Here is a 72,089-nt window from a genome sequence, read left to right as displayed (position 1 = left end):
TACATAGGTATACACGTGCCATGGTGGTTTCCTGCACCCATCAGCCCGTCATCTACATTAGGTATTTCTCCTAATGCTATCCCTCCCCTAGCCCCCTACCCCGTAACAGGCCCCAGTGTGTGGTGTTCCCCTCCCTGTCCATGTGTTCTCATTGTGAAACAAACAGCAATTACTTTTACATCAACCTAATAGAAGAAGAAAATTTAAATTATGGCACATCAAAATGTTTTCTACAATTGGTAGAAAACAAATGATGTTATAATATTGCAATGAACAAAAGAGGAGCTGAATTCATCCCCCACTCCATACTCCCAGGGCGGATCTTGTCTCCTCTGAGTCAATCGGCATGTGACATTGCCCTGACTGTTCTCTGTGCTTCAAAGACTGGAGGGAAAGGTTCCTTACCCCTTCTGAGGCGGGGAACTCTTCCTCTCTCATTGGAAATGACCCAGGAAGGGACAGTGCTGATTCCCCCTGGCTGTTCTGTCACACAGGAGAAATAGCCCAGATGGTCTGGGTGTGGTGGCTCATGCCTGTAATCCCAGCATTTTAGGAGGTGAGGCGATGGATCATCTGAGGTCAGGAGTTTGAGACCAGCCTGGCCAACATGGCAAAACCCCATTTCTACTAAAAGTACAAAAATTACCTAGGAGTGGTGGCATGCACCTATAGTCCCAGCTACTCTGGAGGCTGAGACAGGAGAATCTCTTGAACCCAGGAGGGGGAGGTTGCAGTGAGCTGAGATGGTGCCATTGCACTCCAGCTGGGGTGACAGAGCAAAAAAAAAAAAAAAAAGAAAGAAAGAAAGAAAAAGAAAAGAATAAAAGAAATGGCATGAATGGTCCTAGGCAGCTAGGCAGGGTATGAGAGAAACAGAACACGGGCCCTTGATGCCGTCTCCATGTTGCTAAACTCACTACCCCTAAAGTCTGACTTATTTCTGGGATTTCTAGGATATAATATAATAATTTTCCTTTATGTTAAGCCAGTTTGTGTCAGGTTTTTATTACTTGCAGCTAAAACGATCTTAAGCCAATATCAAACCTTTGGGAATAGAGAACTCTGTACTGTTCTATTCTTATTCTATTCCTGGCGATAAGACTTCCTCTATAACTTTCAAGACCAGTATTTTTCTGAGACATCACTGGGCAGATATCTTTTTGCTTATAGAGGAACCATTCCTGCTTCCTGCTACAGCCCACGGTGCCTCGCTTTTTTCCCAAACCAGAAAGAAAAAAAAAATATTCAGATACCAAAGGAGACAAATGGCATGAAGCCCAGAGACAAGCTATTTTTCTTTTTCCACTTCAAATAATGCTCAAATCTCAGCCAGTTTCTTTTCAACAGTTCACCACCACATCTGAAAATCTAAACGTGTGCTGTATTGGTAGTTGCCTTGAATTCCAAATTACCCTGAACACCCGTTCCTAATCATGGAGATCTTGATTGGAACTAAATTTGTTCTCTGTGTAGAAATCACTCATGTTCCAAGAGCAGTTTCTCCTCTGGTCAAATTAGCTGTGTAAATATTACAAATAAAAATATATGTACGGGCAAGTGGATTACAAAAAGGCATTTCCTTATAAATGATCCATATGACCCCAAATTAGAATGTGTCTTGCAAATAGGGAGAGCCTGGGAAAGATTATTAGACCATAACAACTGGTGCCCATAAACTGCCTCAGACTTGGAGGCCAAACTCTCACCAGTGTAAGCTTAAAAAAAAAAAGGATGGTGGGGAAAACATGGGAAAGAGAGAGAGGAAAGTTTTAGGTTTAAAATTTAAAACTCCTAAAACACAGGCTGGGTTTTGAAAAACAAGGGGAGGGCTACTTTGGGAAGAATGCATAGATTAAGGATTTCCTTGCGTTTTTCCAAGTTTCTGCCTTTACTGTGTTTCCATCCTATTGTAAGCAATTTAATTCAACCTTTCATAATTTTATAACAACTTGTATTTAAATTTGGATAGGGCTTAGAAGGAAAATAAACAAAACACACCCAACGTCTTTTATCATTACATTAAGCTTAGGGAGAATCTTTAGTGTGGTACTTTCTTCTCTTATGAAGATAGTCAACCACATTATAAAAGGATCAAAGGCATGAAAATACACACTTACAGAGCCGTGGTATTCTGCTGTTTTCCTGGGGAAAATTCTATTTATCCTATGCATGAGTCAGTCCCATGGAACAAAACTGTAAAATTTTGGACATCAAATCTCAATACAGGGGAAAAGGTCAGCAATAGAATACAATTGCTCCTTTTCCTTTGTCTCCTTCTATTATAACATTGAGTGGGAATTTGTTCATTTGATCTTTGTCTAAGGAAAAGAAGTAAACAAATCTTGCTAAGTGTTAAGCCTATTTCAAACCAACGAGCACTCTGCCTATCCGGTGTCGGACTCTCAGGCAACAGTGATTACACTTTGATGCTATAATTTTCAGAGAATCCTGTAGGCTAAAGAAAGAATTACATATATTTTGTCAGGAAAACTTTCTTTTTGAAATAGAACCACATAGATGCTTTATGCTATTTATGTGTGTATAAAATAAAACTATTACTATGAACAGTGTCCATTATAGGTAACAAGTAGTGAATTGATTGTAGCTTAGAATAAACTGTCTTACAAGAAACAAGAATATAGAAACAAATCATACTTCAATACTCACCTAAAACAGTTGTTAAAGCCATAGATCAGTTCCTCTGAGTTTAGATGTTGCACAAATCAATCATTTATAGACCACCACATAATAAATCATGCAAGTCCAAATTAGACAGTTATTATTAAAATATCCATCCTATGAAACTTCTAGACACCATCAAAAAATTATTTCATTTGAATTAAACTGCTTTAAAAAGGACTGTGTGTGTGCATGTGCATGTGTGTGTGTGTGTGTGTGTTTCCTTCTTCAAAAAGATGAGGCATCTGTTAGATAAATGTGAATGAGGAAAGACATTCCTTCTTGGCCATATCACATAATGTCTCCATTTTAACCAAGTATTTTACCATATCATGTCTAACTTTCTTTGCCTTCATTTTAAATGTTCTCTCACCCTCCACTAATCCATTGGATTTCCCACTAATCTCAAACATTCCCTTCCACTCCAGGACGGTCTTTAAATGTATCCCTCCAGATGCCACACTCAATTCTGCTATTATGATGATGATGACTTTGTTCTTGCTTGAGGAAAGCGGAAAAGTTCAGCCTCACTCCCACCACTATTTTCTTACTTGCCCTAATCCTTTGCATCTTAACTGCCTCCTCTCTCATCACTCCTCTGCAGCCTGACTGATAGGTCTCACATCTCTTCATGACAGAATCACACATAAACGAGTCCCTGGCAGCTCAGTTCTCACTTGCTTTGATTAACTAGTATTATCATTCTCTTCCCGACCACACTGTAGACCTACTGAGAGCAAGCACTTTGGTTATCTCATAGAACAGCAATTTAAGCTACCAAAGGTTGTACGCTGATTGATTCTTCATAACTATTTTTTTTCTGTAAATCTTAGCTATAGAAACTTGTTCCAGAAAATGCTTTAGCGGAAAAAAGCAAGTAGCAAAATAGTATACTAGCGTACACTATAGAGTATAATTTGATTTGTGCTAAAAAACAAAATGATATACTTACATATGTTTCTATAGGCTGTAAAAGTTCTAGAAAAATGTACCTCACACTGTTATCAGTAATTACCTCTGGAGAACTAATAGGTAAACAGGGCTTAGGTGAAGAGGCAAGAAGTGATATGGGTTATAAGAGCCTTTAACTTTTCCTTTAAATTTTTTTAATATTTGTAGGCCACAGTGGCTCACGCCTATAATCCTAGCACTTTGGGAGGCCGAGGTAACTGAATCACCTGAGGTCAGGAGTTCGAGACCAGCCTGGCCAACAAGGTGAAAGAAACCCTGTGTCTACTGAAAATACAAAAATTAGCCAGGCATGGTGGCACATGCCTGTAATCCCAGCTACTCAGGAGGCCGAGGTAGGACAATCTCTTGAACCCAGGAGGCAGAGGTTGCAGTGAGTTGGGATTGCACTACTGCACTCCAGCCTGGGCAAGAGAGTGAGACTCCATCCCAAAAAACAAAATTGTAATATTTGCTTTTATAGAACAAGCATTACTGTTATTTTTATATTTTCAAAAACCTAGAAAAAGTACAAAATTGATAAGTACAAAGATTGTATCACATGATTCACTTCAGGTTTTATGAATATTCCATGTTTTCAGAGGTGTTACCCAGCAAGTTTAAAACACAGGACCAGATCCTGCTACCTGGAGACCTTTGAAATTGGCAGGCAGCCAATTCAGCCACTTATAATTCATTCAGCCAATTCGGCCACTTACCATGTCATCTCTAACTGTTGCTTCTGTTGCTTCTTTGAAGAAGTGCCATATTATACATTGTGCCATACATATATTGATAATTCGTAAAATTTGAACAGCCTCTCTGTTTCTTTAGTTGAATCAATACCTTGTAATGCAAGGGAAAATATAAAAGTCATCAATGACACCTTCCTCATCGGGTGATCTTTTTACACTATAACCTGGATCGATTCCCTCTGAGACTAGGCCTGTGCATACTCTGGCTGAGAAAGGTTTGACTGAGTACCATCACCTTAGAGAAATTTGAGACTTGCTGGATTGTTGTGGTTCTCAAACTTTAGCAGGCATCAGGATCACCTGAAGGGCAAACAGATGGTTTGGCCTCACCTCCAGAATTTCGGATACAGTAGAGTTTGGGATGGGGCCCCAATATTTGCATTTCTAACAAATTCCCAAGTGGTGGTGATGTTGAAGCTGCTGCTCCAGGAACCACACTTTGAGGAACACTTTTCCATGGGTATTGAGGCTAACTTTTGTTCTTTACTTTCTTTTTTTTTTTTTTTTTGACAAGGTCTCAGTGACAGCCAGGCCGGAGGGCAGTGGCACAGATCTCGCCTCACTGCAGCTTCAACCTCCCAGGCTCAAGTTATCCTCCCACCTCAGCCTCCCAAGTAGCTGGAACTACAGATGCCCGCAACCATGTCCAGCTAAATTTTATACTTTTTTTGTTTTGCCACATTGACGAGGCTGTTCTTAAACTCCTGGACCCCAGTGACCCACCTGCCTTGACCTGCCTTGACCTCCCAAAGTACTGGGATTACAGGAGACAGCCATCACACCCAGCCTTGTTCTTTACTTCTCAAGTACCAAGGGGACTCCTTTTCCCAATTGAAAGTCTATAGCCATTTTGATTCAAATAAAATTGATAAAAAGTAGATCGGCCAATTAATATTTCAATACTTAGAAAAAATCTCTGGAGATTGATAATCCCTGGGATTCATTTTTCTTCATCTGATCATTTTCTCTGCTTTACCGCAATCAAGATTTCTAAATTACCTTTACCTTCTCATCCCCTCCAATTTCTTATCAATTAACTAACACCAATGATCTTTGAAATCATATGAGTAGGTTAAAAAAGGAAAAAAAGAATTAAAAATAACACTCCTAAAAACAAATCATTGTCATCCTCATTATCACCTAATTGAAAGCATAGATATTTCCTGTGAATGTATGTGCTTAAACCCGAAGAGCTTTCTCCACAGCACTTAAAGATTCTGGCAGGTTTCTTGGTCAATGATAGAACAAATTTATTTGAAATGAATTGTAGTCATTTGTTGGATGAAATAATTGGTTGTAACATGAGAATCACATATTCTGGTCATGTTCTTAAGAAGATTTTACTGACTTAAATGATGGGTTAGCAGTTACAAGATGCCTGGTGTCCATGTTAAAAATATACCAGTTATTCAGGAAGACAGCTTTTCCTGGTGTCCGCATAACAGAAATATCTCTTTTGGAACTCATAAAAAAGACACTGATAAACAACAATCTTAAGAACAAACTTCAACAAAAACTACAGTCATTTCTTACGACTGCTTCTCCCTGCTTTCCTCAATGCCTGCTGAGGGCACAATGCCAAATGCAGTTCAGTAAAAACAGTTCCACAAGGGGCCAAAGCAATCTGGTCAAAGCATATAGCTGTCTGGTAGGCTGGCAAATATTAGAAAAATTGGAGAACTAAATGGAATGCGTATCCTTTTGGTACTGCTCTTCTTTTTTTTTTTTTTTTTTTAGATGGAGTCTCACTCTGTCACCCAGGCTCAAGCAATTCTCCTGCCTCAGCCTCCTGAGTAGCTGGGATTGCAGGCACCTACCACCACACCCGGCTAATTTTTGTATTTTTAGTAGAGACAGACTGGTCTGGAACTCCTGACCTCAGGTGATCCTCCGCCTCGATCTCCCAAAGTGCTGGGATTACAGGCAGGAGCCACTGCACCTGGCCTGCTCTTCAAATATTATTTCTAGAGACAAAATCTATGGTAAGAGCCGGGTGCTGAAAAGGAAGAGGGGAAGCAGTGTTACACATCCAGTGAGAGTGCGGGGGTGTATGTTGCCGCTCCTGCCACTGGCATGGTTGTGGGTGGAACTGTTGCTGTTAGAGGTATTGCAGAAGGTGGCAGGCAGCTTGCAGTGAGAGAATAAATGATTTCCTCCTCCACTTGTCATCATTTTGAAAATATGCAGGCAGCCCTGGCCTTGTCTGCAGTCCCCCTCCATCTTTGGGCCCTAGCGGTGCATACTCTCCATTGGAGAACTGCTAAATTTCCAGCCAGCTTTGGTGGGGCTGCAGCTGATGAAGTGACTGATTTTCCATTGACCTGCCTGCTAAGCCCTAGTCCCATCTCTCAGAAAGTGTTTTTTTCTGTATAAACCCTGCAAACTGGAAGATAACTAAAAAGACATCATGCCATGGCTATCCGGACACTTCCATCCGTTATATTGACTTTTACAGGAAGGCCTAAAGACCTGCTCCACGTACGTTTCAATGTGATCATATGGGCCTTGAGAAACACAAAGAGGAAAGAATAATGCCATATTCTGCCACTGTTTACATACATTAAATAACATTTAAACTTTGTATATGTTGTAAAGTAGAGAAGCAGGAGGATGTTCAAGAAGGACTATGTGCTTTTGTAAATAAAATATAAATGTATTTAGAAATGTCTGTGAAGAGGGACAAAGAAACAAGAAACTACCAAATGGTGTACCATAAAATGGGAGTACCTTTTTGCCACTCTTTCAGTCCCTCCCTCTCAGTTAGATGGATCCACACGGGGAAATGAAGCTTCCAGTAAACAGGGGTCTGTAGTTATCAAGAGTACCAGCTAGCTCTTTTATTGGCGTATAAAGAGAGAGAGGGCTCAGATGCCCAAACTGATTGCTGACGTCTTAAACATTCCCTTTCCTCTGGGAAAGCTAACAGGAGAGTTTCTTTAGGGTCTGCTTCTCTTTCCAATTTCTACTTTTCTAATAGCTCTTCTCTTTTTCCAAGATAATCAAAAAATAAGAGTTTCTTAATTTTTGTGTTTGGGGAATTTGAGAATCAATTTGAACTTGAGAAGTTTGGATTGGATGCACGCTGTATTCCAGAAAAAGAAAAAATCAACTTACTGCTTTGGAAAGGCCAAAGCAAAAATAGATTTTTGTCTTGTTGAATTGCAGTCCTCTGAGTTCCCTTTTAGCTAGTGATGAAATAAACACATTTATGGGACATACCTACTTAGACATGGAAATTAGACACTGAATTAAGTTTTTAAATGATATTTGAAAACTCCAAAGAAAATCAAAGGAAAATTAACTTCTGAGATGACTTATCATGTCAGTACTACTATATATGATGTGGTAAAAATGTCAAAGCAAAGTGCTGGAACATTTACCATTAAGTTATACTTTGTGTAGAGCTCATTTCTCTTAAACATTTCAAATAGAATCTTAATAACACAAAATTTTGTTTTGGCAGTATAAGTTTCTGAGAGTTAGGAAACTTACCCGATCCTTATTTGCATCTTACAGAAACCCGGTGTGAAACACTAGCTTTAAAGCCAAACTGCCTATAGTTTATTATTGGCTATGCAATTCTTTTGCTGTTGGAGCCAGTGGGTTAGATTATTTGTGCCTCAGTTTCCTCCTCAATAAAGGAGGATAATAACGGTGTCTACATCATAGATGAGTCTAATAGATTAGTCCACTAACTTTTCTATTAGTCAGTGGAACAATTAAGTATTTTAATTCATGTGAAAAAATTAGAGCAATGCCTAGCATATGCTCAAAAATTATTAGTAGTACTTTATAAAATCCATATTTCATAGACACTGCCTCCCAGGTTCACACCATTCTCCTGCCTCAGCCTCCCTAGTAGCTGGGACTACAGGCGCCCGCCACGACGCCTGGCTAACTTTTTGTATTTTTAGTAGAGACAGGGTTTTGCCCTGTTAGCCAGGATGGTCTCCATCTCCTGACCTCGTGATCTGCCCACCTTGGCCTCCCAAAGTGCTGGGATTACAGGCGTGAGCCACCACGCCCAGGCTACGTCTCCTTTTAATCCATTTTGTGCAAATACTTTGTTAAATCCTCTTATTTGGCCACAGATTTTTAATATACCTGGGACTGCAATACTTAAATCAGATAACAAAGTAATATGTGGAAAAATGAGGATTCTTAGATTAACAGTAGCAAATGCGCATTCTTCAGAGGCCCTGACCTTGGACCTTGGGATTCAAGGTGTCCAAAGTAAAGTTTTGATCTTTAACACAGGAAGCACCATATACATTTGTATAAACAAAGGAGATAGACAAATAAACAAATGTCTCCAGCAATCTTGTTCACCATCATACACTTTCTTTAAATTGGCCTCTACTCCCAAAACAATCTCTGGTTGGGCAGAAAAGAAAAACAAAAATAAGAAGTACCCTAATTGAAAAGTGACTGGGTAAGGCGGGCTCTTCTGATCACTTTCACAATCATACCAATATTTTTGCTGTCCCCTATGTCCCCTTCTCCAAAGGGGAAAGAAAAAGTTACCACAGGTGGAAAATTGCTTCTGGCATTAATCCTCCTAGCTCAGATCAAGAAAATGGATATCAGTAATCTCTTCTGGAATAGCTGCCATTATTCATTTTAGTACCATGATGAAAATGCATAGGGAAAAAAGGCTCTTTGGCCACTTTCAAAGAAACTCACTAAAGAAATAAAATGAACAAGCATATCTGTGCATACTAAAAATCCCAATTTCATCCATCGTGATTACAAAGCAGAAGCAAGACTCCGTTATTTTTTAGTGTATTTCATTCCCTTAGGGATTTTGCCAAAAGGCAGACTCCTAAGTTATCAAACTCAGAATTTTCCCCAATCCCTTATTTTTCCAGTTTGCTTCTTGCGGTTAACTCCATTACTAACTTATAGCGATAAACACCTGGAGTCCATCAAAAACAAAGAGAGCCTTATTCAGTGGGTGCAGCCCAGCCTGGTGAACACCCTGAGCAGAAACAAACTACATAATATAAGACTTGAGCAGGAATATGTTTTTTATGATGTGCCAGCATAAGGGGGATCAAAGGCTAAAGTCAAATAAATAGCAACTGGGCACCAGCAGAGGAAACATATTTAGACTTTAAAATAATCAAAAACAAACCCAAAGAACACTAACACCCTCCACTTTCAGCAGTCATATTTTCCCTCTTTTTAGACATGGCTTAAACCTGTCAAGAGTTCTGAAGCTAATCACTGAATCTAAAGAAGAATCCTGCCTTTCATTGAGGTTGTGACAATCACCAAAAAGACTGGGCCTAAATAGATAGACCCTCCCCCCACTTCCCCCCACCCCTTCAGCCTCTTCATGCCGACCCCCTCCTCCTTCCTCTATTGGCCTATTATTAAATTTACCTTGGCCACGTTATGGAATTTGCCGGCTGACATTAACCCATTTATTAAGCTTGACTCCTCCTTATCTAAAACATCTCTAGGCAAACTGAAACAATCTGTCTGCCATCCACTGATTGGCAGGGGAAATTTTTCCAGGTGGTACAACTAGCTCCCTTCAAATGACTCGCCAACGTTATTTTAGCCTGGCAGAATGATGGAAAGAAGGGCTGAGCAACCCATATTCGCTGCCATGTTTAGAACCCGCAATGTATTTACATAAATAATTTTGAAAGATTAGTAGTACTGAAAAGAAGTTGAGGATGGGGGGCCCAGCACCAATGGGAGGAGGTAGATACGAGAGCCGAGAATTGACAGGCTCACCCCGAGGGCAAAAAGCTACATCTGTATTTGATTTGTCAGGGATTTACATTAGTGAAACTTTAACTCTGCAGATGATACATAAGATTACACTTACAGAACAAGCTTATGCAAATATAGCTTAAACTCCATGGTATGTGGCCCAGACAGTGAATTTGGCAGATTTCATTGAGTCTGGTGGCTGGATCTAATAAATTCATTTACATGAAGGATCAGGACATCTGGAAAAGTAGCATGGTGGTTTATTGAAACATAAATAACATTAATTGAAAGGTTACAGGTATGCAAAACACTTCATGTAGGCGATACAAAATGTTATAAAGCTGCTTCCCTATTCAAATAAAGCAAAAGAGAAGAATATCTTGCTAACATAAACAGAAAAGGTAATTTCCAGGATCTAATTTAAATGTCACTTTACATAGAGAGAGTGAGAGAGGCAACCCATTTTGTTTTTTGTTATCCTGACTTTGCAGTAAACCGTCTTTTCCAAACCTACACTGGACTGCCCTCCTGATACAAATTTTAGGCACTAATTAGCAGCAGCAAAGTAGTAACATAATTAAATTTATTTTCAGCTAGAAATCCCCAAACTGTCATGCCGTTTTGTACTCAGAAAAGCACGGTTGAGATCTCAAGCTATTTCTTCTGTGAGTTTATTTTTATTTTAGTGCTGTAATGTATACTCACTGGTAATGTGGATCGCCGGTTAATGTCTCATGGAGTTGGTTACCATCAGCATAATAACAAATTACCCAGAGGAAAATGAGCAAAGATTGATATCATATGATTTAAAAGCTGAGAGGAAAGCTCAGGTGGTTTACAATCATTTGAGTACCTCAAGATTAATTTATAACTTGGTAACCCATTCAAACACCCCTTCATCATTTATTCTCAAATAAAGAGATGACTTAACTGCTCAGTCACTCAAAATGCCTCCTGCCCAAACCAATAGCAAGTCATTCCTTTTAAAAGGACTGTTTTCTATAAGTCATTATCAACATGCTGACTTTGAGAAGTCATGCAAATGAGGAAGCAGGAAATCTGGCATTCTCTCAGGTATGGCGATGGAGTGAGTGGAGCCCCCTCCAGAAACTCTATGTAGGTTTGACATCAAGTAATCAAGTAAAGAGCTGTTTGACCCAAACTGAAAGAGGAACTCCGACAAAAATTGTTTTTAAATGAAATAAGATTTAGTGGAGTGATTGATATACTTAGAGAATAATTTAACAAGATATATATTTTTTTTTTTTTGAAACAGAGTCTCACTCTGTAGCCCAGGCTGGAGTGCAGTGGTGTAATCTCAGCTCACTACAAGCTCCACCTCCCGAGTTCACACCATTTTCCTGCCTCAGCTTCCCAAGTAGTTGGGACTACAGGTACCTGCCACCACGCCCGGCTAGTGATTTTTATTTTATTTTATTTTATTTTATTTTATTTTATTTTATTTTATTTATTTTATTTTATTTTATTTTATTTTATTTTATTTTTGGAGAGATGGGGTTTCACCGTGTTAGCCAGGATGGTCTCGATCTCCTGACCTTGTGATCTGCCTGCCTTGGCCTCCCAAAGTGCTGGAATTACAGTCGTGAACCACCGTGCCTGGCCAACAAGATTTTTTTAAAAGAGACTAATATCCTAGATAACCTTTCTTTCCATTATATAAGAAATTAGACAACATGATTTTTGTTTTTAAAGCAGGTAATATCAGAAAATGAAACAAGTTTTTACTGACCATTCACATTTCAATCTTTTCCATCATGAAGACAATTTAAATGTTTTTTGTTTTTTGTTTTTCTTGTTTTTTTTTTTTGAGACAGAGTCTTGCTCTGTTGCCCAGGCTAGAGTGCAATGGCGTGATCACAGCTCACTGCAACCTCCACTTCCCAGGTTCAAGAGATTTTCCTGCCTCAGCCTCCTGAGTAGTTGGGATTACAGGCACCTGCCACCACACCTGGCTAATTTTTGTATTTTTAATAGAAATGGGGTTTCACCATGTTGGCCAGGCTGGTCTCAAACTCCTGATTTCAAGTGATCCGCCAACCTTGGTCTCCCAAAGTGCTGAGATTACAGGTGTGAGCCACTGTGCCTGGACAAGAATGTATAAAATTTTAATATCTTTATTCATAGGGTTTCTGTCAGAAATTAAACTTGACTGATAACTAAAATTTCTCAAGTACTATACATTGCCACAATAAGTTTCTTCCACCAAAATGGATGTTTTTCTTTAAAAATAAAAAAAGGCATTAAAAAAGAAAAGATTTTTCATAACTGGCTAAATGACAATAGACACATTGCAAAAAAAAAAAAAAAAAAGCAAGTCATGTTTATTGATTCCTATGGCTCTTCAAAGAACAATTTTGAAGTTTTTATACAGAAATGTCAGTTGGCTGCACAGTGACAGAATACAAAACATCTGAATCTGTTTCAAACAGATTGGTCTTATTGAAGTAGTTCATCCAATAGGACATCTCGCTGCTGCTCCTCCCATGGCACAGCTGGCCACCAGTGCTGCTGGGATGCCAGGAAGTACTTCTTTACATACACGGATAGTGGCCAGTCTGAACTTTTTTTTTTTTATTTTACTTTAAGTTCTGGCATACATGTGCAGAATGTGCAGGTTTGTTACATAGGTATATGTGTGCCATGGTGGTTTGCTGCATCTATCAACCTACCATCTAGATTTTAAGCCCCACATGCATTAGGTGTTTGTCCTGATGCTCTCCCTCTAACCCAATGCAAGGAAGCTAAGAACCTCGATAAAAGGTTAAAGGAACTGCTAACTAGAATAACCAGTTTAGAAAAGAACATAAATGACCTGATGGAGCTGAAAAACACAGCATGAAAACTTTGTGAAGCATATACAAGTATCAATAGCTGAATTGATCAAGCAGAAGAAAGGATATCAGAGATTGAAGGCCACCTTGCTGAAATAAAGCATGCAGACAAGATTAGAGGAAAAAGAATGAAAAGGAACGAACAAAGTCTCCAAGAAATATAAGACTATATGAAAAGACCAAACCTATGACTGATTGGTGTACTCAAAAGTGACACTGAGAATGGAACCAAGCTGGAAAACATACTTCAGGATATTATCCAGGAGAATTTCCCCAACCTAGCAAGACAGGCTAACATTCAAATTCAGGAAATACAGAGAATGCCACAAAGAGAAGAGCAACCCCAAGACACATAATCATCAGATTCTCCAAGGTTTAAATGAAGGAAAAACTGTTAAGGGCAGACAGAGAAAGAGGTCAGGTCACCTACAAAGGGAAGCCCATCAGACTAACAGCAGACCTCTCTGCAGAAACCCTACAAGTCAGAAGAGAGTGGGGACCAATATTCAACATTCTTAAAGAAAAGAATTTTCAACCTAGAATTTCATATCCAGCCAAACTAAGCTTCATAAGCGAAGGAGAAATAAGATCCTTTCCAGGCAAGCAAATGCTGAGGGATTTTGTCACCATCAGGCCTGCCTTGCAAAAGCTCCTGAAGGAAGCGCTAAATATGGAAAGGAAAAACAAGTACTAGCCACTGCAAAAAACACACCAAAATATAATGACCAATGACACTATGAAAAAACCGCATCAAATAATGTGCAAAATAACCAGCTAGCATCATGATGACAGGATCAAATTCACACATTTGATATTATTAACAATATTAACCTTAAATGCAATTGAGCTAAATGCCCCAATTAAAAGACACAGATTGGCAAATTGGATAGAGTCGAGATCCATCAGTGTGCTGTATTCAGGAGACCCATCTCACATGCAAAGACACACATAGGCTCAAAATAAAGGGGTGGAGGATTATTTACCAAGTAAGTGGAAAGCTAAAAAAAACCAAAAAAACAAAACAAAAAAAACACGAGTTGCAATCCTAGCCTCTGATAAAACAGACTTTAAACCAACAAATATCAAAAAAGACAAAGAAGGGCATTACATAATGGTAAAGAGATCAATGCACGAACAAGAGTTGACTATCCTAAATATATATGCACTCAATACAGGAGCACCCAGATTCATAAAACAAGTTCTTAGAAACCTACAAAGAGACTTAGACTCCCACACAATAATAGCGGGAGACTTGAAAAAATTTTTTTTTAATTTTGCTTATAAATAGATCCAATACGTGGAAGAAAAGTGATGGCTTCCTGACAAAAAGAAATGTGTTGTTCATATTACTATACCAAGCCCCAGTGGTCAGAGTAAATTTTAATGTAATTAGAATGTCCAGCAAGTAGCCTACCCATCCAATTAAATCCTCACAATGAGTTTAACTAGGCCTCAAGTCATTCAGAAGGTTAGTTTTCTTGGACACTTCCAGAAAAACTAAGATTAGATCTCAAATTCCAAACATCATTTGATGCTCATCTGTGTTTTTGCATATTTTTGACCACCAGGAAGGCAGAGTTCAATAGGGAGTGCTCATTGACTTCCCCTTAAATCATTGTATGAAGTCCCAATAAGAGTTTCTCAGCCCACATGGGATTTAAGCAGGAAAAGCCACAGGTAATAAGAGGAAATATATAGAGTTCTCAGAGGTCAAATTCGAGGTTTGTTTCCTATGACAAGTCATCTATAATATTTATGCATTTAGTAAATAAGAATGCCTACTTCATTTACATGACTGGAATATAATCTATATTACAGAAAAGATGTTAAGAACCCTTGGAAATAGTGCTGCACATCTATAGCATGCTTTGATTGAACAAGTACAACTTAGGGACTCCAAAGTGGTGAAATGAAAGAGAAAATTGGTTGGTGCACAAATGTGTTCCTGGTTGACAATTTAACCATTTACTAGTTCCAACATGTCAGGAAAGTTACCCAATGTATCTCACTTTGCTCAGATGCAAAGTGGAGAAAATAATTGTACCTACCTGGATGGTACCATAGTAAGGACTGAATGTCTTCATACATACACAATACACTTAGAATTTTGCCTGGCACATGCATAAGGCTTTGCTACTGCTACTGCTACTACTACTGCTGTTGCTGCTGCAACCTAAGAGCCCAGCAGAGAATGGTATGTAATAGCTACCACGTAATGGTGTCTTCTACTATAATTTCTAGAAGGAGCTGAAAAATGGCAATAGGTTGTTGAGAATAGTTTATCAAAGTAATCTCACTTAATTCCAAAATAGTGAACAATCAGAGGCCTATGGACAAGTCACCAATACGGAAAAAGGAAAGAAGCATTTCTTGAAGAGAAATCTTGAGATGATTAAGAGTGGCTGATTTGAGAGTTATACACCAGAGTGAGAAATGCCTGCAACATCAGTCGCAGGAGTTAACGAAACAAAGAGAAAGAGAAAACTGAAAGAAGAAAAAATGTTTGTCAAAAAGGCGAGAGTGGGCAGAGGAACTTGAATCCAAGGATTGAAAGGAAGAGAGTAAGGAGAGTATATAACCATTAAAAAAGGTGTGATTTCCCCAAAGCAGCCTTCAGTAGAGTTGTTGGGGCAGCAAGCTTCTGAGAGATACTGATGTACTGTCAACTTAAGCAACTGAACAGTCCATGTTAAGCTAGTTATAAGTTCAGAAAGATATAACAAGTACTCAAGTATCACCTCATATAGAATGTAGAAGGTACTGAGTTCAAGATATTTTTGAAGGAAAGGAATATTAAAAGACTATTTCTGGCCAGGCGTGGTGGCTCACGCCTGTAATCCCAGCACTTTGGGGGACCGAGGTGAGCAGATAACAAGGTCAGGAGATTGAGACCATCCTGGTTAACACGGTGAAACCCCGTCTCTACCAAAAATACAAAAATATTAGCCAGGTGTGGTGGCAAGGGCCTGTAGTCCCAGGTACTCTGGAGGCTGAAGCAGGAGAATGGCGTGAACCTGGGAGGCGGAGCCTGTAGTGAGCCGAAATCACGCCACTGCACTCCAGCCTGGGCGACAAAGCGAGACTCCGTCTCAAACAACCAACCAAAAAAGACTATTCCCATGACATCAACAGCTTCCTTCCCTACATGTTCACAAACCTCATCTTGCCCCCTCGTGAACAACAGACCCAAAATAACATCTGGATATACTTCAGACTCCTCAGGTATCACCAGCCCGGAAATCAACCACCTTCTCCACTGCCTCCTCCTCCAAAAACTTCCTCGTTTGTCAGCAAATGACCTCACCAGAGTATCATGTGGCCAAACTCAGTGCTTCCCTTCTCTTCCATTCTCCTCCTTAGCCAATAAAACAGTAAATCCTGTTGACTCTGCCTCTTCCAGTTCTCTCAGATCTAGCCAGCCCATCTCTTCTTAGCCACTGCCTTGTCTAAGACTTAGCAACATTTCATTCATCAGCTTAAAGTCTTTCATTGACTTTTTTGCCTACAAGTTCAAACTCCTTGGTATGGTATATGTGGTTCTTTTTTAATTTTTAAAATATTTTTATTATTTCAGTTTTCTTTATTTTACAGAGTCAAGGTCTCACTGTGTTGCCCTGCCTGATCTTAAACTCCTGGCTTCAAGCGAACCTCCTGCCTCAGCCTCCCAAAGTGCTGGGATTAAAGGCATGAGCCACCATACAGCCACATATACAGTTTTTTAGCATACCAAAGACAGGGGTGGGGAACTCTTACAGAGGGAAGTGTTTTGTTATTAATAGTTTGTGATACAAAGTGCTTAATTTTGCTGGAATTATTTTTCTCTCAACCTAGTTCAAAAAGAAACAATGACAAGAGAAAGAGCACCTCACCAATCATATTGTTCCCTACTGAGTCAATTCATTACACTCTCTATCACAGAATGTACCATGAATTTTTCACAACTCTGGATATCTGAACATGTTATTTCCTGTCTCTCTAACTGGCAGGCTCCTACCCATCCATCAAGATTCAGCTCAGATATCACCTGCTCTAGGCAGCTTTTCCCAACTTCCCAAGGCAAACTTTATTCCTCTCCACTGTGTTCCCACAGCATTTTAGGACCTCTACCATGAAATATATTTTTCATTTAAAATCTCATAGCCAGGTTCTCCAGGGCCAGGCATAATTCACAGGAGGTGCTTAATAAATGTCTATTGAACAAATGGAATCTAGAGGTGTCTAAAATGACAGCTCCATCAGAAGTAGGTAACAAAGCAAAGTATCAATTAAAATAAATTCTTAAAGACAGATGGATGAATATCACTTAAGCAGAAAAGAATTCCCAAGAGCCATTGTTGGCAACTAAGCATAGTTTAAAAAATGAGCTGGGAAAGAATGAAAAGAAAAATAATTTACATTTCAGTCATTATTTTCTTGTGGTTCTAACCTTGAGAACATTTTAGCTGGATAAGTGTACTCATGCTTTTTGGGGGGAAAATCCAAGTTTTTCATTGTCTGGTACACAGCAAACAGTACAACCACTTCCTTTTCCCAAATAATTTCTTTAGCCCTGAGTCTTGTCCACAAACTTGTCCATTGCCAGTCTTTCCACACTCTCCATGCTACTTCAGAATCTCTTGTCCTCACCACATTTGTGAGTAAAATTGGGTGGCTGTGGCTACTTGGTATTGCCACGCAACTAGTAGAAAAAAGGAGTGAGGGCCCAGTGCCTGATGGCCCAGCCAGCAGAAGTCTTATCTGCTACCCAGGAATAATATTAGGAAGACAGTGTAACTTCCCTTTCTCTACACTTCAACTTCTAGCCATTACAAACTATTCTAGTGATTTGTTTCACCCTTTCTTACCTCAGCCAGCCCCAGCATTGCCTATTTGAAGGTGGATACCATCTATACTCATTTGCTGGACCTACTGTAAGAAGGGCCACTTAAATCTCTGGGCCCTGCCCAGCACAGTGGCTCATGCCTGTAATCCTGGCACTTTGGGAGGCCGAGGCAGGTGGATCATGAGGTCAGGAGATCAATATCATGAGGCCGAGGCAAGTGGATCATGAGGTTAGCCTTCCTGGCTAACAGGGTGAAACCCCGTCTCTAATAAAAACACAAAAATTTAGCCAGGTGTGGTTGCAGGTGCCTGTAGTCCCAGCTACTTGGGAGGCTGAAGCGGGAGAATGGCGTGAACCCAGGAGGTGGAGCTTGCAGTGAGCCGAGATGGCACCACTGTACTCCAGCCTGGGCAACAAAGGGAGACTGTCTCAGAAAAAAAAAAAAATCTCTAGGCCCAAGCATTGTTACATCTATTCTAGTTATTTTCATAAAACAGTTCTGTAGTTTGACACCTGAGGCTCTCTGAGTAATTGCAAAGAAGGTAGTTTTAAAACATGGCCTCAAAACTCTTGACACTCTCCTACTGAGAGGTGGAGCACGTGTTCCCTTCCTTGTGCCTGGGCTGCGGGGCGGCACAACCCATAGACAAAGCAAATGCCACCGTGTCAGTTTTTGAGCCCAGACCTTAAGAAATTGACATGATCTACTTCCTGTCTCTTGGGACACTGGCTTTCAGAACACAGCCACCACGCTCTTAGGAAGCCCAACCAGCCCAGGTAAACTGAAACCAAGGCCCCTGGCTCACGGTCCTGATTGAGCTTCAAGCTGACGGCCAGCACCCACTTGCCAGCCTATCTGAATGAGTCATCTTGAAAGTAAATCATGCATGTGTTCTTTTGAGAAATGTCTGTTCATATCCTTTGTCCACTTTTTGATGGGGTTGTTTGTTTTTTTCTTGTAAATTTGTTTGAGTTCTTTGTAGGTTCTGGATATTAGCCCTTTGTCAGATGAGTAGATTGCAAAAATTTTCTCCCAATCTGTAGGTTGCCTGTTCACTCTGATGGTAGTTTCCTTTGCTGTGCAGAAGCTCTTTAGTTTAATTAGATCCCATTTGTCAATTTTGGCTTTTGTTGCCGTTGCTTTTGGTGTTTTACACATGAAGTCCTTGCCTATGCCTATGTCCTGGATGGTATTACCTCGGTTTTCTTCTAGGGTTTTTATGGTATTAGGTCTAACATTTAAGTCTCTAATCCATCTTGAATTAATTTTCGTATAAGGAGTAAGGAAAGGATCCAGTTTCAGCTTTCTACTTATGGCTAGTCAATTTTCCCAGCACCATTTATTAAATAGGGAATCCTTTCCCCATTTCTTGTTTTTCTCAGGTTTGTCAAAGATCAATGAAAAAATGCTCGTCATCACTGGCCATCAGAGAAATGCAAATCAAAACCACAATGAAATACTATCTCACACCAGTTAGAATGGCAATCATTAAAAAGTCAGGAAACAACAGGTGCTGGAGAGAATGTGGTGAAATAGGAAGACTTTTACACTGTTGGTGGGATTGTAAACTAGTTCAACCATTATGGAAAACAGTATGGAGATTCCTCAAGGATCTAGAACTAGAAGTACCATATGACCCAGCCATCCCATTACTGCGTATATACCCAAAGGATTATAAATCATGCTGCTGTAAAGACACATGCACACGTATGTTTATTGTGGCACTATTCACAATAGCAAAGACTTGGAATCAACCCAAATGTCCATCAGTGACAGACTGGGTTAAGAAAAGGTGGCACATATACACCATGGAATACTATGCAGCCATAAAAAAGGATGAGTCTGTGTCCTTTGTAGGGACATGGATGCAGCTGGAAACCATCATTCTCAGCAAACTATTGCAAGAACAGAAAACCAAACACCACATGTTCTCACTCATAGGTGGGAACTGAACAATGCGATCACTTGGACTCAGGAAGGGGAACATCACACACCAGGGCCTATTATGGGGAGGGGGGAGGGGGGAGGGATTGCATTGGGAGTGATACCTGATGTAAATGACTGGTTGATGGGTGCTGACGAGTTGATGGGTGCAGCACACCAACATGGCACAAGTATACATATGTAACAAACCTGCATGTTATGTACATGTATCCTAGAACTTAAAGTATAATAATAAAAAAAAAGAAAAGAAAGTAAATCATCCAGACCCCGGTGGGGGCTGCTGTATCTGATGCTAGGAGGCACAAAAACTGCTCGCGTCACTCAAATGACAGATTGAGGAACAAAATAAATGAAAGTCATTGTTGTAAGCCTCTAATTTTTAGGATGGTTTGGTACAGAACAATATATAAATGATAGAGCAAAGTAACTGACCAATGAATGATAAGGAAATGTTCAATTCCAGACCAGGTTTACATATCTAAAAATAAACCATACTGGATTTATAAGCCATTTTGCTGAAAATGTCTTTCTTAACTTATTATTCTCAAAAAGCTTAAATCATTTAAAGTTTTGTTTTAAAACAAAAGTCATGAGATGAGTTTACCCATTATGCACGTACCCATGACCTACCTTAAATAATTTTTAATGAATGGTAAATCCAATATGAATTTTAAAGCAAATCCAAGGCATCATATCATTTCATTCCTAAACACTTGTGGTATTTCTTTAATAGAAATCAATTTTTGTTTAGAAAACCTTTAAAAATACCATTTTTGCATCTAAATTAACAAGTCCTTAATAGTATCTTAATATTACCAAAGATCCTATCAGTATTCAAAAAAAATTTTTTTGAGACAGGGTTGGCTCTGTTACTCAGGCTAGAGTGCAGTGGTGAAATCTCTGCTCCCTATAACTCTGCCCTCCACACTCAAGTGATCCTCCTACCTCAGCCTCCAGAGTAGATGGGACCACAGGCATGCACTCCATACCTGGCTGGTTTTTTGTATTTCAGTAGAGATGGGGTCTCGCCATGTTACCTTGGCTGGTCTCAGACTCCTGAGCTCAAGCGATCTCAAAGTGCTAGGATTACAGACGTGAGCCACCATGCCTGGCCTGTTTTGCCTTTTTTTAATTTGTTAAAGTCTGTATTCACACAGGGCATTAAGCAGATTTATTCTTTAACCCTCATTAAAAAATCTATAGATTCTCCCTCTCGTTCTATTGTTTCATCATTTTTATTTATTTAAGACCTAGCTAGTCATTTGCTCTGTAGATTTTCTCATATTCTGGATATTGCCAACTGTATCTCTGTGGTTTGGTTTAACAAGATCCTCCATCCCCTATACTCGGGTTGTATCCAAACGCTTGGTACACTTCAATCAGATTTTTAAAATTTCTTGTTTTGCTGAAAATTGATGCTTTGAGAGTTTTCCCAAAACTGATGTTTGAGTCATGAAAGACACCGTATGTCTTTGTTCTACAATCTTATTACTGAGAGAGCAGTGGCCCAGTTCAGACTTGGTGACCAGTTACTTAAAAAACAACTCCTTGAGTCTTATGATAATCATGCAGGTTCACTAGACAGAGATCAGATCTTCTCCTAAATAACTCTGACTTTTACTGCCCCGCCCTCCACAACACAAATAACATAAACTCATTCATTTTACAAACAGTAAACAAAGACGAATAAAGTAAAATACTTGTCTTCAAGAAGATCATACTCCAGTGGAACACAAAAATGTGAAATTTACAGGACAAAGTGGCAACTGCAATTACAGAAACAAGCAGCGTTGCAGAGACACCTGCCTGGGCTTACTTCTCTTTTGCTAGTGAATGAAACTTACCCCAGGTCATCAGCAGAACAGCAGATAGTATGGTAGCTGAGAACACGGCCTCTAGTATAAGCCACTGTCTGGTTTCAAGTTCTGGCAACATCAGTTCAAATCCTCTAACCTCTGTCTGCCTCAATTATTTATCTATAAAATAGGGATAATAAGAACACAACAATAGATTATTAAGGTAAAGATCGTTAAAGTAAGAATTACCAAAATTAATACACGAGAAACACTTAAATCAGTACCATAGGAGCAAATAAACACAGTAGATGTGTATTTGCTCCTATGGAAGTTACCATGAAAATATACGGCCCTAATAAAATGTTTAAAATCTCTTTTGAGATAATAAGATACTAGATCAGTGACAAAAAGTCCTGCTTGTTAGGAAAAGCTAGGTCTCAGCTGAAAGAAGCCTAGTGTAGATTTTTTGAAGACTACAATAGAATATCTAGACACAGGGACCTACGTATAGGCAGAGTAGGAAGCTGTCTATTCAGAATTGTTCGAGGACTTTGCCCTTGTTCCAAGCAAACTATCTTCCCACAGGGCCATTGGAAGTGCCTCTGGGCCAAGAATTTCAGGATGCATGGTCTCATTTGTCTGGGAAGGAGTAATACATCTAGATCACTGAACCTGGCAAAGCTTCATTTTTCAGATTAGTCATTCCGTGTTCTTTAAAACTTTTCTTGAGGAACCAAAGGCAGGAGAAGTCAGTTTGATGTTAGGAGGAGGTCGGGAATGTTCTAGGCCTTCAAATATGTCAGCAGAACCAATTCACGTAGGGTAATGAAGTAAAAGACTATAGTCACCCAGTGAGTAGCTTGATATCGGGTATGCAAGATAGGAGTGAACAGGTATCCTGAAGGCGACCCTCACTGCATAGTTTATGCCAGGCTAAACTTTAGCCTCCCTTCATGCTATCTCCTTCACACCTATCCTGCCATGTAGCTAATACCCCTTTGTTTAGTTCAAACCTCTTTCCTTTGCAAAAAACTACTCAGGAAGGCATCTAAAAGGATCTGAGGCAAACCACTTATACTTTTGGTTTTAAGACTGCTTTTGAATTCTAGAATGAAAAGTTATACTTCCCATTAAAGACATTCCAAGACTTTGAAAAGAATAGTGCTTGCTTTTACCAGGGAAGCCTTCCTCATGTCCCTGGGGCATAGGATTCAAACATTTAAGGAAAATCTGTGTGCCCTGATGACACAGGACATGTTATCTGGGTATTTAATTACTTAAGGGACATCTCCAAGCTTAAAAACAAACAAATGACAGCACAACAAACTGAAGACAGCTCTGCATTAAGATGCTGCAGACCTTGGCCTTAAACTCTCACCTGTAGAACAAAGGTGTGCCATTAGCTTACATCACTCTGTCTCTGTTGCTTTGCATTTCTTACATGTCAAATAGTGTTACCAAAATAGAATCACATGAAATGACCAGTATACATCCTGGTTTAGGGAAATCAAGGAAAAAAAAAAAAAAGTTTAATCTTGTTTAGTCTAGTACCCCTGAATGGGGAATGGCAGATAGGGAATAGGAAATTAAAAGTAAATACATAAACCATACTTAGACAGCAAAGTTGTTTTCAGATTTTGGCACTTTGAATACCAGAACCAGAAGTCTGAATCTGATATGAAAGGAGTCATGATAGAAACTTAAAGGAAATCCAGGCTGTAAGGAATCAATATGAAGGTTAGAGAGGAGTGAGAAAAGGCAGGCAAACCAGAGTAATCCAGACGTGACAGGTTATGCGTAGAGGTTACTGTGGAAGCCTGCACTCACATGGTAGCTGTGAGAAAAGGAAAGACAATGAATGTGAATGATACAAAAAGAAAGAGATTGATGACAGAAAGGCTATAAGAAATCAGAGAGAGGAAATAAAGGTGACTACATTTTCAAACTCGAACAACCATGAAAATGGTGAATATTCAACTGAAATAAATCCAAGGCCGGGTGTGGTGGCTCATGCCTGTAATCCCAGCACTTTGGGAGGCCGAAGTGGACGGATCACTTGAGGTCAGGAGTTCAAGACCAGCCTGGCCAACATGTTGAAACCCTGTCGCTACTAAAAACGCAAAAATTAGTCAGGCGTAGTAGCAAGTACATGTAATCACAGGTACTCAAAAGGCTGAGGCACAAGAATTGCTTGAACCCAGGAGGTGGAGGGTGCAGTGAGCTGAGATTGGCCACTGCATTCCAGCCTGGGTAACAGAGTGAGACTTTGTCTCAAAAACAAAAACAAAAACAAAAACAAAAAACCAAGTCCTAAATATTATAAAATATTTTATGTTGAGTGGATTTATTGCTAAGAATTTAGTTATTAATCATGGAATTCATCCTGGACTGCTGAAATTGTTCTTTTTTCTAATTTTCTTTATAAATTCTCAAATAAATATTTAAAAAACTCTTTGAATTTATTATTAACTTCAGCAATACGTAGCTTACTAGCTAGGAGTAAATTATTCTTATTTTTTAGAATGAACAGTGGCAGAACCCAATGAATATGAAAAGGTAGTGATGCTTCAACAAACCAAAGCTGGATGAGAGTAACCATATTAGAAAGCATTAAATATTGCACCAAATCTCTCAGTAAACTTACAAAATGTAACTTTTTTGTGTGAAACACTGAAGTAGATAGTTGGTCTTGTACACATAAATAATTATTAAATTGACAATAAGTGAAGAGTAAGTAAGTGGCAATAAGTGAAAAGTAATTTATAAACTTGAGTATAGAATATTATGGTTTATGGTCATTTTGGACTTAGTTTTATCATATCTGAGCACCATCTAAATCCATATTTATAAAAATAAACACTTTAATCAGGACTATGCCTTTAACAACGAATTTTTATCTAGAATGATTTTTTTTGCAAAATTTATTAGGTCATTTAAATCCTTTGGTTAAGCTTCAAAGTGGCACTGTTAACCATTTACATATTTTTGTTTTTTTTTTTTATTTTACTGAACTTACTTTAAGCAGAGTAATTTTTCCAATATAAATCTTCAATGACGATTTTTTTCTGAGTAGAACAGTCCTAAAATGTTGAGATCAGAACTCCCTACTTCAACATAACAAGACACTTGGAGTAGGGCAGCCATCAGTAGGAAATATGTTGAATGCTTTCTTGAACCATGTCTGGTATAATAGCCCACTTCCACTGAAGTAACCAAATCCTCCTCATTTGTGTGATTTTTAATTTTCAAATATTTCCTCATTGTTTAATAGCACCCACATTTGTACAAATTTGCCAACAATTTGTATAATCTCTATCAGGATGGAAGGCAGCTTAAAAAAAAAAAAGATAAGAAAGAGAGAAACAAAAAGAAAAGAAATTTAGTCCTACTTGGTCATGATGGAGTCACACACTCTCCAAAAAGACATTTTCCCAACCTAAACACATGGTGTTTCTGGTACTAATTTCATTGCTAAGTACTGTATGATCTTTGAATTTCATGGGACCAGAAAAAAATGCAAAAGTAGGTTCATACATTTCACCACTTAAGGACCAGCTGATCATGGTTCATGCTATAGTAAAATGCACTGGAAATCTGCATGCCCTACCTTCTGAACACCTAGCAAGCATATTGCCGACTATGACTTTCACTCCCTCAATTACTCATTTGTCATTGGCAAAACTTGTTAAACGTATTTCTTGTCTTTGAGACACAACAAGAGAATATAATGTTTCCCTAGGATGAAGAAGTTGGTAGCATGATGGATGAAACTTCAGGAACATTATACCAGCTGCTTGTGTAAGCTTTAATAAAAAACACACTTGGGTCTTCCTTGCTAGATATGAAACTTAACATGAATTGGCCTGGAAGGAAATCTAAGTACCATTTTTTGCTATAGTTGGATTTTTACCTGTATCAATTGTTCAGAGAAATTATTTTCTAATGGCTTAGGATTGTAGTTTAGAAAAAAACCCTAGGATAAAATAATAATTTGTTTCTGAGGTCTTAATGTACTTTTTCAAAATCATTCCTCATTTATACATATATATATATACACAGAGAGAAAGAGAGAGAGAGAGTCTCTCTCTATCACCCAGGCTGAAGAGCAGTGGTGCAATCACAGCTCATTGCAGCCTCAACCTCCCATGCTCAATCAATCCTCCCAGCTCAGCCTCCCAAGTAACTGGAACTACAAGGCACGCACTACCACGCCCAGCTGATTTTTGTATTTTTGATAGAGATGGGTTTTCCCATATTACCTAAGCTGGTCTTGAACTTCTGAGCTTAAGTGATCTGCCTGCCTCAGCCTCCCAAAGTGCTGAGACTATAGGTGAAAGCCACCACACCCAGCTTCATATATCTTTTTTAAAAGCTGCTGTTTATGGCATTACATGCTATTTTCTTATAGTCTCATATATATGTATATATATATGTGTGTGTGTATATATATATGTGCATGTGTATATATATCTACATACCTTTTAACCTGCCATGCAACTGTTGCTAGTTTAATGACTAGACCTTTAACTTAGTCAATGATTGTGATATCATTATGGGAGCCCTGGAGTGTCATATAAAATGTTATTATAGTGGGCACATGGGATGATCACTTAGATGCACAGTCAAAAATGAGAACCAAACTTGGGCATTAATAATTCATTGCTTGCAATTTCCATCCCAAAGAAACATTTGAATAATAATGCTTTATTTGTTGGCAACCTTAGATATTCATTAAACTTTATTTGAATTTTACAAGGTCCTATTAATTCATTTAATGCCATTTTGTGTGAAAGTAATAAGCAATTTAAAAAAGCAAAAGATCAGGCCGGGCGTGGTGGCTCAAGCCTATAATCCCAGCACTTTGGGAGGCCGAGACGGGTGGATCACGAGGTCAGGAGATCGAGACCATCCTGGCTAACATGGTGAAACCCCGTCTCTACTAAAAAAATACAAAAATCTAGCCGGGCGAGGTGGCAGGCGCCTGTAGTCCCAGCTACTCAGGAGGCTGAGGCAGGAGAATGGCGGGAACCCAGGAGGCGGAGCTTGCAGTGAGCTGAGATCCGGCCACTGCACTCCAGCCTGGGTGACAGAGCGAGACTGCATCTCAACAAAAAAATAAATAAATAAATAAAAATAAAAAAAATAAAAAAGCAAAAGCTCAAACAAAATGTGATCATCTAATAAGATTATTCCTAAAAGTTCACAATTATGAAAAATAATTAGATGATCATTTATTTCATCCAGATCAATATACCTATTTCTTTAAAATTATTTTTATGTGTAAGGATAAAAGCTATTACATTCATCCATCTCATTAGATGAAAATGAATGTATTGTTCACCAATTAAATCAACTTATTTTTGAGACACTTGTGATTTTCTTCCTTATTAACATGTCATACCAGAGAAGGATTATTGTGGCAGCAATTTGTTTCAGATTTACTCTGTCAGATCAGCCATTGATGACTTGAGACCACCCTCATCTGAGATAGAAAATGGAGCTTTTTGTTGAAATGCTGGAGTAGCAGATCTAGTCATATAATTTGAAAACCTTTAACCACAGACTTTTCTTATTTATCATTTCTTCCTAGTTCTCAGTTCAAGTTATTTTCTTTAATGTTTAGTGGAGAGAACTAAAGCATTTGAAACTTTAGTTTGCCTTTTATTTTCAATGTAGTCAATGGAATCAAAACTCCTTGGGAATAAAAATATATAAAGCAAGTATACATGAACAATACTTTTAAATGGACCCAATTTTATTAGAATTAAATCTACTGCTCTTATTTGTGTCAAACAGAAAAAAGAGATGGATTTAAAAATAATAAACTTTTTTTTTTTTTGAGACAGAGTATTTTTCTGTCACCCAGAGTGGAGAGCAGTGGTACGATCTCGTCTCACTGCAACATCCACCTCCTGGGTTTAAGCAATTCTCCTGGCTCAGCCTCCCAAGCAGCTGCGATTACAGGTGCGCACCACCATGCCCCGTTAATTTTTGTATTTTTAATAGACACAGGGTTTTGTCATGTTGGCCAGGCTGGTTTCAAACTCCTGACCTCAGGTGATCCACCCACCTCGGCTTCCCAAAGTGCTGGGATTACAGGCATGAGCCACGACGCCCAGCCGAGTATGTGGAATTTCTATAAGATTCTGTATTCCAGATGTGTTTGGAATTAATAAATTATATAAAACTTTCTTAAAGTGAAAAATGATGAACTGATGATTAAATAATTAAATGTGGTGTGATGCAATAAAGGAAACTGAACAAGATGGTGGGAAAGTTACTTGTGTTCTAATCCCCCATTTACAGTATGCAAACAAAACACAAAATCTGGAGCAAGTCATTTAACTTCTCAAAGCTTTTGTTGACTCATCTTCAAGCAGGAGATATCATTTATCAGCTTCAGAATAAGGATTGCACCAAATTTTCCATGGAGTTCATTTGAAGCTCACAGAACTACTATTTTATAAACATCTGCAAATTCATCACAACCTTCATGATTGAAAATTAGATCATAACAGCACAATTAAAATTTTATAAGCCATTAACCATCAAATTTAAGCATCAATCCAAATTACTCAGACAAAAAAATTGTAAAGCTTTATATTCTTAGCTAAAAAGCATGATTAATAAGTAGCAATTTATTTTTCTGTAATCATGAGTTAGATTTACATAGATATGTTCATTTATAACCAATTTTGCCTTTAAAAATATACTTAAATCAGTAATGTAAAAAAAACAGCAAGTTTCAAGCAATCTTTATTCTTACCTCAGAGTAGTTTAATAATCATAATCACATCTAAATAAAATAGAAAGTGCAAGGAATACTGCAAAATATTTTTAAGAGTGACATTTTCAGAATCAACCTTGCAAATTGCCTTTTAGAAGTCTCCACTGTGTAAAATAAATATGAAATGTATTCCTTCAACTCAGGCCTAAGCCCACCCTATAATGTGGTAAAGAGTTCCCCTTTCAAATCTCTCAATTTTATGTTTGGATATGTATATGAACAATTACGTATATGTATGCATCTGTTTGGATGGGTCCATCGAGTATGTTTAAGTTGTACGATTTTCCCTTGCTTAATGCATTATACTTACAAGAAAAATTTGTACTTTCCCAGCCAACTAAATAATAAAAAAAAAAATTTAACTCATTTTAGGATTTGCCCTCGCTCACATACACACTCATTCAGCAAGCACACACACGTGCGAACACACACGTTTTAGTTGTACTAAACTTAATGTGAAATTTTAGATTAGAGTCTCATTTATTGGCAATTCTGGGAAAGGGTTTTAGCTTAATCCTCAGTTAATGAAACCCTTGCTAGTGAATTTCCTTTGTCAACACTGCATTTAATGTATAGTGCTTCATACCTGCTAGATCATCAAAACCCACAAAGTGATTAGGTTCAACTGGAAAGCAAAAGTTGGAAGGCAAGATTTTTTTGTAAAAATTTTATAAAAAGATTACGCTCAGAAACTGCATGGGCTGACTCTACTTAAAAACTATTTTCCAGTTTCTATGTTTTGCTATTAAAAGCAATGAACAGCCTATGCGTCAAACATAAACCATTTCTTGGAAATCAAGCCTGATTGATATATGGCTCTTGAATAAAAGCAATCAGGTCAGATACTGGCTCAGATTAAACCAGCATAGCCACTTTTCCTTCTTTTGTCTTTTCAGGGCTACACACATACATGAAAATGACTTTAAAAAAAAATTACAACAAATATCTACCCAGAATTGTTGGCAAATATAGTACATATGATTGTTAAATATTGGGTTTAAAGGAAGCTACCAGGGATTCATATACTATTTTACATTACCCCCCTTTCAAACTGATGGGCTACAATAACACTCAGTAAATATGAAATATACATAACAATTATTCTTTGGAGGAATAAGAGACACTTCTAGATTAGGCATTGTCTTCCGGTATGGTACCCAAGGTAGCTAAAGCACAGTTACCTCTAATAAGTTAACAGTCACAAGGCAGAAATAGGCATTACAGAGATCATCAAAGGCAAAAACACTTGGATTTTAGTGTGAAAAATCTATTATATAGTTGAGGCTTAATTTTACTTAATAGCATAAAACCTACTTCTTTGATCAAAAAGCGTATCAGAATTCCACTTTGATTCCTTCATCTTTGGTGTTTCTTTAAGGGAATTAATTCATAATTCTTATACCATATCACTTTAAAGGAGTAATATTAATTCTTACTCAGAATAAAGTAGAAAATAGATATGAGATCAAAAGTTGATTTTTTAAAAAACTCTAAGATATTGCATATTTAAAACTGGTCTGCTAAAAAAAAGACTTCTTTTGTATGAATGATTTTTATATTTAAAGTTGCATGATATTAAATTAGCATGTAGTTCAGCCAAATGCTTTCCAGTAATTTTTTAGTCTTGTCAGTTTAATTGTTACCACATTCATTTGAAGAAAAACTAAGAAAGGCTGGACATAGTGGCTCACGCCTATAATTCTAGCACTTTGGGAGGCTGAGGTGGGTGGATCCCTTGAGCCCAGGAGTTCAAGACAAGCCTGGTCAACATGGTGAAACCCCATATCTACCAAAAGTACAAAAAAGTTATCCTGGCACGGTGGCACACATCTGTGGTCCCAGCTACTCGGGAGACTGAGGTGGGATAATCGCTTGAGCCTAGGAGGCAGAGGTTGCAGTGAGCCAAGATCTGGCCACTGTACTCCAGCCTGGGCAACAGAGCCAAATCTTGCCTCAAAAAAAAAAAAAAAAAAAAAAACTTTAATTCAAAATTCCCTGTAATATCAGATATAATTGTTTTGAGTGAACTTCTTTGATGCTTGGCTACACACACACACAAAATCTAAAACCCACAAAGAATAAAAAATCCAGATAGAGGACTAACCCCTAGGTATAAAAGAAAAATGTCTACCAGCTTTTCACAGAGATTGGCATTATCTTTTATGCAGTAAATAGTGCGAGACTTAATAATAATTCAATTCTGTCCTTTTAGAAATTCACCAAATCTTTGTTTCCATGACCCCTATTTCTAGACTCATCAGTCTGTTACTTCAGTGTGTAAAAAAGTGTTCTCTTTTCTTTCCTCTAGCTATCCTACTTACTAATTTTTTTAAAATTCTGGATTTATGTTCTACATAAAGGTATGTCATGATAAACATGACTTTAGACTTTTATTATATAATACCAAGAGAAAGAAGAGGTACATATACATGTGTTCCCACACATGTATGTAATGACAACTTATATTACAATGAGGGGATTTGTTTCTAAAGAAAACCATTCATCAAAACAGAAAGTCAAAGAAGGGGTAAAGGGTGTATAGCCCTTTCTCCTGTGTATTGGGTATGTGTGTAAACAGTCTGTCATCACCTTATTCTGTCTGAAGCAGAGTGGTTTGTGACATGCAGTAGGCTTTGCCCAATGTTATTAGAATATCCTTTCCTTTCAGGCAGCTATTTAAGGGTGGATTCAGAGCTCTTTCTTCTCCTTGAACTAGTAAAGTGGGAATGTGGTATACTCCTTCTTTACAAGAATATTTTGGAATATATAATAATGGACTGATTTAAATCTTTGCAATGGGTGCTGTAATATTAAGAGCCCCTGAAGAGCCTCAAGCTTTTGTGGAAGTAAAATCTCTATAAATAGTAATGAGGTCAATTCTCTCATATTTTGAAGGGCATGAGTGAAGGTTTATAGAAGGGGATGGAGCAAAGGGAGCATAAGCCTGGATGTCATGATTTTCAAGTGTTTACAACACTTCTGTTCCAGTGACAGAGCAAAGCTAAACTTACAGTCCCTTTAAAATATGAGACTCAAGCTTATTATTACCATGGTGGGTATTCTCTCCACGCTTTTACTGCACCCTGAAATAATTCCTTCAGTTTATAAGTGAGTTTGCAATATTTTTAAAAGAAAGGGAAAAAAATCTCAAATAGGCCAATTAAAACAGCAATTCAAACAGGTAGTATGAACACCATTTGGATGTCAATATATACCCATAGAAGAAAAGTAGGTAGGGCAATTGGGAATATTTTAAATCTTTCACTAATCCCTGTTGGAGACCTGAAAAAATAAATGAATTAGTGACACTTTGTATGCCTGTTATCTATGGGTCACAAATTTGGCTCAAGCAACAAAAGCATAAATTCAAATGTAATAGATTATAAGATTCAATATTCATAAGATTAAAACATAACAACTATTTGGGAAAAGTACTCCTTATAACGAGGCTAGAGAGAATGCTTTCCCTTGAGGTTCTCATAAACTGGACCCCCTGTCATGTAACAAGCAACATCCTTAATGTGGACACAGCAACACATTTATTAATAATAGGGACATCTTTACTACAATCAAAGATAATTGTCTTATGCCAAAGTGCAATTTCATAAAAGTAATGGGAGTGGATTCCGGGAGAAGAGAGAGGTGGAAGTGTTATAGCTTTTTCACTCCTGTTGTTTGGTGAGTGGGAGGGAGTGTTAGAGCTCTTTTATTCCCACCACAGGTTCCCACTCCAGTCCCACTCCAGTTTCTTGTCTCATGACCAAGAAGAATAAGGCACACAGACACCAAGAGTGAGTAAGGCAGAGTCAGATTTCTTAAGTGACAGATAAGCTCTCAGCAAGGAGAGGGGACCCAAAACAAGGTTGCTGGCTGAGATGCTAAGTTTGGGGGTTTTACGGACTGGGAAGGAGGAGGAGCGCACTGACTGGTCTGCACATTATGGAGAAGGCATCACTCAGAAAGAGACAGGATAGTGAAAAGAATCATTTGGAGGCAGAGGTGAAGCCTTGGCTCACAACCAGTCAGGGGCTGGAGTGATGTTACTTTATCCAAACAAAGACTTGGCCCTTGGCCAATCACAGAATATGTAAAATAGGTGAACGGTAAGGACCAATCAGAAGAAAGCACATGAAACAAGAAAAAGGCACACCAAGGAGAGAGAAATATATCCAAAAAAGGAGTGGAATTTGTTCTTCTGGGTTCATAGTGGGTGTTTCCATTTTGGGGCTGCAGCTTAATTTTCAGGTTAGTTTGAAGTTTTACTAAGGACCCACCCTAACTGCCTGCCTGACCCGGTTTCTTCCTTCCTCCTCTCTCAGAAGTTAATGTTGCACAGAGTTGTGGCTCTCTGTGACTTCATGTTGGAATAGAATTTAGAATATTTATGAGTGAACAAACAATAAATATTTACCTATATATATGTTCACCTAAGACAATATTCTATACATATTAACCTAAGCTTTGAAACCTATTGAGTGACATTAATATATAGATTAAAATTCCTATCAAGTACTGAGAGTTATCAAGCAAGAAAAAAATGAAACTTTAGTAAAAGATAGTTATAGAGGGTTACTAGAATCTCAATGAACATACAAATGTGCTATTCTTTATACAATATGGAAAGAAAAGACTGTAATATTTATTTAAGGGAAGAAACATATGCAACTATTCAAAAACAGAACAACGGAAAATGACGATAGTGGTGATTAGACCTACCATATATTAAAATCCATTACAAATCTACAATGATTAAACTCATATGGAAGTGGTATAATATCAATGGACCAGATCCTAAGACAGTTTTGCTGGAATGAAATAAGCTATTTAGAAAGAAAAACAATCTGAGAATCCAGCAGAAACCATAACCCAAATAAATTCCATTTCAATATAAAAGTGTGTTATTTACAAAAAGAAATTTTTAACTAGTAGAAAATATAGGTAAAACCAATTTAATCTCTTCTTTAAAAAGGACATTCTTAAACAAATTTTAAGAACAATCTTCAATAAACTGAACAGTCATGCATAAGATGCAATGATGAAACCTAACTGAATTTTGGATAAAGTAATAGAAGACCATAAAATAATGAAAGACTTATTTTAGGAGTAATAGGAAAAATTCAAATAAGGACTGGATATTAGGTATCATGTAATTTTTGGTCAGGCACTGTGGCTCACGCCTGTAATCCCAGTACTTTGGGAGGCCAAGATGGGTGGATTAACTGAGGTCAGAAGTTCAAGACCAGCTTGGCCAACATGGTGAAACCCCGTCTCTACTAAAAATACAAAAATTAGCTGGGCATGGTGGCAGGCACCTTTAATCCCAGCTACTCGGGAGGCTGAGGCAGGAGAATCATGTGAACCTGAGAGGCAGAGGTTGCAGTGAAATGAGATGGCATCATTGCACTCCAGCCTGGGCAACAAGAGTAAAACTCCGTCCCAAAAAAATTAATTAATTAATTTTTTAAAAAGACATTATGTAATTTTTGTTAATTGTCTTAGGTGTTTTAATGGTATTGTAGTACATAGGAGAATGTCCGTATTCTTAAGAGATTTACAATGAAGAAGATAGCAGCCCAGTGTCATGATGTCTGAAGCTTACCTTCAAATAGTTCAATAATAATAAATAAATCTCTCTCATTTACTTATATATACACAAACATATATATGCATATATGTATATGTATGTATCATATATTGAGGTCAGAGAAAGGAGAGAAAATGTGACAAAATTTTATCAGCCGGTGAAATCTAAGTAAAGAGTATACAGGGCTCATTGGATTATTATTTGAATTTTTCTGAGTCTAGAAGTTTTTTAAAAAGTTGAAAGGAAAAATAAAGTTGCAAATCAAAAGAACATTAGATTTAATGAGTTAAAAGTGTAAGGCGTCTGTCAAAAAAAAGATACTTCTAAGTTATATGGCAAATGGTTATATTTTTAACAAACAAAAGGTTCATAAAAGTTATTAAGGAAAACATTAAAAAACCACAAAAGGAAAATGATGCAAACAGATGCTCCCCAGAAAAACTTCAAGTGACTAACAATATATGAGAAAATCATCGCTGAGAAAATAATGTCAATTTCACTAGTCATCAACCAGAAAATGGAAGATTATTTTCCCCTATAAAAGTTAGCAGTTTTGTTTGTTCATTTTTTTTAATTTTGTTTTTAACAATTATACTTAATACTACAAAGGGTGCCAGAAGAGACATCTTTTCAGTGTTGAAGGGCTTGCAAAATGGCACAAGAATTCTGGAAAGAAAATTTGAAGGGCCGGGCGCGGTGGCTCAAGCCTGTAATCCCAGCACTTTGGGAGGCCGAGACGGGCGGATCACAAGGTCAGGAGATCAAGACCATCCTGGCTAACCCGGTGAAACCCCGTCTCTACTAAAAAAATACAAAAAACTAGCCGTGCGAGGTGGCGGGGCACCTGTAGTCCCAGCTACTCGGGAGGCTGAGGCAGGAGAAAGGCGTAAACCGGGGAGGAGGAGCTTGCAGTGAGCTTAGATCCAGCCACTGCACTCCAGCCTGGGTGACAGAGCGAGACTCCATCTCAAAAAAAAAAAAAAAAAATTTGAAATGGTTTCAGAAACATGAAGAGTATACAAAATTTCATCAAGTAATTATATTTCTGGAAATTTATTCTGCAGGAGTAACCAAAACTTGGACAAAGATTGTACACCAAAAATATACATCGTCACATAATGCAGTTACAATAAAGTAAAATAAGAAACAATTTCAATGTCCACTGTTAGGATACAGGTAAGCAAAACTTTTACTACATTGCACATCCACGAGTAGAACATTATGACATTGCTAATAATGTATATAAAAAGTTTAATGACATAAGAAACTTCATACAATAAAATCTTGAGTGAGAAAAACAGGATAACAAGCCATATATGCACTATTCGTCCATTATGAAAAAATGTTTACTTAAAAATCATGAAAAAAATGCTGAAAAAAATACCATGACAAAATAAGAACAATAGTTGCCTGTAGGTAGTTTGATTATCTATGTTTTGTTTCCATTTTTATACTATTCTATATTCCCCAAATTTCTTGTTGTGAGCAATACATGCTGCTTAGTGAGATACAAATAAAGTTCATTTAGAAATACTTGCAAAGACATTAATAAAGAGAGAGAAGAGAGCCTTCAGGTTACCTTGAGGTAACCAAAAACACACTGGAGCCCATCCAATGCTGACTTGGCAATATAAATACATATGTAACATAAATATTACATAATATTTAATATGTTTATATTTAATAATATATAAAATGCATTATGTAAACAGAAATAAAAACAAACCATATACCTCAGAGACCAAACATAACTTTTTGAAGACTTTCCAAACAAGCTCTGTTTTTCTATGTTTTAATAAGGGTCAAAATATTCTCCAGAGTTTTTTGTTTGCCTATTTGTCCTGTTTTGTTTTGTTTTCATTTTCAGATGAAAGAGTTGAACATTAAGTAAGTGGGAAACTCTGACATGGGGGAAAAGAAAGTTGTACGGCTATTCCCAAATGAAATACTCTGAACACACACTTCTGCCCTGTACTACTCCATATTTGTAGTTAGACACCTCTTTGAGCAAAATTAACTTTTTTGAATCATAGAAACTCACTTATCTTAACAATATAAATCTGTTCCACATTAGAAAATCAAGATATAGGGAAAGACATACCTATGATTGGTTTAAATCTTTCACATATTTATTTTTAATCTCCAATTAAATTTGAAGACTTGGACGGGAAAAGTCAATCACTTTGCTTGCCCATGATTTCCCTGTACTTCCTAACACTCTTTTAAGATCTACTCATAACTCCTTTGTCAGACAGAATGTTCCCACAGGACTCACCAAATGCACAGGAAGACATGTGACCCAAAACCCAGGCATGGCTGATTGTACCCAAAGGACACCTAATCCGAGTGCAGTCTCTGTGATTCTCTCTTTGGAGAATTTCCAGTTAAAATACAGATAGGCCCAATTCATTTTCTGAGGGTAGTCTACCTGTCAAGTTACTGAATTAGTCACTGGGATTACCACCTAAAGACTTTTTTGTGTTAATAAGCCAACCAACAGAGCTGGGCTATGAAGAAAACCAAGAAAAGGAAGTAGAAACCCATAGCTATGTAATGAACACAAATGATGCAGAGAAAGTGGGTGGATTAAGATGCTGTGGTTTCTGAGGGCTTTCTAGTTCTCTATTTCAGCACCTCACTCAGGCCTGCCTACATATCCTACCTTTGGTTTCATATGTCTAATGTCTTATGAAAACTTTCCCTTTATTTAAACAAGCTTTAGTTGTTATTTTGTTGCTTGCTACCAAAGCATCTGTCTTAGTCCATTCTGACTGCTGGAACAAAATACCAGAGATTAGGTAGCTTATAAACAAAAGAAATTTATTTATCTATCACATTTCTGGAAGCTAGGAAATCCAAGATTAAGGCAAATTTGCTGTCTATTGAGAGCCCATGGATGGGTTCATGGTTGGCACATTCCCACTGTTTCTTAACATGGTCGGAGACAGCCCTCTTTATAAGGGCACAAACCCCATTCATGAGGGCTCTGCCTCCATGACCTAATCACCTCCCAAAGGCCTCACCTCCTAATACCACTAAATTGGTGATTAGGTTTTTAATGTATGAATTTTAAGAGGCCATAAACATTCACAACATTCAGACCATAGCAACATCCTTGGATAAAATATGTACTTCTCCTTTCTAAATTACATTGAAAGGTGGACAAGCTGTGTATTTTTTAATCCATCTTTAATAGATTAGGAACTGAGTCAAATAATTTAACATCACATGTCTAGTTACTGAATCCATGGGACATGAACTTAGATGTCCAATTCTAGTTCTTCTGCTGTTAACTTCTCTGTGTCCAGAGGGCAGTGCTGTCCTAAAAGCCATTGAATACATCAGCAGAGGTCTGTTTTCAAGGTGGTATAACTGGGAAATGCTACATCAGGGTCCTACTCTGGTAGCATTGTGCAAGGAGGCCATGGATGAACAGTTCAATTGAAAGCATCAGGACCACTTACTTATAGTTCTACCACCAAATTTGTAGAAAAACTCCAAAAAACTGTTTTGACATTAACTGTTAACCAAAATTTATTGCAGCTTCTATTTTAACTACAGCTATAGTGTCAGTGTTGAACTGTTCTTTTCATCAAGAGAAAAGCAAGTGAAAATGCCTTCTAGTTCCAGTGTTAAAAATATTCTGTAAGCTCAATCAAACATCTTCAAATCTAAAGAGGAATAAACAGCTAAAGTCAGCCAGAATCTACTCTATGCTCTTGAATATAGTATAACTAAAGAAATACAGTTAATTTACTAATACCTATTAAGATAGCTACCTTTGTTTTTGAGACAGAGTCTTGCTTTGTTACCCAGGTTGGAGTGCAGCAGTTCATGGCAGCCTCAACCTCCCTGGCTCAAACGATCCTCACACGTCAACCTCCCAAGTAGCTGGAACTATAGGCACTCATCACCACACCTGGCTAACCGTTACATTTTTTATAGAGATGGGCTCTCCTTATGTTACCCAGGATGGTCTCAGACGCCTGAATTTAAGCAATCCTCCTGCCTCGGCCTCTCAAAATGCTAGGACTACAGGCAAGAGACGCTGTGCCTGTACTACCATTTTTTAAGTGCCTACATTGTGCCAGGCACTTGTCTGGGTTCTTTGCACACATTATTCTTTCATTCATTCAACAAATATTTTATTGATCATACAGTGTGCCACTCACTGTTCACACGTGACAATCCCTGAGAATATGACAATGAACAAAACGAAGTACATGCTCTCAACAAGTTTCTCAGACTTCATTTAATTGTTACAGTCAACTCACTGTTGTTACCACTTTTTTAAAGGAGGAAAATATCCCCCCAAAAGTTAAGTAATTTATGCAAGGTCACCCAATTGATGAGGAGTAACCTACACTTCAGACTTAAAATTTCAGGTTCTTTCCATTTGACCACAGTGCCTCTCATTAAATCATTGGGTATGGAAAGTGAAACATATTTATAGCCAGGAGAACATGGTTATGAAGCTGATAATCCACGCCAGGACCTTCTCACATATATTAGTTTCTTGATGCATTTACTACAAATGTAGATTACTTTCCATAAAGTAATACTCCCATTGAAACTAATATTTCCTAAAACACTTAAACAACACTTGAAATATATCATTGGATTATCACTAGATCAGAATCTAAAATACTCCAAAGTCAATATAAACAACTTTCCAGATGTTCAATATAAGGTGACTGCAAGCAATTTCATTAAATCAAATTAGGCTAATTTTGTTTTTATTTTAATTCATTCATATATATGGAGTGCCTATTATGAGCCAGAACCAGTTCTAAGTGCTTGAATACTAGAATGAAAAAACAAACTTCTACTCCAGTGGAGTTCATATTATTTAAAAAAAGAAAAGAAAAGAAAACTTGTTGTCATAAGGTAGCAAGTGCAGAAAAGAAAAATAAAGTATGGTATAGGACTAGGGGCATAAGAGGCCAGGACTTATTTTAAATGGGCAGATCAAGAAGGGTCCCATTGAAAAGGTAAAATTTGAGCAAATGCCTGAAAGAATTGAGACAGTGAGCCACATGGATGCCCAAGCAAAGACTCATCAACTTCAGTTTTCCTAAGGTGAGCATATCAAGGTTATTGGGAACATCAGGATCGGAGAAGCAGCGGGTACTGGGTTATGTAGGATCTTGTAGGCCATCATAAAGAGTTTGGCTTTTACTCTGAGTTACATAGGAGGTTATTGGAGAGTTTCAAACAAAGAAATTTTATTACATATAATTTAATACATATAATACATATAATTTATTACATATAATATAATATTATACAGCAATTGCTTAAAAGAATCCCTGGCTATTGTGTAGAATAGACCATAGGAAGGCACAGGGTGGAAACAAGGAGATGAGTTGGGAGGCTTGTAGTAACCAAGGTGGGAGATGATAGCATCTTCCATCAAGAGTAGAAGGGGCCATATTCCTGGAGACATTTTGATTGTAGAGCCAGTAAGGTTCTCTAATAGATTGGATGTGGGATTTCAAAGAAAGAAATCAAAGGTAACAACACAATTTTTTGTCCCAAGCGCTGGTGATGATAGAGTTGCCTTTTACCATGGGAGGAGGAGCACGTTTGAAAGGGTAGTTGCCTGGGCCATGTTATGTGTAGTTTGCAACATGAAGAAAGTCTTTCCCAGAAGTGACTGCCTGTGTCAGGAGCTACTGATAGGCTGAGTGACAGGAAGGCTGAGAGACTAATGGATTTAGCAATATGGAAGTCACTGGTGACTTTGACAGAAGCTGTTGTGATGGAATGAAATGATAGGAATGAAAGACTGTTTAGTATGGATGAAGAAGCAATGGGGAAAGAGGAATTGAAGGCAGCAGGTAAAGTCGCATTTTTTGAGAAAATGGGCAAAAACTGAAAGAGAAAAAAAGAAGTTGAGAAAAAAATATTAAATAACAAGTTAAAATTGAATAGCATTTTTATTTGCTGACAGAAATGGCCCATTAGAAAGCAAAGAATTAGGCCAGACACAATGGCTCATGCCTGTAATCCCATCTCTTTGGGAGGCCAATGCTAGAGGATGGCTGGAGGCCAGGAGTTTGAGATGAGGCTGGGCAATATAGCAAAATCCCGTTGCCATAAAAAAAATTAATCATTAGCTGGGTGTGGTGGCACACATCCATCATCCCAGCTATTTGGCAGGCTGATGCAGGAAGATTGCTTGAGCCTGGGAGTTTGAGGCTACAGTGAGCTATGATGGTATCACTGCACTCCAGCCTGGGCAACAGAGTGAGACCCCGTCTCTAAAGAAAAAGAAAAGAAAAGAAAGCAAAGAATTGATGTGATCTATTCTTGCAGAAGGAGAGTGGATGAGATCGATCTTATCCACTTCTAGTGAGGAGGCTGATATTAGAAGTGTGGGTAGTTCATTCGCATCATAGTATACATGATTTGTGAATGCAGTAGCTCAGTATACTACATAATTTTGATTATTATCCTTATACTACTGATACAGAACTATCAATTTCTTTGTAATTTACTAAAAAGACTGTACCTATTTTCTCACATAAATTTAATGAATCAAAAATGAGTAATCTTGTTTTATTTTTATCACTATTAATCTAAATTTATTCCATGATAAATATTTCAATGTTTACACCAATGTTTACATCATGTAGCAGTGTGTGCATAAATATTGGGAGGCAAGTTGTAAATTTAAAGAGGACACAGTCTTCCCTGGGAACCTGCCCCCTAGTTCTCTGCTGCATGGTGTACTATTAATTATTCAGCATTCAAGAAACTCTTCCAGGGAGGCTGTGTCTGGCTCTCACTCTCACCGTCATTGCAGTATACTGAGCTCCATAGAGACAGCACCGGGGCAAGTGAAAGCTGGACTGGCACAGGGTAACTCTGCGTCTTGCTGAGGAAAAATAATGAAACATGGGCAAAAGAGATCCTAAGAAGCTGAGAGGCAAAATGTCTTCACAGCATTCTTGTGCAAACTTGTCAGGAGCAGTACAAGCAGCACAACGAAGATGCTTCGGTCAATTTCTCAGAGTTATGTAAGACATGCTCAGAGAGGTGGAAGACCACGTCTGCTAAAGAGAAAGAAAAATGTGAAGATATGGCAGAGGCGGACAAGGCCTGTTATGAAAGAGAAATGAAAACCTGTATCCCTCCTAAAGGGGAGACAAAAAAGAACTTCAAGGATCCCAGTGCACCCAAGAGGCCTCCTTTGGCCTTTTTCTTGTTGTGTTCTGAGTATCACTAAAAAATCAAAGGAGAACATCCATCCTGTCCTATCCATTGGTGGTGTTGTGAAGATGCTGGGAAAGCTGTGGAATGACACAGCTGCAGATGACAAGCATCCTTAGGAAAAGAAGGCTGTGAACCTGAAGGAAAAATATGAAAAGGATATTGCTGCACAGCAAGCTAAAGGAAAATCTGATGCAGTGAAAGAGGGAGTTGCCAAGGCTGAGAAAGGCAAGAAAAAGGAAGAGGAGGAAGATGAAGAGGATGAGGAAGAGGAAGATTAAGAGGATGAAGATGAAGAAGATGATGATGATGATGGATAAGTTGGTTCTAGCACAGTTTTTTTCTTGTCTATAAAACATTCAGCCAGGCGCGGTGGCTCACACCTATAATCCCAGCACTTGGGAGGCCAAGGCGGGCGGATCACGAGGTCAGGAGATCGAGACCATCCCGGCTAACACAGTGAAACCCCATCTGTACTAAAAATACAAAAATTTAGCCAGGCATGGTGGCAGACACCTGTAGTCCCAGCTACTCGGGAGGCTGAGGCAGGAGAATGACGTGAACCCAGGAGGCAGAGCTTGCAGTGAGCGGAGATTGTGCCACTGCACTCCAGCCTGGGCGACAGAGCAAGACTCCATCTTAAAAAATAATAATAAAAAATTTTTAAAAAATAATAAAACATTTAACCCTCCATTACACAACTCATTTCTTTTAAAGAAAAAAATCGAAATGTAAGGCTATGTAAGATGAGTTTTTAAATTATACAGCATCTTTTTTTGTATAATTAACACACTAACCCACTGTGTCTTTAAATAGCCCCCTCTTGGTGGTATTCTCAATAGCCCCTAACCTTGCCTGGTACAGTATGGAGGTTGTAAATTGGCATGAAATTTAAAGCAGGTTCTTGTGGGTGCACAGCACAAATTAGTTATATATGGGGATGGTAGTTTTTTACATTTTCAGTTGTCTCTGATGCAGCTTATGCAAAATAATTGTTCTGTTAACTGAATACCACTTTAATTGCAAAAAAAAAAAAAAAAAGCCACAGCTCTTTTGTGGTCATTCTGAATGCTTACAAGCATACACAATTTTTTATTAAAACGAAACAAAGAGACCCTTCCACTTTGCCTTCTGTCTGATTCATCTCCTACCTCACTGACCATTCCTCTTCCTGTCTCCAGTCCTTTACTCCTTTCCATGATCCCATCCTTAGCTCCCTGTATCTTCTCCTTTTCAATTTACCTCCTTAGAAAATTTACGTGGTTGTACAGTTCAAGTACCTCTTCCATATGTTTCTTCTCCATTTTACTTCTTGACCCTCTTAGGTGACAGATAGTCGAGATTTAAAGATTCTGGAATTACCTCAAAGCAACGTATCTAACACAGTTTGTGACACAGTTCTGCTGGTTCATTGGGCTTGCATCCTCTAGTTAGGGTAGGTTTCTCCCATTCTTTCTATTTCCTCAAATGCAAACAGACAAAACAGAATGCTCTGATTCTTTTTGATACAATTGCTTTACCTCTCTTATCCTGCCCTCTTTATTGCCACAGCTACTGGTCTAGGGTACCACTTCTCACCTCCCACGGCATCGATTGAGCTGACTTCTAAATGAGTTCCTGCTTTCAATCTCTCCTGGACCCAAGACATTCTTGCACACCCAAATGCCTGGATAATATAACTAAAACATACTCCATCATGTGATTTCTCTAATTAGCAAGACTTAAAGCAAAGTGCAAACCTTTAGCAGGACATTCAAATCCCACCACCACGTGGGAGTTTACCAGTTGATCCTTACTTGTTCCACTGTATTTATCTTTCTCCATTCTACTCTATGGGCAGTTTACTAAAGCCAAGTTCTTCGCTTTCCTTAATATACATAATGTGTTCTTTCCTATTCCTGTTTTCCTTTAGCATCTCCCTCCCTTGGAACTATCCAAATCTAGCATCTTCTTCACAACCAAAATTCACACATAAACCCCATAAGCTTGTCCTATAATTACTGTCTCACACCCCGACTCCCCTCAGCAGGTTAACAGCTTAAACTTGGGGAACCAAGCCTTGAGCAACCAAACAAATTTAAGACACAAGGATGTGTCAATGACAGAAGTTACAACAGAGGCAAAGCTATGGGAAAAAACCTGAGGTTTTGGATTTGCATTCATACTCTCTCTAGATTTCAAACAGACATGCAAACAAGCTTCAGAATTATTAATACTTTAAAAGACGTTGTATATATTAATTATAGCCCATAAGAGTTATCTAGTTTGATATTTCACACCTTACAGAAAATAAACTCGATAATTACAAAGGGGACAGATTATTTTGTTTTTAGTTTTGTTAATAAGAATCTTCCAAATTTTTTTTAAAAAATACTCATTTTGAAAGCACAAGAGTTCTATTTGGCACTTTGTAAATATAGATAATAATCTCATTTTTTAATTGGAAAACATCTTATAGCTTTATAAAGCAAAGACTTCAGGATCATATTCTCTAGTTTTCAAGGGTGTATATTTATCAATTAATAATGAATCTATTCACTCAGCACCTTATCCTCGTGTACAATATTATGAAATTGATGGTAAAGTTCAATTTGTCATGCTACATTTTTACAACCGCAGGCCTGTGTTAACTATTCTCTGCAAAACAGAAAATGTTGTTCTAAAATTTATTGAACAATTAATATGAAGAAATAAGTACTCCCTTGAGTATTCCCTTTGTATAAAGAAATTTAAATAAATTGCCTAACTCATACAGATTGTAAATTCTCATATTCAAATCAAGTCTGTGTGTGGTTCCAGAAGCCATGGTACAAACCATTACCTCCCATTGTTATTTGCAACATGGTACTCCTTACTCATTCTGCCTAATTAAGATATAATTTTGACATACTTATCCTCCTAGAAGAAATTTATCCACAAGAGGATTATAGTTAAAAATCTATTCTTTCCTCATAGTAAATGTCATCTATACAAACGTGTGGCTTACATAAAATACACTATAGACTACAAAAAAGTTAATACATGTAATATTTCCATATGTACACTGATTGAGGCCCTGAGATATGGATTGGGATAGTTTGATTCAATTGGGGAAAATTTTTAGTAAAAATTTATCTTTAAGTCTTGAAAATTAGATGCAACAAAATTGGAAGGAAGAGATGGGCTAATTAAGGACTGGGGACAGGCTGGCAGATGTGAATAACAGTGTGAAGTGAAAAAGAGAGAACTGAATACAAAGCATAGCACGGGGGTTTCACTGACCAATGCAATGACGGATTTGAGTGAAAGAGTGTGAACAGCACAACCACATGACCACAGAGACACATCTAGTAGGGTCACGAATCTTGCATTTACTCAAGGGACAACTTTGAAGACAGTTTTTGAGAAATAAATTTCCCATACATATTCAACCAATTTGTATTTATATAAGGTGTTATGGTCTAGAATTTTGGCTGTTTAAACTATTGCCTAGCAGGAACTAGGGATGTCAGCATCATGTGGCAAAGAATAAGAAATGGCAGAATCTGTGGCCACACCATTGATGTACTGAATGGGAGTCTGCATTTTAACAAGATTTCCAGGTTAGTTTTGAGAAGCATTGTGGCTGTGTTCCAATCTGATTTGGTTATTTCCTTATCATGTAAATTTAGACAAATCCTTTCATCTCTAAGCCTAAATTGCACATCTCCAAAGTTGGGAGAAAACTCTGCCATGCTGATTCAGGGGATTTGTAGAAGGATCAAATGAAACAAACCATGTGAAAGCGCTTTGAAAGCTGTAAAGCATCATTAGACATCTCCCCTGAAATGGCCATCTGCATCCAGGAGAAATTCAGCTGTCTCCACTGTCCCTGTACACAAAGGAAGGCTCAGGGAAGCATCTCAATTAGTAAAACAAATGTCTAGGTTTATTACAGAGTCAGGGAGCTGGATTATCCCAGGAGATTCACAGGGTGATGCCTGACCCAGCTGCTCTCCAAACTAAACCCATCGTAGGAGCACACCTGTCCCCACTCTGCGATGTTCCTGTTGACTCCCTCACACTCTATCAGTGGAGGATGGCAGGGAAGCTGAGGAAATAGGACGAACTGGGAGCTGGGATTCCATGAGGGCTAACATGTCAAGTAAAAGGTTACAGGCTCTAGACGCTCTCCAACAGTGACAGCAAAGTGTCCCATAGCAGATCTCTCCACCCCAATGATAACTATCACCTTGGAACTTTCTAGCCCAGGAAACCACCCTATAAATAAAGTTTCCAAGTTATTAAAAGTTAACATATCACTTTCGCAAAATTTGTGTTTTACAGGATCCTGCCCCTGAAGATGTTTAAGGAAAAGGGTTCTGAGGTCAGGTGAGTTCAGCAGAATCCTATTTAACTTTGCCTAATCACGAGTTTTCCAAACATTTATTTGACTGCAGAACATTCTCCTGTAGTCTTGTTTATTAATACACTGCAGTTTAAGCAGCAGTCCCACTAAGAATACATTTTGGAAATCACTGTCTTTTATGGTTATGAGATCTAATATAATCTCAGTAAACACAGTAGAGCACAGCATAGCATGTGTTTGTGGAAGCCTACCGTTCTGGGCCTGAAACTTCTTGTCCACAGAAACTGTTTTTTACTGTTCAACATTTAGTGCAGTGCAAGGCACTTAGCCATCTCTCAGTAAATGTTTGTTACATTTTTAAATATCAAAATAGCATTTATTTATTTTTTCCGTGAGAAAAGACTTCTTTACACCAACAGGACAAAGAGAGTCCTTAAAGGGGTTTTGTGTGGTGGATATACATATATATATATATACACACACACATATATATGTGTGTGTATATATATATATTCCTTTTTTGTTTTTTTTCTTTTTTCCTTTTTTTTTTTTTTTTTTTTGATACACTGTCTCACTCTGTCATCCAGGCTGGCTGCAGAGAAGTGGTTCTATCTTGGCTCACTGTAGCCTTGGCCTCCCTAGGCTCAAGTGATCCTTCTACCTCAGGCTCTCAAATAGCTGGGACTACAGGCACATGTCACCACAGCTGGTTAATTTTTTTGTATTTTTGTAAATATGGTGTCTCATCATGTTGCCCAGGCTGGTCTCGAACTCCTGGACTCGAGCAATCCTCCCATCTCAGCCTTCCAAAATGGATCTATATATTCAAATAACTTATTTGAGCTGATTATCTGCTACCACAAGTAATAAATAGGGAAAGGCAACCCTAAAAAAATTATGCATAATAATACCGTTAACTTGGTCTTCTCCTGTATCATAGTTTCTAAACATTTGGAAAATATCATGTTTCAGTATGTCTAAAGAACCAGAAATTACCTTTTTTATTTTTTTAAAGGCAAGAGCCAGTGTTGTTCTCTATAAAACAGTGTAGGAGTTGAATTGTGAACAGAACAGTCTACAGGGACTTGGACTCAGTATTCAAAGTTTATAGTCCTTAGTTATCAAACTGCTGGTAAAGTAGAAAAATACATCCAAGGGGGCTCGATTGTTCTAAATCATGGCTGTTTGGCACCATGTCCTTGGCCCCTACTCTATGTCCTGAGAGGCATTTCGAATCTGCAAAGCTACCAGAAAACAGGAAGTAGGGGTGAGTGGGGAGGAGAAATGCGCCTTCTAAATTGAAAAAGGAAACATGGATGCTGACGTTAACAAAGTTTCTTCAAGGAGAGAGCCCTAGGTAAGCAAGCGTAACTTTGAAGTGACCCACAAACATCTCCCTTTAAAGAACGTTCTCCGTCTCACCCAGATTGTATTTCCCATAACGGGAAATAAAAGCCCTTTGGGTTCTGCTAAAGTGAATGATTTTCCACAGTCACAAGACTAAGTGTCTAAATATTCCTAGCAAGCTCATGTATTTATTGAATCCTGCTTTTCGAGCTTTTTTCAAACCTTGGTCTTAGAAGAATGAGAGAAATATAACCTGGAAGTAAAAGTCCAGGTTTTCTTGGGCTCAGGAAGGGATTTAACATAAATTACTCTATTAGCAAAATGTCCTTTGTTACAGCCCCAAGGAAAAAAGAAGTCACCATGGACAAAGGGTTTTCTAAAATGCTGTTCCAAGAATCCTACTGGTGTCTCACTGAATCTCAAGGACTGCTATTCCATTGTAGTGCCCCACTCTCATTTGTTTAACTTTCTGCTATATTATTTTCAAATGTTCCCATGATGCTGTGAATAAGTAAACAATATTATCTTAAGTCTCCAATTCAGATTTAGTCTTTTCTTATTATCTTTACATATGACATCAGACTTTACACACTGTATTTAGGAAGGCATTTATATAGAGATATATACAATACACTTTTACATAAAATCTTTCAAACAATGGTGATGAGCACCAGCTTTCAATTTATAGATGTAGCTATTATTACTATATTATTCATTTAAGACAAATACCAACTAATGAGAAAAAAATCCAAAAGAGCCTCTGTAACACAGGCATTAAGAGCATTCAGATCTGGGAAAGATAATTAATCTCTTGAAACTCACAAAGTGGAGACAATATCAGAGCCGACAGCACAGAGAGGTGTAAGAATTACAAGAGGATGTATTTAAAATACTTGGCCTCCTGGGCGTGGTGGCTCACGCCTATAATCCCAACACTTTGGGAGGCCGAGGAGGGTGGATCACTTGAGGTCAGGAGTTCGAAACCAGCCTGCCCAACATGTTGAAACCCCGCCTCTACTAAAAATACAAAAAATTAGCCAGGCATGATGGTGCGTGCCTGTAATCCCAGCTACTCTGGAGGCTGAGGTGGGAGGACTGCTTGAGTCCTGGAGGCAAAGGTTACAGTGAGCCGAGATCGTGCGACACTGCACTCCAGACTGGGTGACAGAGAGAGACTCCATCTCTACGGTAAAATAAAATAAAATACTTAGCCTTATAAATGCTAGCTACTATTATCTATGCCGCTGTTGTTTTTATACCTTTATTATTATTAAAGCCCTTAAAATTGAAATGATTTTTAGTGTACCTCTTAAGATTGCTATTCAATAGACATTCTACCAATGCCAAATATGAGGAAGCAGTGGAACAAAGCTAATGTCACAGCCTATATTAGAAGTATGAACAAGGTTTTCTGAGTTCTCAGCCTATTCCTTTCTAATCTGTTCTTAGAACTTAGCCAACACTGAAAAGCCAGCACTTCTGAATGAAGGTAAAGGAATCTACCAAAAAGTAGGTTACACCAGTTTCCTAGGAACCAAAGTTACGTGAGCCGTTCATATATGAATTGGATTCATCTAATCCATTCAGTTTGAATTTGAGTATTTACGTTAAAATTCATGAAAAATACAAAAGCATTATATATATTGCAAACTTATATTCACCATATGTTGTTGTTAATGCTCAAGCAGGAGCAAAAGAAAAAGAAAAAAAAGTACAAAGGAAAAATGTGTATATTTCCCCCATAAGTAATTTTTGCTTCATTCTGCTTTGTGCTTGAAAAATCATATGAAAATATCAACAATATTCCTATTTTAAAACCCTCTCATTTTGTTTTGTTTTTGTATAGCATTTATAGATTCTGGAGGCTGAGCGCAGGGGCTCACACCTATAATCCCAGCACTTTGGGGGGCTGAGGCCGGTGGATCACCTGAGGTCAGGCCAGGAGTTCAAGACCAGCCTGGCCAACATGGTGAAACCTCGTCTCTACTAAAAATACAAAAAATTTATCCGGGTGTAGTGGCGGGCACCTGTGATCCTAGCTACTCGGGAGGCTGAGGCAGGAGAATTGCTTGAATCCAGGAGTTAGAGGTTGCAGTGAGCAGAGATTGTGCCATAGCACTCCAGCATGGGTGACAAGAGTGAAACTCCATCTCAAAAAAACAAAAACAAAAACACAAATAACTTTCTGAGAGACTTTCACTTTCATATTTTATATTTGATGGATTTTCCCCAAGATTTTAGACCAAATATCAAATCTTCCATATAGTACACAAACCTGGCACATAATGGGCTCTCAAGATACATATTTGTTAAATTAAAGAATAGCAATTTATTGTGAAAGTGCCTATGCCTACACACAATAGGCCCTTAATAATAAATGATTTTTGAATCTGAATGTTATTCTTTGTCTACCAAAATGACAACAGAAAGATTATAACACGGTTGACCATCAGTCAAGTGGAAAACCTTCTAGACCCCATCTACTTATCTGCTGTAATGGTCAGGTTCCTGAGTACTGTAGGGAGCTCTTGAAGGGCAAATCAGATGAAGTGGGCCTAACAGTGTTTCTTTGGTGTGGAATGGTCCATAAAGACTTCCTTGAAACCTCACTTTGAAATACACTGCCCCACCATCCTCATGATAACTTTCTATTGATCAGTCTTTGAGCCATAGGCTGAAGTACAGTATAAAGGGTGATATTTCTTACCCCTATTACATATGACGTAATATCTTTTGGCTAGAGACAAAAGTTATATCAGATATATTTAGAGAAAATGTATGCAATGAGAGTGATTAATGTATCATGACTTACAGATATCATGCCTAATACATTTATTAGCTATCTTTACATGTTTTTGAAAGTTCTAATGTTGGAATGAACAACACATTGACCAAGAGCTAAACACTAATGTGAAAACTGAGCAGTGCTGGAGATAGCCAGAGGGCATGGGATTGTGAAAGACTAAAGAAAAGATGGATGAGAAATATGAATACAAAGAAGTTATTAGAAAAGTGGGATCAAACCCAGAAGAGAGGACGGCAAAAGTCAGAGGAATACCTAACTAAGAAATCGGAGTATCAGAAGGCTTCAGTTATGCTGAACTGGAGAGTTAACCTTGTTCCCTACAAACTATGCGTATCTATACCGGGCTGAAACTATCCTAAATTGGTAGGTATAGTGGGCCTTGATTACAGCAAAACTCTTAATAAAGTCTTTAAAGATAAATTTGTAGATGAAATAAATATCACAAAGCATAATCGTTTTCTAAGACTTATCCTATTGCCTTATATATGTATAGCAGACACTTATATGGAAAGAATGAGGACTGTGATCTGGGGAATACCACATTAAATGAATTCATAGCTGACTAATAGCATATTTATTAATCACTGCTTTACTATCATCTCTAATGAGAGTTATTGGAAGACAGAGATCATGTAATACTATCTTTTCAACCCTGGTCTGAGCAAAGGGCCTAAATATCCAATAAATATCTGCCAATCAACTGAACCTGGAGGGAGATAACTAGCAGCTTATCTCAGAACACAGATGTTCAACTTTTTCATCTGTGATTTGAATGAATACCTAAGAGGTTTCAAGCAAATTAAATGTGTGGATAACACAAAAGCTTAAAGGACAAGGTGCTTTAAATACTTGATTGATCAAGAGGCCACCACCACTCATCTTAAATACAGCAGTTAACGGGAACTATAGCAGCAATAGTTATTGAGCATTTATATGAAGTCAGCACCATTAGTAACAACTAGATGCAAAGGTAAATTGAGGGAAAACCATGTTGCCTGCCCTCAAATGAGATTATTTCATTTTTTTCTCTGAATGCCATTTAAATAAGTAATAAAAATTTAAAATGTAGTGTAAGTCCTTGGAAATACATAATATATGTAATTAACTCTGATTTAAATTTCAGATGAATTTGATCAAACACTGAGAAAAGGTTTGAAATGTTAATAAAAACAGGAGCATGAAACTTTAATTTTTTTTAATTAAACTGCTCCTTTTTAGGAGCAGTTTCATGGAAGTGCCCAAAAATAATTTTGCAAAAAGTAATATTTTTTGAGTGGCCACCAGACAAAATTGTTGAGTGACCATCGAATAAGAAAAACTGATTGTTCCCCAGTGTTGTTAGAAAACAAAATTATAGCATTAATAGGTTTTGAAATAGGCCCTTGCCTGGACTAAAATTTGGCCCAAATAGGATACAGGGTCCTTCTGGCACACTTTGAGCTTGGGATAGAGCCATAGAAACTGAGAGACACTACCTTACATTTGGAAGCAGTTCTACTTTCTTAGCGAGAGGATCACAGGAAACTTCTGTACCTGGAGGGCAGTGGAGATCAAGATGTGGGAGCCCGGGTTTCTGACTGACCTTTCATCAAAGGGTACCCATTTCACAGTGGTAAACATAATGGTCTTAGCTTCCCCTTTCTTTGATTTCAAAGGTTTATTTCCTGCCATCTCCCACAAAATAAAAAGACCAAATCAGAGGTAAATTTCTGTATTAGAAATGGAAACTTCTGACATAAGCAGAAATGTGCAGAGAGTCATATTTCTGACTATGTAATTTTACCCTCTGTTTTCAGGAAGAAATTTAGAATTTTCTTCTCCAAACTCATAATTTTTCTAGTACATTGTCATCTCAAAGTGACAGCAACTTGAAGGGATAAAAATTTGAGGGAAGGAAAATTAAAACATCACTTTCAAAGAAAACAGATTGCCATGGAGTAGTTCTGAGGAGTTCAGAAAGGCGGTCCAGTGACAAGCATGTTGCCAGATCATTTGCCAAAATGTTGACATGAGAGTTCCCTGAAAACTCTTACGTTTCCAAAAATTTCAGTGAGGAAATTGCTAAAAGAATAAACAATCAGTTCAATTGCATACAGGGAAGAATAAGGTCTACGTCCAACATGCATATTCTCTGTTTATAGCTGGGAATAATTTAAATTACTTTCCTAGCATTCCTTTTCTCTTTTCAAGTATAAACTAACTCAAAAATTAAGTAAAAAATTGATGATCTAGCAATGTTTCTCTGGCTGCCATACAGTATGGGCAATGAGTTCTAGACTCCAATTTATTGGTTTGTCAGAAAGTTTGGTTATTTTCATCAATTTAGCTTTACATTTAACATTCCTCTGCTTAATTGAAACCATGCGGACACATTTGGTTAGCATGACATTCCTACAAAAGTAAAAAGGGCACTTTGTCTCAAATTCTGCACAGTTTACCAGTAAGTTATATTTTTCTTGCAGTAACAATTAAACACACACTTTGCACTTTATAGCAAGTCCTTCCTAATCCCTATTATCAATAGGGATACAACTCAGGTTTGACAAATATCCAGTCAGCTTGGTGGGGGAAAGGGCATTATCCATAATTTTGTTTTAATAATTGAATAAATGGTCTTCCGGGGACTGATCCCAGGGTTTTAAAACATGAACTGTGGAAAATTATGACCATTTTAGGAGCTCACTTAACCTCCTTTCTCTATTTCTTGTCCTCCCGGGATCCTGCTCTAAGTGCTGGCAAAAGGTTGAGATCTGAGGGGTAAACTAGTAAGTGCTACAATTGATTACTGCCTGTTCTTCTTCTTTCTTTTCCAATCCCATTGTGGAAAATGACTCTGGATGGGTTTATGAAGTGAGTTTAGTGAGAAACAGGTTTCTAGGATTTGTACTTTCTCTGCTTTGGCAAAGTAACTCCAAATAAGCCCAAGATGCACAGCAGGATAGCTTGTATAGCTAACATACAATGTTTTGAGATTGACTGACACTTAAAAAAAATGTTCAATCTCCTTTTCCTGTTAAAAACTAATGCAAAGAATAAGGTGGAAACACGAGAGGAAGTATGATCAAAAGGATGAATAAAAAGGATCCCTCAGAGACAATGACAAGCTGAGTCAAATTACAATCACTCCACACTATCCACAGAAGTTGGAATTGGCCTCTGGTATCTACCGTAGGCCCACTGCCAGAGACAGAGCTCTCATTCTTTAGCACATATGAACTGAGTGCTTACTCCATACTACTCCCCTAGACACTACTGCTACACATTTGTAGCCACAGGGAGATGAATTAGACAGATAGAGTTACCCACCTGCTTCCTCTGCATTGTTGGGTGCCAGTGTGACCAAGTACTGAAACCAGAGCACAGTCACCATGACCATCATGTCAGAGGCTGAAGCAGGGAGGTCACACACCAGCCATGAAGGAAGACAGTTCGCCTGAGTGGCTGACCAGGTCCAGAGAGGGCCAGACGCCAGTAAGGAGGGAAAGAGTCAGGAAAAGTGCCAAGGGCAATAGTAAGGATTCGTGACAGGCCACCAAGCTAGCAGTTCTTGCCAGGGAGCTCATAGGCTGCCTCCTGCCCCTGGCTTGTTCGCCCTCATCCCTTTGCACAAAACCAGAGATCTTTAGCGCATAAGTTTGATCCTGCCACCCCATTCGTAAAACACATTAAGTGAGTTCTCATTCATTACACTGAAGGTAAAATAAAAACCTACTGTTTACAATGCCTTTGTAATTAGGTTTTTCTGTCTTTTGCTGCCATCCACCCTTGACTTAATACTCCAACCATTCTGAATGTTTCTACCTTAACTTATGTGCCTTTGCCCATGCTGTTCCCTTTGAAAAGAATAATCCTCTACTCCATCCTGCTCTCTTCACCTCCTTGCCTAAAGCTGTTATAATTCCAGGTCTTGGCTAAATGTTACTTCTTCCAGATAACCTCTTCTGTCCCTCTAAATCAGAGCTTCTAGGAGAGCAGCCTTGCAATCAATGCATGTTTAAAATACTTCTGGGCCCACTCCACATTAACTGAATCATAATCTCTGGGACTGGGGCCCAAGAATTGCACTTTTAGCAAGCATTCCATTTATACTGAGGCACATGTAATGTTTCAAGACCACTGACTTAAACTTTGAGATGATATGAAAAATATTAAACAACCCATACAGTACAGTCACCAACCAATCAAAATGGACACAGTGACCAATCAGGACAGATGCCATAACCAATCAAAATGGACTCTGGCTGTTGATCTCCAATATGTACTAGTATGCACTAACAATAGTCAGCTGCTCCTATGCCATGTTTCATTCCATTCTACCCTTTCTCTGAGCCGGAATATACTGGCTGATTTTTATTTAGCACTTCTTTCCTGCATCACCCCAATTAACTTTCAAGATAATCCTACTGTTATTATTTTTATTTTACAGAGGGCAAAACTGGCACAGATGTGTTAAGTAACTTGCCCAAGGTCACACAGGCAGTGTGTGCATTAGAGTTTAAATGCAGCCTGGCTCCAGAAGCCTATCCTACACTACACCTAGCATGGTATGTCTAAGGCTGCATTTTAATTTCCAGTCCAGATGTCTGACTTCTCCAGTTCACTGTGATCTTTCTGGGGGTAAAACCTAGGACTTAATAGGTGGTCAGTAAATATTTGGAGAGTGAACGAGATCAACTAATCCAGTGTAGGATCAAGAGGAGTAGAGGAGTAGAAGGCTGACTGACTTCTTGGACTATCTCCTGGAGTTCTGAAGCTATCTTATTTTTATTTATTTATTTTTTTGAGACAGAGTCTCACACTGTCGTGCAGGCTGGAGTGCAGCGGCATGATCTTGACTCACTGCAAGCGCCACCTCCCAGGTTCACGCCATTCTCCTACTTCAGCCTCCCAAGTAGCTGGGACAACAGGGGCCCACTGCCAAGCCCGGCTAATTTTTTTTTTTTTTTTTTTTTTTTGTATTTTTAGTAGAGACAGGGTTTCACTGTTTTGGCCAGGATGGTCTTGATCTCCTGACCTCATGATCTACCTGCCTCGGTCTCCCAAAGTGCTGAGATTACAGGCGTGAGCCACGGCACCCGGTCATTAAGCTATCTTTTAAAGGACTTCAAGGAAAAGGAGCTTGGGATGTTGCAGGAATGAAGATATAGGAACTATCTGAGGCCACTGAAATCCATGAACCTAAAAAGCACAAGCTGTAGAATTTGCTTTCCTGCCCTAAACAGTTTTATCCAGAGTGATAAAAAAAATGAAACTGACATACATACCATTGACCAGTAAAACCATGCCAGAAAGGTTACAATCAACAGAGAAGTACCAGGCCTCAACGGTCCATGGAATTAATTTCTTGGAAAAATCTCTCCAGAATGCCTGTTGGGGAGCCAGATAGAGCCCACAGCCTCAGTATCAACACCAGCTGCGTCATGTAGATCCACTGCACAAAATCAAACACTCGACGTCTTTCTCCAAAACATAAAGTCAATTACTTCTCTCAAGTTGGAGCACTGTGGTTGTCACTTACACAGCCTTATCCTTCTGAAATGTGGCCCCATCATGAACTTTCCGTAACTGCTGCAACACAGCACTCCCTCCTTCTGGTCTTCTTACCTTCACGAGGCCTTTGTCAACCTCCCCTGCATTTCTCCCCAAAGTCTCCCCAACTCCAGTTTTACTACTTTCCAGGCCAAACTGCACTTCTGCTAGACAAACAATCTTCCTAAAACCCTCTAGAAGGGAGGCAACACTTTACTTCTACCCTCCTACGGCTTCTGGTGGCTTCTGGTGGGCCCTGAGAATTAAGTCAACATAAGACAGATTAACAGGAGAAAAGCATACAGGAAAATGAAGACCCAAAGAGGTGGCACAGCCTAAGTGCTTGTATACTAGGTTGGACACAGAGAGGCAGTTGTAGAAAAGTCACTAAAATATATGGAATGTCTTTGTCCATTTGCAATGCTATAAAGAAATACCTGTGGCTGGGTAATTTATAAAGGAGGTGTATTTAGCTCATCGCTATACAAGAAGCATAACACCAGTATTTGTTTCTGGTGAGGGCTCCGGGCTGCTTCCTCTCATGGTGGAGGGTAAAGGGGAGCCCACGTGAGCAGAGAAGAGATCCCAGGGTGAAAGAGCAGAAACAAGAGTGAGAGACAGACAGAGAGGAGGAGGACATGCTAGGCCCTGGAACTAGTAGAGTGAGAACTGACCGACCCCCCCACACTGCCATCCTCCTACCCAGGGACAGATTGATCTGTTCATGAGGGATCCACCTCCATGACCTCAAACACCTCCCATTAGGCCCCACTTCCAACACTGGAAATCAAGTTTCTACATGAAGTTTGGAGGCTTGTGTATCCAAACTAGAGCATGAGAGGACCAAAGAAAGATAAGAATCGCTTTAACAAGATCTGTGTGTGCAGAATTCTCTCAGTCTTGACTCCCTATCTCTGGTGATAAGAATGTTTCTTACCTCCAGAATGAGCATCTTTCACATGAGGGATTTATCACCTACTTTTAGGAAGAAAAGGGGAAGTCAGTGAGCCCTTCTTGCACCTTCTGTTATTCAAGTGCCTTTAGTTCAAAATCATCCTTATGCCAAGTTGCATATTTGGGAGTGGCATATTCTGCTACCCTTCACCTCCTTTCACCAACATGCTATACTTTATACATCAATCCTAAAGTCAATAGCTCACCATTACCCTCAGTGTAAAGCTTATACTCCTCACATTGACTTTCAAAGTTCTTATATTATTTCTGCCTTCCACCAAACACGTCTGTTCAAAGCTGCCCCTGAGACTTCTCAACGTAAGCCAAAGTCCTTCACCCTCTCCCTAATGTCACTTCTATGACATCAGGGAACACAAAAGCATCTCTCTGAATACCTATTTCCTCTCCCTGAAGAAGGTCCAGTTAGTGATGCTTCTTCCATAGAAACCCCTTGATCACTCAAGACCATGTAGTCCTCTCCCTGATCTGAAATCACGTAACACTCATCTTTTGAACTGTCCCTTTTAACATTGAGTATACACTGATTGATTTGTAGTTGAGCTGCCCACACTCAGCACAGCACAGTCCAGTGCTGCCCGGGGGCATGATACTTGATGAGTGCACTTTAACTTATAATAGGTTCAAGTCCTTTGTCTTAGTGACTCCTTGCTACCTTAAAAAGTATTCAGATATTTGGCCAGACACAGTGGCTCACACTGGTAATCTCAGCACTTTGGGAGGCCAAGGTGGGCAGATCACGAGGTCAGGAGTTTGAGACCAGCCTGGCCAACATGGTGAAACCTTGTCTCTACTAAAGATACAAACAATTAGCCAGGAGTGGTGACACGCACCAATAATCCCAGCTACTCGGGAAGCTGAGGCAGGAGAATCGCTTGAACCAGGGAGGCAGAAGTTGCAGTGCGCCAAGACCGCACCACTGCACTGCAGCCTGGGCGACAGGGCAAGACTCAGTCTCAAAAAAAAAGTATTCAGATATTTGGAGAAATCTGACAATATTTATTTACTAAAATTCTTCTAATTAAAAGTGGCATCTTGGCATCCAACTCAAGAAAGAAGTCCAGAAATCAGTGCACAGAAGGATGCTCTGATAGATCTCCAGGGTGGCAGTGGGACACGGAAGGAGAGGCACTACTAGTGGACCAGAACTAGAAGTATTGATAGTATTTAGAAGTCATTGTACATTCTTCCAATACCCTGAAAAAGCCACATTCTTTTCCTTTACATCCAAACCTCCAATGGTTCCCACATTATTAGCAAAGTTGTAAATCTTTGGGAATAGCTCCCGTTCTCTTTATTTACCTCATTTTCCTAAAGAAATGCTTGAAGGATGCAGCATTAATCCTGGACAGCTCCCATCTTAGTCTTAAGAGGTTTTCCATTGTTTTCTGTGCCTAGACTGGACCTGAACTACATCTTATCTCTGTTGGAACTTGGTGTCTTACAGTTGGTCCTCTCCTAGGGTGAAGGAACAATTAGGGAAAGGCAAGATTCAGGAAAATAAAACTTAGGATTCACTTCCCTAGCTGTACTTTAACCTGACAACGTATCAACTCTGGCTATAGCCCATTCCCAAGCCTCCCTCACACACCATCAGGTGACACCATCCCCACCATTTGCTCCCACTGAGATTTGGTCTACAAGGGAGGGAGCACAGCTGACCTAACTATCTAAATATAGAAACTAATAATTGAAATTAGTGCATGAAATTGGTATAAGCAAATATCAAAATTGTAGAAGTTTTGTTTTTAAGAATAGGTTGTGATGCTTTCAGAACTAGGAAGAGCAAAAGTGTAGAGTTCCAAGTGAATAATCCAACTGGATGAAAAGGGTGAAGTCTTGGAAGTAGTACTGTACACTGACTATCTGAAAAGGCTCACTTCGATAGCTGCAAGTTTTTCAGTCTGATTCTAAAGTATACATTTCCATTACAATCCCGTTGGCTATTTTTAATCAGTGACTTTTCATAGTAGAGTGAAAATCAATTAAATTTAGCCTATGCTTGAATTGCCATAATTTTTCTATCCCTGAACTAAATAAAAAACTTTCTATTACCCTGTGAATCAGAAAAACAAACAAACACACACAATGGTTGGAGGGACAGTGAACAAGAATCCTAAATGCCACTTTAACTCTCTGGTGACCACCCTTTCCTGTAATGTCTTCTGCCATCCAGGGCCTGCATATCAAGGTCTTCTGTGGCCTACACTTTACTATTTGATTATCTCTTTCCAGAAGATAATTCTATTTCCCATATACATTTAATACAGACATGCCATTTAAGAAGCAAGTAATTACAATAAAAAACATATATACATTCAGGGAGTGCTTAGACAACTCAAATTTCACTGGCTAGGGGTTTTTTGACAATGATAAACCACTAGACTTTTGCTTTTTTAGTTTACAAGGTCATTAGGCAAGTTGAGGGGAACTAGAGTCTACATGTGCAGTGGGGCACGTTTGAAGACCCTTATAATTTGTCAGGAATTAGACTCTTCTAAAGAAATATTTCACATTTATTAAGGATTTGATTCCCCCAAAGTCTTTCTGATTATATTACCCACTATAAGACTAAAATCTGAACAGTTTATCATTGTCAGTAGGTTTTCCCAAGAGAAATATATATATATTTTATAATATAAATATAATATATAGAGATATATAAATATATATAAATATAAATATATATATAAATATATATATATATATATATATAGAGAGAGAGAGAGAGAGAGAGAGAGAGAGAGAGAGAGAGAGAGAGAGAGGGTCTCACTCTATCACCCAGGTTAGAGTGTGGAGTACAGTGGCACAATATCTGCTCACTGCTGCCTCAACCTCCCCTGGTCAGGTGATCCTCCCACCTCAGCCACCTCAGCTGGGAGTACAGGTGCACCACCACATCCAGCTAATTTTTTGTTTGTAGAGAAGGAGTTTTATCATGTTGGCCAGGCTGATCTCAAACTCCTGGGCTCAAGCAATCCACCTGCCTCCGCCCCACAAAGTGCCAGGATTACAGGTGTGAGCCAATGAGCCACTGTGCTTGGCCCCAAGAGAACAATGGTTTTTTATTTGTTTGTTTGTTTGTTTTTGAGACAGAGTCTCACTCTGTCTCCCAGGCTGGAGTACAGTGGCATGATCTTGGCTCACTGCAACCTCCACTTCCCAAGCTCAAGTGATTCTCTACCCTCAGCCTCCTGGGTAACTGGGATTACAAGTGCCTGCTACCATGCCCAGCTAATTTTTGTATATTTTTTTTTAGCAGAGATGGGGTTTCACCATATTCGCCAGGCTAGTCTTGAACTCCTGACCTCAGGTGATCTGCCCGCAATTGGCCTTCCAAAGCGCTGGGATTGCAGATGTGAGTCACCTCACCTGGCCCGAAGAGAACAATCTTTATGGAAAATAATATCACACATTCATGTTGGTAACTTGGTTGTATTATCAAGATATCAGACGTATTAGAATTTCTAATTTCTAGGTTACCCATATTAGACAGAGGTACAGTTAAGTTTTTGCCAGTTCGAAATCCTAGATAGAGGAAAGAGGTTGGATTAAAAGATAAAAAGCAAGACTGTTTAAAATAGAAAATAAATACCTAATTAATTTATGAAAAATATGCCATTGCTGGGTGCAGTGGCTCATGCCTGCAATCCCAGCACTCTGGGAGGCCAAGGTGGGCAGATCACATGAGGTCAGAAGTTCGAGACCAGCCTGGCCAACCTGATAAATCCCCATCTCTACTAAAACTACAAAACTTAGCTGGGCCTGGTGGCGCATGCCTGTTATCCCAGCTACTCTGGAGGATCATGCCACTGCACTCCAGCCTGGGTGACAGAGTGAGACTCCAGTTTAAAAAAAGGAAAAAAGAAAAAGAAGCCATATACATTATTGCTACATTCAGTGTGTATTGATACTTAGATGAAAATTTTGCAAAAAAAAAAAAAAAAAGTGCTACATTTTTATTTGTGTTTTCACCCTGTCTAGTCAACTATGAGTTATAACATTTAAAAGGCTCATACATAATACACTTAAAAGTTTACTGTCTTGAAAATGTAACTCCCTTTGGGGAGTCTGGCATGGTGTTCTTGGATTCTTATCTTCACTGATATTTCATTAGGGTTATATCCATGAGTGAGGTCTTGGAAATCTGGTAACCAACCAATTTTTCATGGCATAATGTAACCAACTCCCTAGCAATATGGTGCTAAGACCAAGAAAGTGAAATTTGCTCCATTGTCTTTGCCTGTAGCTAAGAATTTCCCTTTAAAACGACCACAAAGCAAGACCCAAGCAGTTTAATAATCCTGATGAAAACAGAGTGAGCAAAAGTAATGAGCATAGACGGAGAGACTGGGAAAACCAGAACGGCAAGGAAGGAAGCAGACACAGAGGCAAAGACCATCAGTCACCAGCATGGACTTTATGCCGGGTTATGAACCAGGATATTGGGGAAAGAGAGTGGGGGTTGAGAATAGGAGCTGGGAGGAGGGGTTGTTTTTAATATAGTGTTTTTCCTTTTGGTTTTTTCTTTTAATCCTGTGGTGTTGAAAGCACAGCTTTCTCAAAGATGATCTGACCTACAGTCAACTTTATAAATCATTCTCCTAACCTCATAAGCTGAAGGTCTGCAAGGGAGATCTGTAATCAGCATGTAACCCATTCTCCTAACCACATACTTTTCAAAAAATAACATAACATAAACTGAAATAAAAATGTCTAATATCCTTATAGTCAATGCTAGAAAACAAGTTCCAAGATGTGGTGTTTTGTCTTTTACTCAGAAAACTTCATATACATCAACACTACTTGAAGCTATTACTTGTTAATTCAGGGATCAATATCTTGAACATGATCTCCACTGACATTTTCTAAAATCAATAGATGCAGAGTGCAAAGCAATGAGAATATTGTTAATAGTAGGGTTAACAATTGAGTTACCGCCTCAAAATTCAAAACTATGAAAATTCTGCTTTTAAAATTATAATTAATTTAATATGAAGTTTTCCAGTTATTTTGAACCATTCCTGTGTGTAATTGTGTCACATCAACCTACCAACTGACTAGTAAATAGGCTGGTTTCTGCATATCACTTATACAATCAAACATGGATCTGTAGGACAAGATGTAAAAAGCTAAGGTCGAGAGTAGCTCATTTGAGGTGCCACAAAAGTGCCAAAGGCTGTTAACAGCATAAAACAATAATCAAGGAAATATATAATAGGATTGCAAAAATAACAGTATGGTTCCAGATATAGGAAAGTTTTAATGTCACTATGTTCTGTGTCGGTCATAGCCCTTCCAGCTTGCTGTGGCTGCATCTGGGTATTATATTTTCAAATGGACAAAAGAAAATGAGACAGTGTCCAATGGAGGGCAATTGGTTTAGAAGCCAGGAACTATGAAGAAAAGCTCCAAAAACATTTGTCACAAAATCATTTATGTGACAACTTGGGAACGAAAAAGCGAAGGTCAAATATAACAGTGTATGTTAAAGGTTGAAGGAGTAGTCTAGTCTCTACAGCTTCAGAAAACACAAGTGCATAGTTTTGCTAATACTATGTTTTACTCAGTATAGAGCAAAAATGGAGTCGCAAAAAGCAATAGAGACAGCCAATCATTTACCTTGAGCATCAAGCAGGGACTGTGTGATCATGTGCCAAGGGGGATGATAAAAAGATTCGTGGCTGGGTGAGGTGGCTCACACCTGTAGTCCCAGCACTTTGGGAGGCCGAGGTCAGGAGTTCAAGACCAGTCTGGCCGACATGATGAAACTCCATCTCTACTAAAAATACAAAAATTAGCTGGGCGTGGTGGTGGGCGCCTGTAATCCCAGCTACTCAGAGAGTTGAAGCAGGAGAATCGCTTGAACCCGGGAGGTGGAGGCTACAGTGAGCCGAGATTGTGCCACTGCACTCTAGCCTGGGCAATAGAGCAAGACTACATCTCAAATAAATAAATAGATAAATATAAGATTATTTTCACCCAAAACTATGATTTCATAGATATCAGCGCATAATTCTTTTCCAAACATAACTTTTCATTTAAAACTTTTAGAGATCAAATCGACAGAAATCAGTTAAAAGCTTTAATTTAGCTCATGACAAAGATGCATAGTCATCCTTTAATATTCACTAAGTTTATGCTGGGCTTATGACAGTTTAGTGCACATTAAATATTGTTATAAATTATACACTCAAGATAAAATAATAAGAAAAAGCAGAAGAGTCAGACACCTCTTATATTACTAAACATGTTAATAATAGTTTAGTAATCATATTCCCTAGCAGGTGAAGACTATTACATGCAGTGTAACATGAGAAAAATGTTAAACATAAATAGTGGCACCAGAATTTGAAGTTGGCAGGGCTGATGCTATCACTAACATTTCATAGAAGATTTCCATAATGAAAAGGTCATAAATGGGCTTTGATTGGGCCACACACACGCACACATGCATGTGCACATACACAGGGATAACTCAGATTCCCTTGCCCCCAGACTCTCTTCTCCATGTCACTAATTAATCCATTTAGTCATCAATTATCTAAACACAAATTTATGTCCCCATTATAGGAGAGTATAACTCCCCTTTTAAACTGTTTCCTTGAGTTCTACATACTTTACATACTTTTCAAGCATTCACATCTTACTATATCAGGCTATAATTTTAATAAAATTTTCTTTTGTATTTAAGGAATTACTTGGTGGGAACTGATTAGAAGACTTTAACTTAAGTTCCTCTTGAAGGATTTTGTGTGTGTGTGTTTTTGCCAAAGTCCTTCTATTCTCTACAAATGATAATATTTCTTCATGCCCACACGTTAATAATTGCTCCTAAAGTTGGATGCATGTTGTGTAGACCCATAACAGTCATTCATGCTTAGGATCTATGTAGCATTTTCCATTTTTATCTATCCCCTTACCTTGATTAATTTTTCTTCCTAGCACTTAGCACTCCCTGACATTTTATAACAGGTCCACATTCGTATCAAAAACCCTTACGACCAGTTGTGTTTCAGAATTCAATTTAAAAAAAAATTTATAAAAGCTTTATGGCATACTCTCATCAGGGTCTGTGGCAGCTCTCCATGATCAAACATTAAAACTTCTTCAATGCGGTGCATGGATATTTCTACTAAGAGAGATAAATAAAGGCTACAAATATCTTCACCTTTTTTCAGGTCAAGTTTTGCTGCCAGATGAGTTCAAGTCAGGTCAGATTTTGCTGCCAAATGAGTTAGGAAATACCTTTTAGTTTAAAGAGCTTTTTGAGTTTCAGAATCACAGATAAGAGACACAGAAAATTACACTGATGCTGCTGATGTGGAGACCACAGTTTGAGAACTGCTGGCACACTTCATAAGCAATATTTATTTTACAAGACACATGTGAGTAATTATTTAAATTCCAGTGCCCTTCAAAAATAATTTGAGTTTGCCCATCTGTAAAAGCATGTCAGTGTTTCTATCCACTCTTTTCAATTTGATTTCCAATCCTAAAATGCATTTTCTTCTAGAGAAAAACAATAGATCTCTTCTCACTGCAAAGCTGATTGTAACTATGAAGCTAGCTTTTTTGAAATTAAGTGAAACTCATGTTTAGTATTGTCTCAGAGGCATCAAGGAACAGGTCTCCACAGAAAAGAAATTTCAGTATTCCTGTTTCCTCTGGATTTACTTGTGGCAGCTGCTTATTTTCTGGTAGCCAAAAGTCTTGAATTTCAAGTAACACAGAATAAACAATATAAGTCCATCTAAGCTTAAGGATCTAACAAAGTTTCTCCCTGTCCTGGCAGGAAATCTTTATTCACCAAAAACTTCATAGAATAATTTTGATTGCTCGTAACAGTGCAAAAGAGGAGCTACACAGCTTTATTTTTTAAACACTCAGATCAAAATTATCATTATAAAAAATATTTCAAATGTGGAAGATTTAAAAGTAAAGTCTTAGAAATCCATATCCTCCAAATTAATAGAATTACTTCTTTGGGCATAATTATACTTCAAAGAAAGTAAATGCCATTATTCACTTGCAAAGACAAGAAAATAAGTGTAAATCACTGTAAGTGCTTGTAACTCACTGGAAAACATCTAGAAAAAATATTTTATTACCAAATGACACCTAGGCAAAGCTACCTGCACAGCTTTCCCATGGGAGGAAAATCATGGTGGAAGGAGAGGTAGCCTAGGCCATTATTTTAGGTGATTGATCCATGGGTGATTAATTATCATATGCAAATATGGGTGTGACAAAGCATATAAAAGGCACTCAAAGTGCATATCTGGGTCACCTGATGCTCTTGTAGAAATGAGCGATGGATCCCTGAAGACCGAAGTATGCATAGTACCATAGTCAGGAAAAAGAAGATGGAAAAGGAAAGATCAAAAAGTTGATGGCAGGATTTTTTTTTTTCTGAAGTCAATTTATTTTTCTTTGAGCTAAAAGGACTCTGCCTGGAGGCTGGTGTAAAACAGTCCTGCCAGGAAGCCACATTCATCACACCAAGGAAAAGCACCACAAAAGAGACAGCATGATAAATACCTGGTTTGGGGATCCCAGGATAGAGTGTCCAGAAATCAGGATAAAAATGTATTTATCTCTTTGAAGCCTGGGGTCGAGCACAAATAATATTCTCAGCAAAGTTTGTTTCAAAACACTCAATCGATTCATTAGTTTAAGACATTAAATATATTAATTACACGTTGCTTCATCATATTCGAAAAAGGCTGATAGAGTTGCTCACTGACCAAGGACACACATGCAAGTTATTTGTTATGGTGATTGCTTGCTTTGCAGAGTCTGTGCCCTTGACCCAGCCCCATAGATCAATGTCAGGCCAAGTAAGATCTCCAGCAAAGGACAACATGAACCCTCTCCTCAAGGTTAGGCTTTCGAAGTTAAAAGCTTATCGTGAATTCTAGGATCAGACTGGCCTGGCTTTGAATTTTGTCTCTAAATTTAAAGTTGTGTGACCTTAAGTGACTTAATCTCTGGAAGCATTAATTTCCTTATATATAAAATTAAGCTAATTATAAACCATGCCTCAAAGGATGTTTGTAAGTCAAATGTGAGTTATTATATATAAAGTGTCTATGTCTGCAACATAGTAAGTGTTCAATAAATAGTAATTAGTATTGTTACATTATTATTTTTATTGTAGAGCTTCTCTTAATGACCTTCCACGAATTGATTCATCAGATTAATTCATCATGCTGTCCATTCCTTCTGTTAAACATGTTAGACTGATGTCCATGACATTCTAAGTGCTCTCAATAGCAGACTATTATACATCTTAGAAGGGCTGTACAATATTGCTCCTGACAGTTTTATGCTCTACAAAAGTCAACTTTATACCCAAACCTGGTTATGACAATTGTACTTATTGAACTTTTGCAATTTAATAAATAAGATGCAAACTTATGAAACAGAAAAGCAAAACCAAAAAGTATCTCTGTGAAAACTAAGTTAAATCCTTTGGAAAAATAAGAAGAAAAGTGAATTTCTGACAAATTAAATGATGAAATTATACAAAGTTAGAAAAACAGTCACAATAATCTAGAAAACACTATACTCAGATTGCCTCATAAGTACTTTAAGATCTTTCTGGGCTGGGTATGGTGGCTCACACCAGTAATCCTAGCACTTTGTGAAGCTGAGGCGAGGAGTTCAAGCCCAACCTAGCCAACATAGCAAGACCCCATCTCTTCAGTAAATAAATAAATTAATTAATTAATTAAAAAGATCTTTCTACATTTTAAAGAAACTAGAAGTGGAATTTGTAAAGGGCACGTTTTAGATGTTGTGTATAGAAGAAAGTTAATGCAGGGCTGCAGTCAGCAGACCAACATGTCAAGAAAACTTTAGCCCTACATCGTAAGATTGATAATAAAATGTCTGTATATATCTTTTAAATTAAAATAAAAGGTTTGCTCTACAAATATATCATCCCCCACTCCTTTAAATGGAGTTTTAAAAGGTAAGTGACCATTGCTTCTCCAAACTGAATCAGAAGAGTTTCCACAGCACTGTGCAAATACCTTTATTTATTAAGCTCCTTCTTAAAGAGTTCTACATTTAAATAGGGAAGATGTTGGTCAAAGGACACAAAATTTCTGATAGATGAGAGGGAAAAGTTCAAAAGACCTATTGTACATTACGGTGATGACAGTGGATTTATTGTATATTTGAAAACTGCTGACAGAGTAGATTTTAAGTATTCTTTCCACTAAAAAAAAAAAAGTATGCAAGGTAATACATAGCTCAATTAGCTTGATCTAGCCATTCTACAATGTACACATATATCAAAACACCAGATTGAATAGAAGAATAAATATATACAATGTTGACCTGTCAATTAAAAAATAAAATGTATAAAAATAAATTTAAATAGGTTAAGTGAAGAAAACTACTTTAGGAAGCAGGTAATCCCTTGTGTTTTGTGATTTACCCACAACCATATTCAGTCACATGAAAGAGTACTTCCTGCAGCATATGGGATCCCAAACCAAAAAGTGTTGTCATGAGGTGGGAAAAGAGGGCAGATAGAAGTTCTCAAATGTTGTTCTCCTAACTGAGTGCCTCAAAACCACCTGGAGAGCCTTCCAAAAATACAGATTTCCTAGGACTCATTCCAGCATCCTGATTCACTAGGTCTGTGGTAGGGACCAGGAAACTGTGGGTTTTTTGCTTTGTTTTGTTTTCATTTTTTCTTTTTTTTTTTTTGTTTTTTGTTTTTTGAGATGGAGTCTGATTCTGTCACCCAGGCTGAAGTGCAGTGGCGTGATCCCAGCTCACTGCAACCTCCATCTCCAGGGTTCAAGCAATTCTCCTGCCTCAGCCTCCTGAGTAGCTAGGAATACAGGTGTGCACCACACCCACTAATTCTTGTATTTTTGGTAAAGTCAGGGTTTCACCATGTTGGCCAGGCTGGTCTCAAACTCCTGACCTCAGGTAATCTGCCCACCGCCTCAGCCTCCCGAAGTGCTGGTACTATAGGTGTGAGCAACCGCACTAGTCATGTATTGTTTTCTTTATTAGATGCTTCTGATGAATAACTAGATTTGAGAAAGATTGATATTGAGCCATGCTCTCTAATTGAAACATAATGTGAGCCACATTTTCTAGTAGCCTAATTTTTAAAAGATAAAGGAAAGAAAACTTTTTAGTAATACATTTTAATTTCTTTTTGTCACCATGGCTGGAATGCAATGGCGCGATCTCCACTCACTGCAACCTCGGCTTCCTGCGTTGAAGTGATTCTCCTGGCTCAGCCTCCCAAGTAGCTAGGATTACAGGCATGAGCTACCACGCCCAGCTAATTTTGTCTTTTTAGTAGAGACAGGGTTTCACCATGTTGGCCAGGCTGGTCTTGAACTCCTGATCTCAGGTAATCTGCCTGCCTCAGCCTCCCAAAACACTGGGATTACAGGTGTGGGCCACCATGACTGGCCACATTTTAATTTCTTAATAATATATGTTATTTAAACCAATAAGTCCCAAATACTATTATTTCAACACAATAGCCAATATAAAATGATGAATCAGCTTTTTTATATCCTTTTTACTCATACTAAGTCTTGGAAATCCAGCGTGTATTCTACACTTAGAGCACACCTCATTTTGGACTAGCCCCACTGCAGGTATTCAACAATTGCATGTGGCTACTAACTACTTTATTGGGAAAGGCATATATACAGCGTAAAGGAGTAGACTGTCTTGGTGATGCAGGCTGTCTTGATAATGGAACTATAGCTTGAAGGTTCACAACCACTAAGTGGTTAAGGAAAGGAGATGATTAGAAAGGTCAAAAAGGGAAATGAAAAAGCATGGAGAATCCAGGAGGAATATGCCACCTAACTGGAAGGCTTATGTGCTGTGAGTTTAGGAAATGTGCATAAATATAAAAGGCAACAAGTGAAACTGATGTCCATGCACTCAAAAAGGGAGAAAGTTTGAAAACTCTAACAAAGTAAAAGTAAAAAACTGTTTACCATGCAACTCCAGTTTTAAAATCCAAAAATAGAATTCCCACAAAGTTCATGCTCACCTTTCAGAAACCCATGGGACAGTAGAGTGTGGAATAGAAATACTTTTGCAGAGAGAGTAAACTGCCCAGTGTAAAAGCAGCACATAGTAGAAGTATTTCCAAATGTTTTAAGCTGTGCACACACTTCTTGCATTTATCACACTATTAGGTTAGTCAAAACACATTTTGGAAGCTGAAATAATAAGTCTGAACAAAGAGCTTAACACAGGGCTGATGCACATTCTCCTGTGGGAATTCAACTAATGTTTTTTACTTAAAGACTTCAACAGTAAAATATTCTAACCAGGAATATCACAGCCCCTAATGCTGTAAATCAAATAAAACATTTGTGAAGGAAAGTTCCTGAATTCCTCACCCAACACTTGTATCAATGAAAAACAATGAGAATAGGACGAATTCAATGTTAGATGTTAATGGAGATGTGTGAGGATCAGATTGCAGACTTTTATTACATAGTATGTAAAAATTCTATAGGAGCCCAGTTTTATTTTTAAATTTCAAGCCTAAAGTTGCACCCAAATTTACATATCTATCATATTTCTTGGATACATTTTTCCATTCTTTTCCTCTTACTTAATGCTCACAAATGTCATAAAATTGGCTTTTAAGGTGACTATAGAGACATTGATAAAATTCTAATAATTCCACTTTAAATGGAATCCTCTGATATGCAGATCTACAAATACATAAAGATGATGGCAGCGATGCCCCCTCTGGGGCTACTTCTGGTACTTGTCTACTCTGTAGAGGCACTGGATTTTCACTGTTCTGTTGTCTACACTTTTGTTCAGGTTGGGGTGGCCAAGAAAACTCAGGATCCAAATTAGAAACAAGCAATAACTTGGCAACACATCTGGTTTGTATATTTACATGTAAATATACATGTCCAATGGCTGCATATTAATGACTAACAAATTAATAGATTTGTCTGTAATTTCTAGAAGGCTAGATCCAAAAGGTGTTTGAATTCCCACCAATTAACTTCAGCAATGTAAATAGATGCTAAACATATATCTTTAACAGGCCCAATAAATACTACTATCAATTAATAGAACCCAATCAAAACAACAGTAAGTTAAACAAGCAAAACATTACACTGAGAACAAAAGTGCTAAATTACTGATATGCTAATGGTCAGTGTTCATTTTCCAGTGGATTAATTTTTTTCATTTATTCAACTAATGCTTGCATTTTCAATATGCAAAGCACTTTGCTAGATACAACACTAAGATAAAACATTACAATGATTTCTTCTTTCCGTGAGCACTGTGCCACTTGCAAGATTCAAAGTTATTTTTTATTTAAAAAACTATGCCATGGTTTAAAGACTATATTGATTTCAGTTGTATTGGTTACAGCAGGTAACCAGCCTGCTCTCTTCATCATAGATGAATGCCAACTTTTCTCCCAAAAGTTCCTCTACCATTGTAGAGTTGGTATATAAGTTGGTTCCCAAATGTTGTGATATCTCAGGTTTATTTCTTTTTCTTCTGTTTATTTTGCGTTGCTCTGGCCATCTAAGTGTCCTCTCATTTATCTTCCACAGATGTCTTCCTCTTTAGAGCTATTTCTTGATACAGGTGAACCAGTGGTGGTCCATTTGTTAATCCTATTTTACAAATAAACATCATGCAGTAATCACAGCACTTGCTAAATAAATGTAACAATGAAAGAGATTTTGGGTCTGGAGGCTGTACATACCAAGGAAATAGAAAAAGTGAGTTATTATCATGACTTTCTATGAACCTTTGATTGACTCAAACTGAATTTTCCAGAAAGGTCATCATCAGTGTATAAACTTCCCCAAAATGTATCCTAATTCATCTTTCCATCTTTACCATCAGCATAGATCAGCATGGATTTGAACCATTTGAAATCCAGCCTGCTTTATTCTCTACTTGCAGATGTCTAGTTTCATTCTCTCCTGGGAATTTTGCATTAGCACCTCAGTCTCCTCTATTTGTCTCTGCAGTTTGTTTTATAGAATTTGTACAAAAGCACATTCTCTTTTATCTTCTTTAGCTTTCCCAGATTGTTCCTTTAGAATATCCTGTATTTTTATATCAATCTATGTCCAAACAGGAAATGAATGGCATATTTAAACTGGATAATTGAACAAATTTTAATAAAAGAATTGTTTACAAAAAGAGTAAGCAGGGTTTGAAGAAACAGCAGGATGGCACAGGATTCTAGGACGAGCAACAGCAAAAATGCTATTCCTACCCTTGGAGAGTATAGGGGCTGCCCTACAGCCCTACAGGACTAAGTTGAACCAGCAGGAAGCCTGGAGACTAAATACCCTGGCCTCACACACTTCCCACCCTGATAGTGCCTCTAACTGGTAGAACACAAGAGATGCTCATGAGTGCAGTTCATTCCGGTCACACTCCCCACAAAGTTGGAGAATGGATTTAGAGAAGGAAAAAAAGATACCTCTGAGATGATGTTAAGGTTTGTTTTTTGTTTTGTTTTTGTTCTCGTTTTATTTTTTTGAGACAGAGTCTCACTCTGTCTCCCAGGTTACAATGCAGAGGTGCTATCACGGCTCACTGCAGCCTCAACCTCAGTCAACTGCTCAAGTAATGCTTCCACCTCAGCTTTCTGAGTAGCTGGGACTACAAGTCCACATCACCATGTCCAGCTAAGTTTTGTATTTTTTGTAGAGACAGGGTTTCACCATGTTGCCCAGGTCCCCAACTCTTCAGCTCAAGAGATCTGCTGGCCTCAGTCTCCCAAAGCGCTGGGATTACAGGAATGAACCGCTGCACCTGGCCTGATGTTGAGTTTGTGTTTGTTTGTTTGTTTTTGGTTTTTGTTTTTGGTTTTTTGGTTTTTTTTTTTTTTGAGACAGAGTCTTGCTCTCTTGCCCAGGCTGGAGTGCAGTGGTGCGATCTCGGTTCACTGCAATCTCTGCCTCCCGGGTTCACGCCATTCTACTGCCTTAGCCTCCTGAGTAGCTAGGACTACAAGCGCCTGCCACCACGCCCTGCTAATTTTTTGTATTTTTACTAGAGACAGGGTTTTACCGTGTTAGCCAGGGTGGTCTCGATCTCCTGACCTCATGATCCGCCTGCCTCAGCCTCCCTCTTGATTCTTACATCCCTGTTTTTGTGGGGGGAAATGTACCTTTCCACTATTTAACATGAAGCTTGAGGGGTAGCTGCCATCTTTTTATAGATGTGGCCACCTTCCTGGTCACAGAGATCTATCTAAGAGGTGAAGAAGTGACCCAAGCTCAACCAGACATACTGCTCCACTCCTCCAATTCATCTCTTAACACAAGAGGGCTCATCAAAGTCCTTCTCTAGAGTTTATGAACATAGGAGCAGAGAGACTAGCACTGAGTTACTTTCTGGTCATGAGTGTGACAAGCTGAGCCTGAGAGTTCCTGGTGGCCATAATTTCAGTCGTCATGGAGGAGTCCAATGTGAGGGAGTAAGGCCTTATTTATTTTTTTGTCTTCACCCTGCTGCCCCCCACAAAACGAAGCCTACGCATGTGTATTTCCCTTTGCCTGGAAGAATCTTCTCTGGGCCTATTTAATTTATCCTCCTCTTTCATGTTTCAATTAAAGAGTTACTTCTTCAGGAAGCCCTTCCTTACCTCTCTATCTATAAAAATGAAAATTATGTTTTAACAGAGGAAAATACATAACACACAAGTAAGTAATTTAAATACAGAGTGTCAAATGGTGATGAATGGTACAGAGACAACTTAAGAAAGTAGAGGCCAGGCGCGGTGTCTCACGCCTGTAATCCCAACACTTTGGGAGGCCAAGATGGGTGGATCACCCAAAGCTAGGAGTTGGAGACCAGTCCAGCCAACATGGTGAAACCCTGTCTCTACTAAAAATAGAAAAATTAGCTGGCCATTGTGGCATATGCCATCCATGCTCCTCAAAATGCTAAGGCAGGAGAATCGCTTGAACCCGGGAGGTGGAGGTTGCAGTGAGCCG

At 38.3% G+C, this 72,089-nt stretch overlaps 1 pseudogene; it reads left to right on the top strand.

Moving 5' to 3' along the window:
• The first annotated feature begins 40,792 nt into the window (after positions 1-40,792).
• LOC111554958 lies at positions 40,793-41,427 on the top strand (annotated as a pseudogene).
• Positions 41,428-72,089: the final 30,662 nt, after the last annotated feature.

This window comes from Piliocolobus tephrosceles, chromosome 5 (genome assembly GCF_002776525.5).
Source record: "Piliocolobus tephrosceles isolate RC106 chromosome 5, ASM277652v3, whole genome shotgun sequence".
NCBI lineage: Eukaryota > Metazoa > Chordata > Mammalia > Primates > Cercopithecidae > Piliocolobus > Piliocolobus tephrosceles.
Note: the sequence above shows the minus strand (reverse complement) of the source record. Positions and strands in the feature narration are given on the sequence as shown.